Source organism: Protomyctophum parallelum (assembly GCF_964188405.1).
Source record: "Protomyctophum parallelum genome assembly, chromosome: 22".
In the NCBI taxonomy this organism is placed as follows: Eukaryota; Metazoa; Chordata; class Actinopteri; order Myctophiformes; family Myctophidae; genus Protomyctophum; species Protomyctophum parallelum.
The window spans coordinates 35,797,654-35,869,742 of NC_139714.1; the positions used below are offsets into that span (position 1 = coordinate 35,797,654).

General features: G+C 43.7%; 3 protein-coding genes across 4 annotated transcripts in view; all 3 read left to right on the forward strand.

Moving 5' to 3' along the window:
- The first annotated feature begins 18,572 nt into the window (after positions 1–18,572).
- On the forward strand, positions 18,573–42,373 carry e2f7 (E2F transcription factor 7). Its single transcript, XM_083757401.1, has 13 exons — positions 18,573–18,707; positions 19,859–19,945; positions 20,816–21,136; positions 22,013–22,193; positions 22,842–23,078; positions 25,976–26,134; positions 26,605–26,742; positions 28,115–28,297; positions 29,856–29,940; positions 35,564–35,846; positions 38,627–38,774; positions 39,420–39,853; positions 42,091–42,373. The coding sequence occupies exons 1-13, from the start codon at positions 18,705–18,707 to the stop codon at positions 42,259–42,261; spliced, it is 2,430 nt and encodes an 809-aa protein (XP_083613527.1). The 5' UTR covers positions 18,573–18,704; the 3' UTR covers positions 42,262–42,373.
- Positions 42,374–49,676: 7,303 nt separating this feature from the next.
- glipr1a (GLI pathogenesis-related 1a) lies at positions 49,677–54,285 on the forward strand (the record flags this gene model as incomplete). The annotated part of the gene is made up of 4 exons (XM_083757402.1): positions 49,677–49,868; positions 51,503–51,667; positions 51,927–52,042; positions 54,129–54,285. The coding sequence occupies 4 exons, from the start codon at positions 49,677–49,679 to the stop codon at positions 54,283–54,285; spliced, it is 630 nt and encodes a 209-aa protein (XP_083613528.1).
- Positions 54,286–62,971: 8,686 nt separating this feature from the next.
- Positions 62,972–72,089, forward strand: part of csrp2 (cysteine and glycine-rich protein 2) — a 14,149-nt gene continuing 5,031 nt past the window's right edge. Inside the window, exons 1-3 of one of the 2 annotated variants that reach the window (XM_083757468.1) lie at positions 62,972–63,148; positions 69,178–69,297; positions 71,770–71,938. In XM_083757468.1, the coding sequence (XP_083613594.1) occupies positions 69,186–69,297; positions 71,770–71,938 (281 nt within the window). In that variant the 5' untranslated portion in view covers positions 62,972–63,148; positions 69,178–69,185. Of the gene's footprint in view, positions 63,149–69,177; positions 69,298–69,320; positions 69,335–71,769; positions 71,939–72,089 lie in introns of those variants that run through there. The other variant, XM_083757469.1, reaches the window with a different exon arrangement.

A 72,089-nucleotide genomic window follows, 5' to 3' on the forward strand; every position in this document is an offset into this window, starting at 1 on the left:
CGATGGCAGCGGAAACCATGCAAGGCACCAACCAGCACATCGGGAGCAATTATAGGGTTCAGTGTCTTGCTCAAGGACACTTCGACACCAACTCTGGGGGAGCCTGGGTTCGAGCTGGCAACCAGGCTCTGGAATGCCGTACAACAGCCATAAAGAAGTGTGAATCCCTACTCTTTCAAAACCACTCTATAATAATACTTACAGGTCGCTGCAATTCGGAAATGGCCCCAGTAAAAAGTAAAACCCACAAAGCCGAACACACACACACACACACACACGTAGCGCGTGGAAGGAACACGTTATTCCAACCAGTTCCTATCCCGTCCATCAGGCACCCCGGCTGGCCAGGGGGAGGCAGTTTAGAGACCAGGATTACTGCATGTTTTTGTGAGGGTATACCTACCCTATACCCTAGGGGACACGGGGAGAACATGCAAACTCCACACAGAAAGGCCCTATCACCAACCCCGCCTCGGGTATGGGCACTGATGACGCGGAGGAGGAAACACGCCGCCAGCCCCCACAACGTTCCGAGCGGGAATCGAACCCAGGACCTTCTAGCTGTGAGGCGACAGCACTACCAACTGTGCCACCGTGCCCCCGCTCGGCTCTCTTTCTCCTCTCTCCCTAGTCCCTACATCCTCTCCCAAGACACAGATGTCTTCAGGACGGTGTCATCCTATCCTGCACCCCGGGCCGGGCCCCTCTCACTGCACCCCGGGCCCCTCTCACTGCACCCCGGGGGGGCCCCTCTCACTGCACCCCGGGGGGGCCCCTCTCACTGCACCCCGGGCCCCTCTCACTGCACCCCGGGCCGGGCCCCTCTCACTGCACCCCGGGCCCCTCTCACTGCACCCCGGGCCGGGCCCCTCTCACTGCACCCCGGGCCGGGCCCCTCTCACTGCACCCCGGGCCGGGCTAACTTCACTCCCCTCTTTTCCCTTCTGTCCATCATCTGCCCTCTCCCAACCTCCTCCCCGTTTATGATTCACGATGCCGTTTCATCTCAAATTATCATATCTCATATATGCTTCACGTCTCCACACGGCTACAAGATCAATACAGCCAGCAGAGACAAAATGTTTTTATAATCGCCATGGGGCACAGAGGTTGCAAAGACGGCGCGTCCTTATCTGGTAGCTATACTCCTTAAACCAGGCTAGTCGCTTTGGTGAATTTCTGATCAGTGTTATGTCACGAACAACTATACCATAAAATCCTGACACTCTTGGATGTTGTGGACAACATCCTGCATAACTCAATTCAGGACATGTGCGGTGCAGTGAATGTAGAAAGACACTAGTGCTGTCCGCCTCGACAGGTAGTGGTACGGTGTTCCGTCGCTGTTCTGGGTCGGCACTCGGCAGCAGCCAGCAGGGCTGGATCCCCGCCCGCCCCCACAGAGTCTACGTCACTACGGTAACAGGGCCAACAGGCTTTACTTTGCTTTACAGTAACACCTCAACAACATTTCCCGAAAAATGCCTGCCTTCAGTTCCTGGCACACAGCCCTGAACCGGCTGCATTGCATTGTTATGCTTTGACACTTATATAGTTATATATAGCCAGACAGACAGCAGATACAGAATTCTCAAAATATCTGCATAAATAAAACATTGAATAACTGGGTGGGGTATATGCATTTCCAACCTTCATTGTTCCTGATGGGTCACTCAAGAGTCAAGACCTACATTTCAATACGAAAACCATGTTTAAAAATGGCCACGATCTTGGATTTTCAAATGTCCAATCTGACACATTTGAGCAATATCCTTTGGAGAGTAAATGTGACGCTTTTATCATCATTTATACGATTCCTCCTATACTGTATGTTGATCAAATCCACTATATGGTGTCATCATCACTATTATCGGTTCCGGAAACCTGGAGTTGTTTGAAGTCGATTGGTTGGACGGTTCTCGGGTTACTCTAAGGACGCACACGCACGCACGCACGCACGCACGCACTCGTGCACGCACGGTATAGTGTGTGTATATAGAGTGCTGTGGTGTACTATGAATCATATAGCAATCATATAGCACATCGAGGGAGAGAGGATTTGCTGGGGCAGAAGCGCAGTGGCAAACTATGGCCTCCTCGCAGGAAGACACATAGACCAACATCTGAAGCAGACGTACAGCGACCGACCCCGCATTAAGAGAGCAGGAGTGGGGAGAGAGTGCAACAACCTCCTAGAACCAACCCTGTGAGTGGTTGATGCTCAGCGACACCTTTTCCATACTCGTGTATATTCCCTTGAGTAGAAAAACTTCACAGGACTCCGTTGTAAAAATATCACAAAAAAGATTTAATCCAAAAAATGTGTTCATTAATACAAAAGTAATCAAAAACAAGTTCTCAAACTCAAAAATAGACTACGGTCAAAAAACCGTGTCGCTCTGATGTTGTATTGTGCACAAACTGACTGTACTGCTCTGCACAAACTCTGCCTCTGTCTGCTCTGCACACACTCTGCCTCTGTCTGCCCTGCACACACTCTGCCTCTGTCTGCTCTGCACACACTCTGCCTCTGTCTGCTCTGCACACACTCTGCCTCTGTCTGCCCTGCACACACTCTGCCTCTGTCTGCTCTGCACACACTCTGCCTCTGTCTGCCCTGCACACACTCTGCCTCTGTCTGCTCTGCACACACTCTGCCTCTGTCTGCCCTGCACACACTCTGCCTCTGTCTGCCCTGCACACACTCTGCCTCTGTCTGCCCTGCACACACTCTGCCTCTGTCTGCCCTGCACACACTCAGCTGTTAGCAACTGCAATTAACTCAGGCAACCAGAGCTCTCTTCTTAAAGCTACATTAACATCATTGTATTTAACCTAAAGCACATCACCAAGAATTAAACAAATTAAATTAATTAAGCTTTTTAACATAGCTAATTTAACAATCATAATGCAATATGCATGAACTGTTAAACCAAAATACAAAACACAAAAATAAAGCTGTAATCATTCAAATAATCACATATTCAAACTTGGCTCCCACAAACCCCCTGAACCCGATGTGCATTTCGACATGTCGGAGCTGCAGCTAAAGGAAGTCAGGGAGGTCGTACAAAGCAAGGGCAGGCTCTGCTCCAGGACCGAGTGTGTATAAGAACTGTCCCAAGCTCAACCCACAGGGGTCCTTGAGTGGTTTCCAGGGGGTCCAGAGCAAAATGAGTTAATAGCATTACAATCAGTTTAACACGATACACAAAGGCTATGATGACTCATTGTGAGGTTGTAGATCTGATATTTCCAAAAAGAATAATTGAAAGAAATTTGAAAAATGTTTTTTCTTTCTTTTTTTTTTTTTTACATTTTAACAACACAAATCTTGTTTGGAAGTCTCTGGCACAAAGTATCTGGTCTGCAGACAAATTCATATACATTTTGGGGGTCCTTGATTGGAAAAGTTGCTGAACCACTGACTTTTCTAAAGCTGATTATCAACATAAGTTTTGTATGCCTAATTGGCTAATTGATTTGTTCAATGCTTAGATTGAAAAACTTTGAAAAGTATTAATAACTAATTCATGATATGCTATAGCTGTTGTCCTCTACCTCCATAAAATAAAATAATAACTGGTGTTAATTGTTGGAAAAGAACAAGATTCCTTTACAGGATCTCCTCACTGGTCAGCAAAAACACCTTGAAGACCTTAACAGGAGCCCTCGTACAAGGTTTCTTTGACTATGCATCCACCTCTTGGTACCACAGCACCTCAAAGGCCCTTAAAACAAGGCTCCAGACCTCCCAAAACAAACTGGTCAGGCTCCTACTTGGCCTCACCCCCCGAACCCACCTCACCCCTGCCCACTTTGACAGGCTGGGATGGCTTAGGGTCGTCGACAGAGTACAGCATCTTGCAATGGGTCTGGTCCACAAGATTCGATACACCACCAAGATACCCATGTACCTGTCTAAATACTTCCTTAACACTTACAGCACGTAGGACGCCTGAGAACGTCATAGGATAGAGTAGAGTAGAGTTCTAAGGACGTCTGAGGACGTCCTAGCGACATCCCAGCGATGCGGGGCGAGATATTAATATTCCGAATTTTTCCTATTTATTTTTTTGGCATTTCGCTTTTCGCTTGCCGTATGCTAACGCTCAGTGCAACTATTAGCTTATTATTGACTCCCATGTTAGCGAGAGGGAAAGAATGACTCGTATCTCCTAATCCAGGGCGCTCTCCGTGGTGATGAATGGATCGATATGCTGGCGCTTATTTTCTGCTCCTCATCCGTCTCTCCCGCAAAATATGAACGCTTTTTGGAGCGTAAAACAATATATTAAGATGATCGGGGATGTTGAGGTCACTTTGTAAAGTCAACTTTTTTAGGAAAGTGTTTCCGGTTCATGGCTTTCAAAGTAAAAGCGATCAGACACCTCCGGTATTCTATAGCCTATATTTTGAAGGCAGTCGGCGTATACTCAATGTGTTAATGTAAACGAAGTCCACACCCACAACACCAGAGGGAGTGCAACAAACCATGTACAACCCAGATTCGGCACAAACAAGGGACTAAATTCTTTTCGCTCCTATGCCACCAAAATGTGGAACGCCCTACCAACAGTCATTAAGACATGTGAATCCCTTGACTCCTTCAAAACCGCTCTCAAAGGGCACCTACGGATGGCTGCAATTCGAAACTGGCCTCTGTAAAATCTGAATCCCCCCCCACCCCCCCCACCCCATTTTCCCTCACTGTATATTGTATCTTTTCCCTTTTTTGCTTCCCATATGATGAATTTAGCTACATAGAAATGTCTATTTGTATGTCTCTAAATGTTTGTATGTCTTTAAATGTTTTGATGAATTGAACAATGTGGACCCTGTTGTAAACAAGTGTAATGCTTAATTGGGTCGTCCACTCACAGTTGACAGTCTTTGTATTGAGTTTGTGCTTAAAATGTACTGTAAATTCTACAAACTGTTAATAAATATTTCAATCAATCAAAAAAAGCAGAGATAAGTCTCATTCATTGTTCACACACACACACACACACACACACACACACACACACACACACACACACACACACACACACACACACACACACACACACACACACACACACACACACACACACACACACACACACACACACACACACACACACACACACACACACACACACACACACCGATACTGACATTTGGTCCGTGCCAAATACACTTTCATTTGACATGACAATGTTGTATCAATCTTCACTTGGTGTATTTGTGGTATTTGTGGTATGAGGAAACATATTTTCAGTCTCTTGCCAAAAAGAATGAGCGATGTTCCAGGAAGCATCACAAGTTAATTAAAGTTTAGTTTAGTTCGTTTTCTTTTTCCATACAAAAAAACATTCTTAGTTCATCAGTTTTTTTTTTCTTATTCTGGAAAAAAAAAATGTATAGACTGAAGCCTAGGCTTATTATGTCTACCCTTTTGTCTGTTAACTTAAAATAATAAAAATGAATATATATATACAGTATGTATAAGGCCTACCCCTTTTACAGGTTTTCAAACTAAACTGTGTCTTATTTCTACTGAACAATGTAATATTCAAGTAAAAGAATAAAATAAACGTGCTTACATGCCTTTTTTTCATTTTGTTTCTTTCTAAAAAAAACAAGCAAAACAATATGCTAGTAATAGTCACAGTAGTAACATTTTCACACAAAAAACAAAAGAAACAAATGGCACTTCATAGCACTATGGCCACTTGATTTGAGGCTTTACTCTGTGTAGCTATTTAATACTTTGTTTTTTAATACCTTCTTAAAGATGGAGTGCCACCATTTTTTCCACCCTAAAACATGATCATCAGGTATTATTACAATATAAGGGGGAAGAACTTTTTCCAAAAAGTGTACAGTATTTGTTAAAATCATGCTTTTATGTAGACAAGCCCACCAGTTCATTAAGTATGCCTGGTTTGCCTGGTGGGTGGTGATGGGTGGTGATCCACCTGAACTGAAGCCACACCCACAGCTGTAGTTGTATGATAAAGGGGGAGGGGTTTGGGGAGGGGCTGATAGTGTGGTGTCACTATATTACTGTTTACTTCATTGGCCTGTTTGACTGTCAAGGGTTCGGCCTCCAGGAAGAAACCCTAAATACAAAGTCAATACACAATTGCACATAAAAACAACTCCAGTCTGTCTAATTAAGTACTGTCACCTCATAGACACATGAAAAACTGGAAAAATTCAAAAATTGTGGCACTTTAAGTTTATCCTTAGCTCCACAGTCTTTCAATTCATCTATTCTATTCCATATACATTGACATAACAACGCGTCATCAGAGCGGAGGGAGGGGCGTCAGCTGCGACTCCGCAGCTCCGCCCACCCCCCAGGGTAAGATTTGTGATTTGTGATTTGCTCTCGTTCACTGCAATGCAATTTGCGGCATTTTCAAAACAATATTGCGCAGAGTAGCGATTATCTAACGTATTTGCAATGCCATACGTTGAAAGATCTGTTGCCCGCGGACAAGGCACGTTACCTCCGCAAGTTAGATATTATCGGCATAGGTGTTTGCCGTATGTGATTAAGGATTGGAAAAAGTTGCATTGGCAGCCATAGAAAATTCTGCCCGGGGTAAAACACCGGATGTGATGTTTTTGGGCGTTCCTGTCTTGTTAAAAAACCGGCTGTGACGTTTTTGGGCGTTCCTGTCTTGTTTCGTGTCAGTGTATAGCTTCACACCCTTTATCGTTATACAATTACTTCTCATGTTGATCCTTTCTTTTTTTGTTGTTGTGAATAACAGCTCTCTCTCATTGTGAACAACCCTTGGATACAGTCTGGAAGTGCTTTCATTTTAGCTCTAAACAGTATCTCTAATGTTTTCAATCAACTAAATCATTAGAATTTCAAAGCACGACATTTTACAAATAATTCATTGGTGGGGTGAATATAGTCAACCCCATTTACAATCCTTATGGCTTTTTTTTTGCAGTAAGGTGATACAGTTTGTATTGGTTAATTGTATAGGTGTTGCCCCAGACTTCAGCGCAGTATGTAATATATGGAGTTATGAATGAGCAGTACAGGATATATAATGACTTCTGGTCCATGATATGTTTAGTTTTGTTTCCAATTTTAGTTTATTGTCAAGGATTACTCCAAATAATTTGTGTCTGTGTTTGTGTGGCTTAGGACGGAAATTGGTTCTCAATGTGTGTCTGGGGCCATAATTGGCAACACACTAAGATTTGTATGATAATATAAATGTTAAACAATGTTTTTAATACCATTAATCTCTTGAACCCTATAGCATGCCAATCCAGATACGTGTGGCCTGGGCCTAAAGCTGATTAACAATAACAACATACGTTTTGTATGCCTAATTAATTTGTTCAATGCTTAGATTTGAACTAATTCATGATATGCTATAGCTGGTGTCCTTTTCCTGGAAAAGGAACAACCCCTTTCCAGTACACACGCACACACACGCACACATGCGCACACACACACACACACACACACACACACACACACACACACACACACACACACACACACACACACACACACACACACACACACACACGGCCTAAAACACTTTCATTTGACATGACAATGACAATGTTGTAACAATCTTCACTTGGTGTATTTGTGGTATGTATTTGTGGATGAGGAAACATCTTTTCAGTCTCTTGCCAGAAAGAATGAATGATGTTCCAGGAAGCATCACAGTTAATTAACCCATTCTGACCTGAGATCAGATTCATACGAGGTTTCCGCCGGGCGGACACACACTGGTCTGATGAACCCATTCTGACCTGAGATCAGATTCTAAAAATGTCAGTCGCTCTTCGATTTTTGAAAAATAGCAGACCTACAAGCTCGTATCGCGCCACTCGGTGGCGCGATATGAGCTTGTAGATCTGCTATTTTTAAATAGCTAAAGCATAACATGATGCTGACACCAAAATGGGTGCCCGTTCAGAATGGGTTAAAGTGTCTGTGTTTGTGTGGCTTAGGACGGAAATTGGTATAAATGGTATAAATGTTAAATAATGTTTTTAATACCATTCATCTCTTGAACCCTATAGCATCCCAATTCTGGGGAGAACATTCGCCGAAAACATCCAACCTAGAAGCTCTCAACTATTTTCAGCAAAGACGTTTGGTGTCAAGGGGGAAAAAAAAGAGCAGACCCAAGACTACAGAGCTGAATGTCAGGTTTTGAGGGTTTAACCCATTCTGACCTGAGATCAGATTCATACGAGGTTTCCGCCGGACACACACTGGTCCTGATGAACCCATTCTGACCTGAGATCAGATTCATACGAGGTTTCCGCCGGACACACACTGGTCTGATGAACCCATTCTGACCTGAGATCAGATTCTAGAAATGTCAGTCGCTCTTCGATTTTTAAAAAATAGCAGACCTACAAGCTCGTATCGCGCCACTCGGTGGCGCGATATGAGCTTGTAGATCTGCTATTTTTAAATAGCTAAAGCATAACATGATGCTGACACCAAAATGGGTTCCCGGTCAGAATGGTTTCCAGTAGTAGATTGAAAAACTTACTTTGAAAGGTATTAATAACCATAACCAATACATAAATATATATACATAAAATGCAATTCTAGTGCTGTCTACGTAACAAGCTATAAGTCTGTCTAAAAATACTATCTAAGTCTACATAAAGTGCTATCTAAGGGGCTAGGGCAAGTGCTACGGGCCATGGTGGAGTCTGAAGAGGTGGGTTCTCACACTACGGCGGAAGATTGGGAGTGAGGCTGCAGTTCTGACTGTGATGGGAAGTGCATTCCATAGTTTCGGAGCCAGAAGGGAGAGGAGTTTGGGACGTGTGGAGCGTTGTCCCGGCGTTTTTAGTGAAGGTACCTCCAGCTTCCCTGCGTTGGCTGATCTGAGTGCGCGGGAGGGTTTGTACTAAGTCAGCTACACTGTGTATACCTTCTGGGTAGAGCTGTCAATGAGAAATGTATGTTTGTCTGCAGACAAGAGGCCATTTCACATTCAAGTTCAATCAAAGACAAATGCATGTCTGCTCTGAATTTGTCCTCTGCTCTGAATTTGTAATAAATGTAGTCTAGGCTTTTCACGTGCCTTTAGTATGTGGTTTGTCAAGGTGGAGAGAAAATAAGAAGTGTTCTAGAGCATCATCAACTGACACTGCCTGAGGCAGTAAATGTATGCAAAGCAACTGAACAAGGTGGCCCATTATATCAGGTGTTCAGGCACAAGAAAACAACCTGGAAGACCTCATTAAAAGCTCTTTGCATATCGAGTATGAGGAAGAAGCTTAGAGAGGCTATCTTATTATTTTCTGACGTGTTTTCAAATGTCTCCAGGGGGTCAACTTGAACACACACACACACACACACACACACACACACACACACACTCTCTGTCTCTGTTGCAGATAAGACTTCACTTAACTTCCTGGCAGCCAACACATCACGAATGCTGACTTTTCAAATGTCGCCAGGGGGTCAGCGCACGTGCGCGCACACACACAGTCACACACACACACACACACACACACACACACACACACACACACACACACACACACACACACACACATTCTGTCTCATGTGCTTTGTTGCAGATAAGACTGTTTGAGAACAGCATAATTATTTGACAACAACAAAAGGAATGTGCCAAAGCACCTATCTGGGCAAAAAAGGACATGACAGCACAGAGCATGTTCGTCTGATATGTGTATACGAAGCCTAAGCGTGCATTACTCGCACCATTTTCCCATTTGGAGATCATGAAAGTTCATCCCATCCCACAGTTTAGCAAATATAGTGCATGTAGTCACTTTTACAAATGCCATTTACAACCATAACACAAAAATGTTATGTTATGTCCACACCCAGGCCAGTGTACTGAATGATCCGATGTAGTAAGTAAGGGAAACCGATTTCTTTTGCGATGCCCAGAAAATAAATGAAATTGCAGCGAAGCAATTAGAATCAAATTTGTCCAGCTGTATTGATTAAACATTTACATTGTAAACATCATCCACTGCATGACAGCAGTTTTTAATCTGTCCGACAGAATTTATGGCACCACACGCCAGATGAATGACATGTAAGCAATAGGCTATAACTGCACACACAGAAATGGAAGAGAGGAATCACATCAGCTGTTTGACTCGAACAAACTGTCAACACAGCTGAGTCCTTGTCAACCTTTATAGCAAACAGACAGCTGAGCATAAGCGCAAGTCACAACTTGTCCATAACAAGGTGGTCTTGTGCTCACACACACACACACACACACACACACACACACACACACACACACACACACACACACACACACACACACACACACACGTCAAGAGGATTGTTTGAGTTCTCCCTCCACTCGACATATGGGACAATAGACTCCCCGCCAAGCCACTGTGACTGATTGACTGCAGGGGCACGCCACTACAAGAATAATAAGCAATAGCTAGTTCCCCAATCCCCATAGCATATCACACACACCACACACACACACACACACACACACACACACACACACACACACACACACACACACACACACACACACACACACACACACACACACACACACACACACACACACACACACACACACACACACACACACACACACACACACACACACACACACACACACACACCTCAACCTAATATTAATCTTCTGACGAGTCTTTGGCGTCCCTGACTTAACTATGACACACTGACGCCGTGCTGCCTTTAAGAATATCACCAAGGTGCCAGGCAGCTGACGTTGACCAAACAGACACACAGATGATGAGGTAAACATGGTTTCTTCCACTGACTGGGCCACTTTGCCATGAGCCAATTTGGTGGCTTTTGCAATGTTAGCTTGGAGTAAACATTAGAAATTGAATTAAATAAAACATGGCCCTTTGTGTGTGGGACTACAAAACATGTTTAGCATCAGATTCCAATTTTTGGTTTTAGAGCATTTAGCCGTAGCAAATTTAGCTCATAATTGACCATGACATAATTCAATATTTCAGTTACAATGCAACATGAACTAATGGTGGATTAACTTTTCACATTATTCTCTTAATTATACTTGCAAATTAATCAATTTACCTATAATCATTAAAAATACACGGCTGAAGATGGATGGATGCTTAGATTATTTTAAATGTAAACTATTTAGCTGATATTTAAAACACAAAACCTCACAAATGTTGAACAGAAAAAAGAAAAGGAAAAGAAAATCTCCAAGATATAGCATTCCAACAGGGGGCGCCACATTGCAGTTGTGTTACAGTGATGCACTCTGTCTATGGTCATGTCTATGTCAAGGACCCCCTGGAACTCCCTCAGCCAGGGACCCCCTGGAACTCCCTCAGCCAGGGACCCCAGGACCCCCTGGAACTCCCTCAGCCAGGGACCCCACTTTGGGAACCACTGCCTTACACTATTCTCTGCATGTCATGAAGGCGAACACGCAGATATACACGCACAATACATTCTTTGAGCTTGCTTCTAGACTTCTAGATATTTTCGGCAAAGATATTTTGGTGGGGCCGTGGAGGGTAAAAAGGAAGGGACCAAGTACAGACCCTTGGGACACCCCTGTCTGTCAATGCTGCTAAAAATGTAATTTCGATAGTAATGTAGACAGATGCCAGGTCATTGATGACAGGGCATCTTATAGCGCGTATAGTTTCAATGTAGGCTACAAATTATTGATTTTCTTTGGATATTCTATACTGTTAGACTCATAGGTTCTTGGTTTACTGATTATCCTAGATCAGTGGTTCCCAAAGTGGGGTCCGGGGACCCCCAGGGGTCCTTGAGGGAGTTCCAGGGGTTCCCCAGTTAAATGATAGTTTGGAACCAAATGGACCCTTGTGGGTCTGTAAATCTGAGAGTGTACAAATGGAACCAAATTTGGTTCCATTTGCACACTCTCAGAGTTCAATTAACATTGATTTTACAATATAACTTGGGGGTCTCAGAGATAGAAATGCCATTAAATGGGGGGTCCATAGACTAATGCACATCAAACTGGGGGTCCTTGAAATTAAACGGGTTGAGAATCACTGCTGGAGCCGTAAAGATCTTCTCTTATGGGGGTCCCTGCATGGCCTCTTATGGGGGTCCCTGCATGGCCTCTTATGGGGGTCCCTGCATGGCCTATCTTTTCAAATGGGGGTCTACGAGGCTAATTAGTGTCAAATTGGGGGTCCTTGACATGAAAACGCTGTCCTAGATGACCGTTTCTATGCCTTTGATTCAACTGGCATGGTTTTCACCTATAATCAACGCAAGCTCGTATACGGGCTATACTGCTATTTATTCTACACTCTAATCCAATTTACAATTTACAATTTAGGCATTTAGCAGACGCTCTTAATCCAGAGCGACTTACATTTAAGCAAGAACAAAAGCATGGGAATACATCACATAAAAGCATTTATCATGAAACATGCGTAAGCTAAGAAAGGAACAGTGGAATATCTATATAATGAAACTATACATACACTATACATATAAACTATACATATTTTACTACTATGCTATACATATGTACTATGGCGTGCTATATGACTATATACAATACAATTATAGTGCTGTCTACATAACATGCTATAAGTCTGTGTCAAATGCTATCTAAGCCAACAGTAATCCCACTGTTGGTCTGCTCCGCTGCCAGCCAGGCAGCCAGGCTGCCCTCCCTCAGCAGCCAGGCAGCCAGGCTGCCCTCCCTCAGCCGGGCTGCCCTCCCTCAGCAGCCAGGCTGCCCTCCCTCAGCCAGGCAGCCAGGCTGCCCTCCCTCAGCAGCCAGGCAGCCAGGCTGCCCTCCCTCAGCCGGGCTGCCCTCCCTCAGCAGCCAGGCTGCCCTCCCTCAGCCAGGCAGCCAGGCTGCCCTCCCTCAGCAGCCAGGCAGCCAGGCTGCCCTCCCTCAGCCAGGCAGCCAGGCTGCCCTCCCTCAGCCAGGCAGCCAGGCTGCCCTCCCTCAGCCAGGCTGCCCTCCCTCAGCCAGGCTGCCCTCCCTCAGCCAGGCAGCCAGGCTGCCCTCCCTCAGCAGACACTTGTAAATGTGTCAGCTCCATCTGGGTCACTTTTGGCACATAAAGGTGCAATAGAGTCTGAGCATTACATAGGTGATGATAGTGGGTACATTGAATACTGGACAACTCACCCCATGGTGCTTGCCCGTTTTTTCCTCCCGGAATTTTGTAATTTTGTAATATGCTATTGGCTGTTTGTATTCTTTTTGGCTATATTATTTGACTTATATTGACCCTAGTATGATGTAAGGCTTTGCCCACTCAAATCTCAAATGGTACCTCGTCAGATAATCCCCACATAGCCTACAACAACTTCTGTGAACAGACTTCACTGCAGTAGCTTTTCATAAATTATATTTTGTACTTAGGCTGTTCTGCTGTCGTTAAAGTTTATATAGTTAGAGAAAGAAAGTCCATGCCGTCTGCCGTCCAGCCTCTCCCACCCCTCACTAGGGAAGATTCATCCCCGTCCAGCCTCCCCCACCCCTCACTAGGGAAGATTCCTCCCCGTCCAGCCTCCCCCACCCCTCACTAGGGAAGATTCCTCCCCGTCCAGCCTCCCCCACCCCTCACTAGGGAAGATTCCTCCCCGTCCAGCCTCTCCCACCCCTCACTAGGGAAGATTCCTCCCCGTCCAGCCTCCCCCACCCCTCACTAGGGAAGATTCCTCCCCGTCCAGCCTCCCCCACCCCTCACTAGGGAAGATTCCTCCCCGTCCAGCCTCCCCCACCCCTCACTAGGAGAGATTCCTCCCCGTCCAGCCTCTTCCACCCCTCACTAGGGAAGATTCCTCCCCGTCCAGCCTCCCCCACCGCTCACTAGGGAAGATTCCTCCCCGTCCAGCCTCCCCCACCGCTCACTAGGGAAGATTCCTCCCCGTCCAGCCTCCCCCACCCCTCACTAGGGAAGATTCCTCCCCGTCCAGCCTCCCCCACCCCTCACTAGGGAAGATTCCTCCCCGTCCAGCCTCTCCCACCCCTCACTAGGGAAGATTCCTCCCCGTCCAGCCTCCCCCACCCCTCACTAGGGAAGATTCCTCCCCGTCCAGCCTCTCCCACCCCTCACTAGGGAAGATTCCTCCCCGTCCAGCCTCCCCCACCCCTCACTAGGGAAGATTCCTCCCCGTCCAGCCTCCCCCACCCCTCACTAGGGAAGATTCCTCCCCGTCCAGCCTCCCCCACCCCTCACTAGGAGAGATTCCTCCCCGTCCAGCCTCTTCCACCCCTCACTAGGGAAGATTCCTCCCCGTCCAGCCTCTCCCACCCCTCACTAGGGAAGATTCCTCCCCGTCCAGCCTCTCCCACCCCTCACTAGGGAAGATTCCTCCCCGTCCAGCCTCTCCCACCCCTCACTAGGGAAGATTCCTCCCCGTCCAGCCTCTCCCACCCCTCACTAGGGAAGATTCCTCCCCGTCCAGCCTCTCCCACCCCTCACTAGGGAAGATTCCTCCCCGTCCAGCCTCCCCCACCCCTCACTAGGGAAGATTCCTCCCCGTCCAGCCTCTCCCACCCCTCACTAGGGAAGATTCCGGGAGGAAAACAGAAAAGGGGTGAGTTGTCCCGTTACCGGTATAGATTCCGTCTAAGCAGAAATTGCAGAATGAGACGTACCGTATGAGAGAGATATCCTATAGTGCAGGTGTGGCTGTGGTCTTATGTGTCTCATTATTATCCCACATCAGAATGCAACATCTCAATTTAAACACGATGATGTGCTAATGTAGGCTTTTGACGAATTGGCCCTTAGCTATTTATTTTCCTAATCCTGCCCCGTTTATCGTTGACAAGGTTACAGCAGTCTGCATCATTTCCCAGCCCAAGCAGAGCCAGAGACAGTGCACTAGTGTCCAGTAGCCTAGCATACTGTACATGGACAAAGCAAGCTATCCCATTGTTTCTTCACAATGCTTATTATGCAGTTATTATAGGCCTAATGCTTAAGCATTATGGAGGCCTCGTCTGAGGACGACCTAGAGAGAATGCTTAGGCAAAAATAATCGGTAATAAAAAAGGAGTTTCCACCGCGCTTCAAGCCTATTTTAGGCTGATCCGGGCGGTGCATCTCAGGAGCACGACTAACATCTTCGTCATTCGTCATGTCGACCTGACGAAGACGTTATAGTTACATTGAAACGGTGTCTTTTGTTTGAGTGTTTGTCTTTAGTACAATGTTTGTTTTGTAAACGCCATTGACAATGAAGGGGACATTTACGTCATGATGTGTTATTTACGTCATATTGTCTCTTTATTGTTAATGGCGTCTAATGTTTGTGTTTGCACCGTTTGTTTTACATCACTGTTACATCACCTAATCAACATGAGTTAGACTTTAATATATTATGTCCTAACCTATGTGACTATGTTTAGAGTACCAGTAGGGGCAAAGGTGGTGCTGTTGTGCCAGAAACAGAGAGAGAGATAGTGTTGCACAGAGAGAGAGAGAGAGAGAGAGAGAGAGAGAGAGAGAGAGAGAGAGAGAGAGAGAGAGGCGCACCACTCAGTTCACAGGTGTGAATTTTTATTTGCACCCTGCTAAATAAAGGCTTTAACTGTCCGAGCCTGCCCCAGTACCTTCCTTCTGCTAATTATAATGCTAAGTTTAGTTGTGAACTTGTGAATGCAGCCAACAACTAACTACTCTGAAGAGCAGGGAGGGGGAGGGGGGTTGAACTGCCTGGAGAGGATATGGCAGTTCAGTGCAAGATCAGCAGAGAACATGAATTTGCAATTTAGCTGTGCCTAAATTAAGTCAAGATTCAGTTTCTGTTTAGAGCATTTGAGAATAAAACACATCGAAATCATTTGCTATAGGCCGATATTTGCATTAATGGTTTTTTGGGGCTACTATTCTTTTTGATTGATTGAAGTGTTTATTAAAGGACCACTTCACCACTTTTCAACCTATTAGCTTGTATTCCCCATCGATGATGTCACTGGAAGACGGTTTCTGAACTGCCCACAGCCCTCATATGAGACACAGACCGAGTAGAAAGAATTTGCGCCATTCTTTCATGATTATTAGTGAGGACCTATTATATGAAGATAGGTTGAAAAGTGGTGAAGTGGTCCTTTAACAGATTGGAGAATTACAGTACATTTCAAGCACAACTCAATACAAAACTGTTAACTGTTAACGACATCATAAAGCATTATACACTTGTTTACAATAGGGTCCAGCATGTTCAATTCATCATAGCCTATGAACAGCCACAGATTTGACTATCTAAATGTAACATTTTACCTTGCTTAATTATTGTCTCCACCAGGCCGAAGGCATGGAGAGAGAGTATGTTTTGCACTCTGTCCGTCCGTCCGTCCATCCGTGTGTGTGTGTGTGCGTGCCCTACCAACAGTCATTAAGACATGTGAATCCTTGACTCCTTCAAAACCGCTCTCAAAGGGCGCCTACGGATGGCTGCAATTCGAAACTGGCCTCTGTAAAATCTGAATCCCCCCCATTTCCCCTCACTGTATAATGTATCTTTTCCCTTTTTTGCTTCCTATATGATGAATTCCTGTTCTGTTCTTTAGCTACATAGAAATGTCTATTTGTATGTCTCTAAATGTTCTTAAAGGTTTTGATGAATTGAACAATGTGGACCCTGTTGTAAACAAGTGTAATGCTTAATTGGGTCGTCCACTCACAGTTAAGTCTTTGTATTGAGTTTGTGCTTAAAATGTACTGTAAATTCTACAAACTGTTAATAAATATTTCAATCAATCAATCAATCAATCAATCACACACACACACACACACACACACACACACACACACACACACACACACACACACACACACACACACACACACACACACACACACACACACACACACACACACACACACACACACACACACACACACACACACACACACGTTTATATTGCTCCTAACCATTTTTGCCAAAGATCACACACTCCTATCCTCCTGGTGGAGACCTGTGCCCAGAAGGGCACTTTTTCTAGTTAATTTGGCGGCAGATTTTGTCTATTAGGGGTGAGTATGCAAACACAAGTTTAGTTTAGTTCACAGACTAGTGGGGGGGGGGAGGGGGGGTGCCTGAGGGGCGGGACCCCAGAAGGCACTGAATAGTTAATTCTCTCCGTTTTGCGCGGTGATCCAGGTAATATTAGCGCCACTTTGTGTCCCTCTGAGCTCCATCTGTCTACAAACCTCAACAATGCTAATTACAAAGACAACAACGGCTCTGTGATTAGGGTTATTAATGGGGGGTTTCTCTATGGATTGATCTGGGGAGGCGGCACAGAGTCAGAGAGTAGAGACCCTCCTCCCCACAGGCAGTCCCCAGCTGACTCCAGACAGAGCGCGCCGGGTTCCCCGCCCGGGTTCCCCGCCAACTGCAGCCAGCCAGGCGCGGTTAATGAATAATGTCATAGATTCCATCCGTGGGCTTAACGTCCATTGGACGGAGCGCGATGACGCCTCTTTCCGGCGTGATCGCCGATTGGCTGGTGCCAGTCAGATGGCCAAGAGCGCCAGAAAACAAGCCTGAGCGCGGGTGATGATGGGGGGGTGGGGGGGGTGATCTTTGAATAGAAGTCTCTGCACGGTCGGCGTTACAGTCTATGAATGCAACACACACACACACACACACACACACACACACACACACACACACACACACACACACACACACACACACACAGCACAGCAGGGACACGACAGGGACGTCACGGCACGTAATAGGAAGTCTGTGCCGCATCCTGTAGTGTCACGTGACTACAGCCTGTAGTTGTGGAACTTGTGGAAAGTAGTTTATATAATTAATTATATTTGTGCATTTTGGACGAAGCGCTACGTAAAAAAAGGTAAGATTATCCTTCTATGTCTCAAACTACCATTCATCTAATTAACCTATAATGGGAGAATTGATTGATTGATTGATTGATTGATTGAAGTATGTATTAACAGTTTGAAGAATTACAGTACATTTCAAGCACAAACTCAATACAAAAAAAAACTTAACAGTGAGTGCGGACGACACCATAAAGCACTACACTTGTTTACAACAGGGTCCACCTTGTTCAATTCATCATAACATTTAGACTAGAGAGACGTACTAGAGTACTTTTGGTGAATTGAACAATGTGGACCCTCTTGTAAACAAGTGTAATGCTTAATTGGGTCGTCCACTCACAGTTAACAGTCTTTGTATTGAGTTTGTGCTTGAAATGTACTGTAAATTCTGCAAACTGTTAATAAATATTTCAATCAATCAATCAAAACTGGTTAATAAACCCGAATAACCAGGCTAGAGACGTACAACCCCCCCCCCCCCCCCCACACACACACACACACACACACACACACACATTTAGTTGTGACGTCGCTGCCGTGTCCTTGTGTTCTAGAAGTAGGGTAGTACTATAGGGTGAAGTTTCTACACTACACTTTGGTAGGAGTGTCTCTCAGTCAGAGAGTCCCAGAACAGAAGCAGAAGGAGTTGAACACAGAGGAGTTACTTATTATTATTACCGCTTATTCTCACAGAGGGACAACATTAATGTGCAGCTATTTATTATATATAATGTGTTGATGATCCGAAGGGAAAAATATCACAACACGTCTGTCTGTCTGTGAAAGAAAGAAAGTGTAACTGGAGATCTGACTACTAGGCTGCTCTGTGGGGAATCAATCTTTCATTCATTCATAGGAGGAAGACTGTGGGAATGGTGAGACATGTTATTTTACTACTGCATGCAATTATTATAATATGCTGATTATTATTAGCCTAACATTCAGACTCTCGTATAGATGTATTTCAAAATGTCAGAATCGATTAAATAATAAATACATCTACGAGAGTCTAAATCTAAAGTTAGGCTGAGTGATCAGCATCGCCTGCTATTAAACTCTTGCTATTTTTGGACAAATTAATGCATTGATAAATACGTTTTATGGTTTAATGTCCCCCCCCCCCCATCCATCCATGATCCAGCAAACAGCGTACTGAATATATAACATTATTTGGGGCATAATTTATCTAAAATAGTGGGATGGAGGATGGATGCTGCTACATGTGAGCTATCGATGTTCACTATAAAGTTATGAATGGTAATGTTTTAATTATTTACCCGTCACTGTAGCAACAGCAATACAGTCAGATATTGCAGGCTATCAAAGAGAACATTGCCATTAATTAATGTTGTCGTACAGTATATAATTAGAGGTTATATTATTAGGCAGTTAGTTAGCGCGCTATGCGCTAGCTGTGTGTCTTTGCGCCAAATCAATCGTTTCATCATGAGTTCGTTGCGCAAGTTTTACGTGTTGTCGTGACCGGTGACCCCCCCCCCCCCCCTTCCCCATACTCGTTGCTCAAGCGACCCCCCCCTACTCTTCCTTATAGTGTTTTATGATTTGATTATCGAACTAGATTACCGGTACATTACTAAAATTAAGTAATGCCATCTAGTAATGATTACTTACATCAGTGGTTCCCAAACTTTTTCATGTCAAGGACCCCCCAAATGAACACTCATTTAATAGCCCGCAGACCCCCATTAGAAAATATATGCTAAGGACTCACCCCCATAAATTTGACATGCATTAGTCTACGCCAGACCTCCCATTTAATGGCATTTCTAACTCTGGGACCCCCAATATATATTGTAAAATCAATGTTAATTTAACTCTGATAGTGTACAAATGGAACCAAATGGACCCCGAGTTACAGGGGTTACACTCCGAGTTACAGACCCATAAGGGTCCATTTGGTTCCAAACTATCATTTAGCTGGGGACCCCCTGGAACTCCCTCAAGGACCCCACTTTGGGAACCACTGAACTAGGTGACATGACTTTTATTTTCCTCTTGTCTTCAGATGGAAGTCAAATGCCTGGCATTGAAAGACCTCTCAAGTCCTGCTAGGAAACATGCCATCGTAGATGGCACTGAAAATGAGCAAAAGGTAAAGTTTATGCCATAATTAAGACAGACATAAAACCTCCCTGATGTTGATGTGACTGAATGTGGGAGAAATATTAAGACAGACATAAAACCTCCCTGATGTTGATGTGACTGAATGTGGGAGAAATATTAATAATAATAATAATAATAAGATTCCATTCATGGTATTACAAGGATACAACGTCCAAACCTGCTGTTTGGCAGTAAGCCTTATTACTTTTTGGTTGTGTACACAGTTCTCTAGTGTTCCACCACATTATTGATATGTCAAGTATACATATTATTTATCATAATAGAGCACCAAAGTCTAATGTCAATATCTGTAGAGGACGCAAATCCACAGGTTCATGCACTTTTTATTTGCATTGAAAGGGATTTTAGATCGCCTCATATAAGAACTGTGTTTGAAAAATAAACAAATCATCCCGGTCGCTTCACTCATATGGATATTATGAAGAATCAACTGACTGAGAGAAAACGCTATTGTTACTGCTACTGAAATAGTTACATTTTCACTAGAAACAGACTGTATCATACAGTATATGAGTGACTGACTGTCGCAAACGATACAGAGACACCTCCCTGACAATATAACGATACAGAGACACCTCCCTGACATTATAACGATACAGAGACACCTCCCTGACAATAACGCAGAGACAGCTCGTTAATTTCTGGACCACAACGCTTATATGAAACGATTTTAAGATCACCCCATGTTATTCTCCATAGAGAAATTACTTCCGTGAACCAGGGGGAAACGAGGGGACGAGCGAGTGACGTCAGGACTTCGGCGCTCTATATGTACTAAAATAATAATAATAATAATAATAATAATATGTAAGTAAAGTGTATCGTCTCTCCATTACAGGAGAACATCTGCACGGAGAGGAGGAAATCCACGCCGCTGAATCCGGAGTCCACTGTACCCATTTCATTCTTCACCAACAACAAGGCGCCGCCGACCCCTGAAATCGCCGCCATCACCCCTATCAAACAGCCGGAGCGAGGCGTCCTTGCGGCGGACCCCTGGACCCCCACGGCCAACCTGAAGATGCTGATCAGCGCCGCGAGTCCCGACATCCGAGACCGAGAGATGCGGAAGGTTCTCTTCAGGCCCATCGAGAACGAGAGGGAGAACACAGCAGCGCTGCCAGGGGAGGAGGACGCAAACGCAGAGGAGTCGTGTCAGGTATATACATACGACCAGTTCCCACGGATAAAAGACAAACATGTTGAAATAAATTTAATTTAATTTCTATGTAATTGGCCGCCGACCCCCATCTGAAAATATGTTGTTCCAGGGACCCCTCCCAGAAGCAAAAGATTCTGAAAGAATATATATTCAAAGATGTGCGCCACATTTCAACGATTTTTCAAAAATAGAAGACCTACAAGCTTGTAGATCTGCTATTTTTCAATAGCTAAAGTATAACATAATGCTATAAACACCAAACGGGTTTCCCCGCCCAGAATGGGTTAATGTCTGACCTACTAATACTGTCATATTAACACTCCCCACCGGCAGGGAGGGGGTGCAGTTCCTCATTTCTAAATGTGGCTGGTTTAGCCGTCCAATTAATTTTAGTTCATCGTATGTTTTTGCTTCAAGAGAGTGCATGTAAGAGATTTAAGTAAATGTCGTCTGTTTAAATGAAGCCTCAGTAGTTCTGGCTCCAGGTACTACATTTTTAATGTAGTAATGTTCAGCAACTACAGACTAAAGACAATAAAATGGAAAAAAAAAAAGAGAATCGTGTGAGACATTTTGATCTCCATTCTTGACCAAGAATCGTGCAGCACTAACTGCGTATTAGAATAATAAAAACAACATCCGGTATGTGACAACTAGACAAGTTCTTTTCGTCTTCACATTAAGATCCAGAACGTTAAGATCAAGATCAAGATGCTTATCGTAAGAATGGATGATTAGTGGATGCAGGTGGTGCTCCGACATTAAGTGAAAAGTGGGTGCATTTATCATGTTATTTGCCATGTAATTTCTGCCCTCATAATAACGTGTTCTCTCTCTCTCTCTCTCTCTCTCTCTCTCTCTCTCTCTGATCAGCTTGAGGTGACGGAGGAGGGGACGAAGGGGGAAGGGGAGACCAAACCGAAACACGTCCTGGTAGACAGGAAACAGAAGAGTCTGGGCCTGCTGTGTCACAAGTTCCTGGCTCTGTACCCAGATTACCCACCAGCCAATGAAGCCATCAGGATCTCACTGGACGAAGTCGCCACCAGCCTCAGTAAGTGCCAGTGAACAAAGAGGGTGATAAGGAAAGTGTGTGTGCTCGCGTGCGCGTGTGTGTGTGTGTGTGTGTGTGTGTGTGTGTGTGTGTGTGTGTGTGTGAGAGAGACACTAGTCACAGCCCATGCTTGTGCCGTAATATGAAAACGAGCCAGGGGGGGGGGGGGGGGGCATTAATGGAAATGGCTAATATCCATTTCATGAGCATCATAAACTTTTTATAACTACGTTGGGTTTTGGGGGGTGGTTGCTATGGTTACCTGCCTTTCATACCAACCATCCTATCCCTTTGTGCTTAGCATAGCAGTGCCATCATTAGAGTTAGAGCAATTTGTTACGTGGTGCTCTCGTTTTCCAGTTTTGCTCAAACTATTTGTATACTACTACGTGTGTGTGTGTGTGCGTGTGTGTGTGTGTGTGTGTGTGTGCTTAGTAGTCACACATTGCCTTAGTAGTTGACTATTCATTTTAAATGTACAAATATTTATTTACAGAAATATGTATTATGTAAAAAAAAATAGGTAGTTAGTCGACTAGTACAAATGACTAGAAGTGTATTCTGACTGTGTGTTCTGTTTAATAAGACCACAGTGAAGCCAAAGGCAGATTTCCCCATAACTGTATCCCGCCGTTCTCTCCTTTCTAGGCGTGGAGCGACGGCGAATATACGACATCATCAACGTGTTGGAGTCGCTGATGATCGTGGGCCGCATCGCCAAGAATCGCTACACCTGGTACGGGCGCTCGCGTCTGGGCGCCACCCTGGGGGAGCTGCAGAGACAGGGACGGCAGCAGGGATACCACCTCCACATGGAGCCGGCAGCCGACGGCAGGGAGGTGGGCACGGGCCTGGAGGCTACGGGGGAAACAGAGCCCTGCATCGGTAAGGACTAAAGGAGGGTATCAGGGAGGTGGGCACAGGCCTAGAGGCTACAGGGGAAACAGAGTCCTGCAACGGTAAGGACTAAAGGAGGGTATCAGGGAGGTGGGCACAGGCCTAGAGGCTACAGAGTCCTGCATCGGTAAGGACTAAAGGAGGGTATCAGGGAGGTGGGCACAGGCCTGGAGGCTACGGGGGAAACAGAGCCCTGCATCGGTAAGGACTAAAGGAGGGTATCAGGGAGGTGGGCACAGGCCTAGAGGCTACGGGGGAAACAGAGCCCTGCATCGGTAAGGACTAAAGGAGGGCATCAGGGAGGTGGACACGGGCCTGGAGGCTACAGGGGAAACAGAGTCCTGCATCGGTAAGGACTAAAGGAGGGTATCAGGGAGGTGGGCACAGGCCTGGAGGCTACGGGGGAAACAGAGCCCTGCATCGGTAAGGACTAAAGGAGGGTATCAGGGAGGTGGGCACAGGCCTGGAGGCTACGGGGGAAACAGAGCCCTGCATCGGTAAGGACTAAAGGAGGGGTTCAGGGAGGTGGGCACGGGCCTAGAGGCTACGGGGGAAACAGAGCCCTGCATCGGTAAGGACTAAAGGAGGGTATCAGGGAGGTGGGCACAGGCCTAGAGGCTACAGGGGATACAGAGCCCTGCATCGGTAAGGACTAAAGGAGGGTATCAGGGAGGTGGGCACAGGCCTAGAGGCTACGGGGGATACAGAGCCCTGCATCGGTAAGGACTAAAGGAGGGTTTCTTGTGACCGCCGCGCTCTGACTTATGGTGCGTCACCAGCTTAATTGACCTGGGAACAATTCTATAAATGTCTTCTAAATCCTGACGGTTTTCTGAAAAAGCTATGTTTCTGTGTCAGTCATTCTTCGATTTTTCAAAAGTAGCAGACCTATACAAGCTCGTAGCACGCCACTATGAGCTTGTAGATCTGCTATTTTTCAATAGCTAAAGTATAACATAATGCTTAAAACACCAAAAGGGGTTCCCGCCCAGAATGGGTTAAAATAAAAAGGACTAAGGAGCTGCCATTCACTGATCTAAATTCTAAAATGTTTGCGGTGCAGTTAAACTGTCATGGCAGCTAACAAATTACCTAATGCTCCCTAGCTAGCTACAACTGTTTTTTCCCCCCCTAGTTAATAAATGTCACAACTTGTCACCGACTAATGACCCCATTACAAGGCAACTTATCATGTTGAGACTTGGTGACCAAGTCTCAACATGATCAGATGCCTTGTAATGGGGGTCATTAGTATCCAGCAACAAGTCAACAAACACAAATACCGCTGGATTATCGCAGAAAGAGCGGGTACGGTACGTTGAGAAGTTGTGATGGAAACTAGGCTGTGTTTTAATGTCTCTGGGCTTAACGGCTAATGGCGGGATGTGGCGTGTTAATTTGGGCAAACTGCAGGCTACGCTTAATAACCCAGTAAGGGAGGTTTCTCTCCACTGAGAAATAATTATATCAGAAATACTCCTGGTGACACGATGCCTTTCTTCAACAGAATGGCTTCATTAACCCATTCTGACCTGAGATCAGATTCTAAAAATGTCAGTCGTTCTTCGATAAAAAAAAAAATAGCAGACCTACAAGCTCGTATCGCGCCACTCGGTGGCGCGATATGAGCTTGTAGATCTGCTATTTTTAAATAGCTAAAGCATAACATGATGCTGACACCAAAATGGGTGCCCGGTCAGAATGGGTTAAAGGTATATTCAGTGATTTCACTTAATTCAAATATCACTTATTTTTTTGTTTTGTTGTGATAATCCTCCCTACTATAGAGTGTGCTGGCCATATAAGGAGTTCCTCCCTGTCCCCACTAGTTAACCCCTGGGGGTCAAAAAACCGTTTTTGACTCTCTATCCTGATTGGACGAAAGGCTGGGTCCCACAGCCAAAAAACGAAACCTAAGGTTTTTTGAGTGAAATCACTGAATATACCGTTAAGTGTAATTGACAGTAATTCCTTAGATTTGTCTTTTCTCGGGATGGTGCATGGGTTATCCAGGGCTGTTGTGCTAAATGAAGATGTTATAGAAACCATTTGGTTGTTGTTGCCTAGCATTAGCAGAAAGCTCTAGTTTTACATATAATACTTGAAGAAGTTGTCCCTTTGGCGCAGTGGTTGGCACGGTCGTAGAGCTCGTCCCTCCCCTGGAAAGTGTTAAATGTTATTAGTGGCTTTCGCCTTTATTTTTTATTTTTTTATAGATGGATAGGGTGACAGTAGGCTGACAGGAAATGGGGAGAGAGATGGGGCGGGAGGGTGACATGCAGTAAAGGCCGTGGGGATCGGGAGTCGAACCCGCGGTTGTATCATGTAAAAGATGACTGCATTAACAAAACAAGGGCAACACAAACGGCATCTCAACTGTACAAATGATAACATACGGTATAAGTATATGCAGTTAACCCGCGCGTTCTTATACCTTTCTAAACGGGTTAATTGAATTGATCAATCAGTTTAGTGGAAGTCTGTTGTCTTTCCAGGTTGACATGTTTTCACGAACCCCTTTTGGTGTTTTAAACATTATGTTAAAATGTAGCTATTGAAAAATAGCAGATCTACAAGCTCATAGCGCGCCACCGAGTGGCGCGCTACGAGCTTGTAGGTCTGCTATTTTTGAAAAATCGTAAAAAAAAAGTGGCACAAATGTTTGAATATATATTCTTTCAAAATGGGTTGAAAAAAGGTTGGATGATCCTATGTTAGTTTGGGTAGTGATGACGTTTGGCGTGACGGTGTTTGGGTAGTGATGACGTTTTGGCGTGCCTGTGTTTGGGTAGTGATGACGTTTTGGCGTGACGGTGTTTGTTGTGGTAGTGATGACGTTCGGTAGTGATGACGTTTGGCGTGCCTGTGTTTGTTGTGCCCCGCAGGAGCTGCTAGCAACAGGAAAGACAAGTCGCTACGCATCATGAGCCAGAAGTTCGTCATGCTGTTCCTGGTGTCCAAAACCCACACGGTCACTCTGGACCTGGCCGCCAAGATCCTCATCGAGGAGAGCCAGGATTCATCCAGTCACAGCAAATACAAAAGTAAGGACACCCGAGTACTAGCTCACTTCATAAAAGGACTGTTGAAACCTGACTAATGACTAGCTCGTGAAATGTAAGCGACCTAGTCATCAATGGGAGTCCCGCCCCATGCCCGCGCCTAAGCCAATGGAAGTCTGACCCCCATACTCTGAAACCACCGCCAGCCAATCGCGTATAGCGGCGACTGGAGACCTAGTCATGATTGCCTGCCTCCTAAGCTAGCCTATGACACACACAGGCTGGTTTCACCCAACACCCATACGCACACGGCGCGGCGGAGCAGAGCAGAGCAGAGCGCAGCGCCCGATAACACCGGCTAATGTTCTGAGCAAAAGGAAAGCCGCACAACAAGAGACAAGATCGTTTGTGTCACCTGACAAATACGACTGCGTAAATATTTATTGTAAATCAATTAACTCACCCGATGAAGCCTTGAATTACTTCCGTTAACCAGGCGTCCGTTTCTCCAGCTAAGGTGCGTCGTCTGTACGACATCGCCAACGTGCTGACCAGCCTGGGCCTGATAAAGAAGATCCACGTGCGCGAGGAGTGGGGCAGGAAGCCGGCCTTCCAGTGGATCGGTCCTGTCGAGTTCACCAATGCAGACGGTAAGAAATAGAAGAATCACTGCCGTGTATAATCTGTCTGTCTTGTAATAAAGGGGAATAAACCATGGAGTTCATGTATGGTGTTGTCCTTAATAAGAATAAGGTAGCTCACAACCCATCATTGATGTGTCCATTTGAAATAAGACCCAGCGTTGCTTTTTAGCAACAATCTTATTTTATTTAATTACTAAATTATTATTATTATTATTTTCTGTTCTTTTTTCACCTAAACGTCATCAGTGATGTTCATTGCAATGCCATTGGTCATGATATTTGCATATAAATACCCCCCCACAGAGGCTGAAATTCACACAAATAAAAAATTTCTGGACTCTGTGCAATTTTGAACATTTCTTATCCTAAGACTTTTGACCTTTACCCTAATAAAAGTAGGTAAAATATATGTTTTTTTGTGATCATTAGAATGTCTAGAACATGTTTTATTCATTATTGTGAAAGATATCCCCCAAATGTAAATTATTAATTTATTATATTATTATATAGTTATTATAAATGTTTCATCAAACTTAATTTTTTTTAACATATTTTTTAGTCTTAGTCCTAGTAGTACAAAGTAGTAGTAAGGTTGAAATCTATTTTTTGCAAGTAGAAATGAATGCGGGTGTTTAGAGGGTTAATGGTGTTCAGTGATGTTCAAGTGATGCCGTGTTTCTATAGGCTAACCTGGAAGTTACTTCCTTGTTCCTGACCATAGAGTTATATATATATAGAGAAGACACCCGAGTTCTCCTCCCATCCACTTGCATTAAGTTGCTCAAAAGCGCATGAGGCGGATTCACTCCTCCTTCCTGGTAGGAACAGAGTGCATTCTGGGATTGATTGGTTACAAACACATGAACGCGCTGCCGTTGACTATCATTGTGCCGTTTGTGCGCGTTCACGTATGAAACATTCGTTCACGTGTCATGGCCCCAATCACATGAACGTGCGCAATGATAGTCAACGGAGCAGCGCTGGCTCGAGCTGCAATACCAAATCCGGCCACTATGTCCATTTCGCCTCAGGGTTTCCTCTGGGTGCCTTCTCTAGAAATATATACTCTAAGTTCCTGACCCTCTATCCCTTGGATATCTGTGATGGGGGAACCCAGCACTTTAAAATGCTAACTCACACATACACGTTTTTGAATATTCCATTTAGACCCGAGCTCGATTCTACAAAAACAAACATTTTCAAGGTTTAAAAAAATAAATAGCAGATGTACATGCTCGTAGCGCGGCACTCGGTGCCGCGCTACGAGCATGTACATCTGCTATTTTTCAATAGCTAAAGTATAACAAAACGCCTAAAACACCAAAAGGGGTTCCCCGCCCAGAATGCGATAGTGAGCGTTTCCCCTTCCTGCTTTCAGAAAACGCCGTGGGCGGGGCCACACGGGGCAGCGGTCAGACGGTCAGGCAGCTGATCGACCAGACGAGGCCCCGGCTGGCGCGCTACGCCTCCTTCAGCGTCACGCCCACCTCCGCCGTGGCCGCCAGCCAGCGGCTGGTCAGCTCCGCCCCGAGCAGCCCCGCTCGCAGAGAGCAGACAACAGGTAAGAAACCCCCCCCCCGAAGTGGCCCCGATCCCACGATTCTCCATATGCAGAGATCAGATTCTATAAATGTCTTCTACATCCTGACAGTTTTCATTCTGACCTGAGATCAGATTCTAAAAATGTCTTCTACATCCGGACAGTTTTCTGAAAAAGCTATGTTTCCATGTCAGTCGTTCTTCGATTTTGTAAAATAGCAGACCTACAAGCTCGTAGTGCGCCACTCGGTGGCGCGATATGAGCTTGTAGATCTGCTATTTTTCAATAGCTAAAGCATAACATGATGCTGACACCAAAACGGGTTCCCGTTCAGAAGGGGTTAATGGCAAGCTGCTACCTAGGTGCAACTTCCAATGGCAGCCCATTCATCCAAACACACAGAAAAGTCCTATCTGATTGTATTAAAGGGACACTTCACCCTTTTTGCAAAAACATATATGTTAATGACGTTTAGAAGCTTTAGAACACTTTCCTGGGGGTCTTTATGTGTGTAATATGTGGTTTTAGATATTTGAGATTGTAGCAGTGAGCCTGTTGTCTCTGATGTCATGGACACTGGGCTCACCTTCCTGGACTACAATTCCCATAATTATTTGGTGCACTGCTCCTCCTTGTGAATAGGGCTGTCTTACTGAGACAACATGTAGTCCAGGAAGGAAGTGAGCCCAGTGTCCATGACATCAGAGACACCGGGCTCACTGCTACAATCTAAAATATCTAAAACCACATATTACACACATAAAGACCCCCAGGAAAGTGTTCTAAAGCTTCTAAACGTCATTAACATATATTTCTTTGCAAAAAGGGTGAAGTGTCCCTTTAAACAACGTCAAACTCACCAACCTTGGAGCTGTACGGAAAGCTTGAATTATCCTCTTTCTATCCTCAAAGTGTTTGTTTCATAAAAATCCACTGTAGACATGTTGTTATGAGCTACTTTGTGTCCTTAAATCCACTGTAGACATGTTATGAGCTACTTTGTGTCCTTAAATCCACTGTAGACATGTTATGAGCTACTTTGTGTCCTTAAATCCACTGTAGACATGTTATGAGCTACTTTGTGTCCTTGCAGCAGGTGATTCTTTTTCCCAAGTGCTGGAGTTTGGAAGTGCTCGTTAGATATCACTCAACTGCCCTGCATCGTACCACCTGTTTTGAATTAGCACATGATGCAAGAGGCAGCAGGACGCTGCTTTACTGGAAACGAGTGCTTCCAAACTCTGCAAAAGGTCAATAGCCCATTCTGACCGGGCACCCATTTTGGTGTCAGCATCATGTTATGCTTTAGCTATTTAAAAATAGCAGATCTACAAGCTCATATCGCGCCACCGAGTGGCGCGATACGAGCTTGTAGGTCTGCTATTTTTGAAAAAAATCGAAGAACGACTGACATTTTTAGAATCTGATCTCAGGTCAGAATGGGTTCATCAGACCAGTGTGCGTCCAGTGGAAACCTCGTATGAATCTGATCTCAGGTCAGAATGGGATAGACGTGTTCAAAGTTCTCAGATCAGATGTCTGACATTACTGATTTCTCTTTTTTCCCCCCCACTACTAGGTTTGGCAGCCCAGCCTGGAGACTATTTCATAAGGACTACAAGTACCAGCACATTGTGTCCACTGCAGTTTGGCCAGAGCACAGAGTGAGTGCACGTACACACACACACACACACACACACACACACACACACACACACACACACACACACTTGAGAAAACTCTACAACAAGTCCTTCAGATACAGATCACGGGTACAGAAAGCATCGCCTTCTCCATATATGGTGACTACTGCCAGTTATTGCAGACACTGAACAGAATTTTGCCGATGCCTTAGCTCTCGGCTTGGGCATGCCTGCAATCTGCAGGCCCCTCACGACTGATTTGTGGACATTACCGAGGCTTCCAAATATGAACACAAGTAGTTTACATCTGTAGCCAAGCTGTATAATAGCATCCTTAAGACGCTGGTACTTAAGCACCTTGGTAAGGAATGCCTCTTCCAGACTGTGGGCAAATGTACATGATGCCACTTCCAAAATGGTCACTTCTCTACTGTCCTCATCAACAACAACAATATCTGCTGTGACACACACAGACACACACACAAACACCTCTATCCTGCAATTTCTCTGCAGTCGGAATTATTTCATTTTTTATACTGTTTTTATCCTGGCTAGTAGACCTAATGTCCTGTCAGAATCAGTTGAGAAACAAAATAATCAAATTTTGTCCAACCTCTGCCATTTTTTTTTTTTTTTTTTTAAGATATTTTTTTGCGGCTTACGCCTTTTATTGATTTTTTGAAGGGACAGACAGTAGGCTGACAGGAAACGGGAGAGAGATGGGGGGATGACATGCGGTAAAGGCCGTGTCGGGTCCGGGAGTCGAACCCGCGGCACACTGCGACTGGATTACCAGTCCGGTGCCCAGACCGTTACGCTACGGCCTGGGCCTAACCTCTGCCATTTAATTATTGGACTAAGTAGTCCACCACTGATTTACTGCAATACAATTAGCAGCATTTTCTGAATTAAGTATCTTCCTTTGCCAACTCTGTTCCCCCAAAAAATTGACTACAGTGTTCTCTGCTGAACTGTACATAACATAGAGGCCACACACTGGTAGTTATCAAAGCATTTTGAATTTGACTTATTATAGAACAGCAACAGACAATATATAAATGGAACGCACGTATATGATTAGCTGCTAATCGCCGTTTGTCCTGGCTGGAGGAAATGTTGGTCAAAAGATGCAGTCTTGGAACAAGGTTGCGAACAAGGTTGCGATGATACGGAAAGTGAGGTCACAGTAGACTCAGAACAGTGTCTGGAACTCCATTAATGAACCCTTTGTTATCATTTCAAGAGGGCTTTATCAACCTATTTTTATTCACGCACCGATATATCGGTAGAGGGCGCAAATCCACGGGTTCATGTACTTTTTATTTGCATTGTAATCCCCATAGGGGGGGGTTTAGATTGTGTCATAAGAACTGTGTTTGAAAAATAAACATCCAGGCCGCTTCACTCATATGGATATGAAGAATCAACCTGAGAGAAAACACTATTGTTACTGCTGCTGAATTAGTTACATTTTCGCTAGAAACAGACTATTATATGACTGACTGACTGTCGCAAACGATACAGAGACACCTCCCTGACAATATAACGATACAGAGACACCTCCCTGACAATATAACGATACAGAGACACCTCCCTGACAATATAACGATACAGAGACACCTCCCTGACAATATAACGATACAGAGACACCTCCCTGACAATATAACGATACAGAGACGCCTCCCTGACAATATAACGATACAGAGACACCTCCCTGACAATATAACGATACAGAGACGCCTCCCTGACAATATAACGATACAGAGACACCTCCCTGACAATATAACGATACAGAGACACCTCCCTGACAATATAACGATACAGAGACACCTCCCTGACAATATAACGATACAGAGACACCTCCCTGACAATATAACGATACAGAGACACCTCCCTGACAATATAACGATACAGAGACACCTCCCTGACAATATAACGATACAGAGACACCTCCCTGACAATATAACGATACAGAGACACCTCCCTGACAATATAACGATACAGAGACACCTCCCTGACAATATAACGATACAGAGACACCTCCCTGACAATATAACGATACAGAGACACCTCCCTGACAATATAACGATACAGAGACACCTCCCTGACAATATAACGATACAGAGACACCTCCCTGACAATATAACGATACAGAGACGCCTCCCCGACAATAACAACGAGACAGCTTGTTTATTTTTGGACCACAATGCTTATAGTAGACTCTCTTCTAGCGTCCCTATTGGTCATGATTGGACATTCAGCGTAAATACTAGGCAAACGTTCAGTGAACAATCTACAACTCAACTCAGTGCTTTGTGAGCTTATATAGATCAACTTTTTTTGTGATTTGACAGTATAGTAGAAGTGGTTAAATAGAACAACAAATACAGACAGGCACGGCATCAGCCACAAGCACATCTGTTGGTTGAGTCACCAGAAGAACACATAATCTGAAAATACTACATAACTATAATGGTTCACGGTATGTTCACGTTCACATACAACAACATATAGCCAGTGCTGCTAAGATACTGTACAATATAATATCACCAGCAGTATGGTGTTTTTTTTAGGAAGTTCTACAGGAAGGAGACAGCAGTGAAGGACAGACATGCTGCAATGGTCCTAAACTCAACTTGAAGGCATTACATTATGCCGTTAGTCAATTAGCACCTAGCACCCACCAACAACCAACCCAGGAGTTTTAAATAGTCTGACTGAAATTGAGCGGGGTTCACATTATGTCTGCGCGGATAATTTAATTCGCAAAAGGAGTTTTTCTTATAGTCTCTCTTACATAGTATTTTGTACTAATCCCTCGTGTTTGCAATGGCCGCCGTGTCTGGCTTTAGGCTAGCTTTTTACAGGAGTTGGCGCTACCGTTTTTCTTTAGACTGTCGTTGACTCGTTTCTCAAGCGTTTTAGTTGCGTCTTTTACGGCAGTTCTGTGACCGCGCAGAGCAAAGGTCCGTTTCTCCATCATGTGTCATCTAGGAGGGTTATTATTAAACAAATTGAGACCCCATGTAAATCGCAAAAAATGCAGGGAAAATTCATGAGCGCCCCAAATCCATATGGCCACTATCAAAAACCTGTTAAGGCACAATAAGGCAAAATTACCTAAAATCCATTCTGCTTTCAGTAGCATGTGACGTGTCAATCTAGGTGGTTTTCATGATTCTGAATCCATTCCAAGCATTAGTTTTGCACAAAAAAACACTCCTTGGGCTAAAAACGGCCATAGCCACTTGCCCAAATGGCTGATTTTAGCCCAAGGAGTGTTTTTTGTGAAAAACTAATGGATTCAGAATCATGAAAACCACTTAGATTGACACGTCACATGCTACTGAAAGCAGAATGGACTTTAGGTAATTTTGCCTTATTGTGCCTTATTTGGGGCTCTCGTGAATTTTCCCTGCATTTTTTGCGATTTACATCTCAATTTGTTTATTAACCCTCCTAGATGACAAATCATTGAGAAACGTGACCTTTGCTCTGCGCGGTCACAGAACTGCCATAAACAACCCAACTATTTATCCTATGGACGTGTGCTGTGCTGTGCTGTGCTGCGTTGCGTTGCGTTGCGTTGCGTTGCGTTGCGCTGCGCTGTGCTGTGCAGTGCTGTGCTGTGCTGTGCTGTGGTGTGGTGTGGTGTGGTGTGTTGTGCTGTGCAGTGCAGTGCTGTGCTGTGCTGTGCTGTGCTGTGCTGTGTTGTGGTGTGCTGTGCTGTGCTGTGCTGTGCTGTGCTGTGCTGTGTTGTGCTGTGCTGTGCTGTGCTGTGCTGTGCTGTGCTGTGCTGTGCCGTGCCTGCAGTGGTCGGACGCTTTGCTCGCTTGTGGCCAAGCCACATGGCCGCCTTGAGACGGCTGTTAAGTGTTTATAGAGAGGGGAGGCTGGGGGAAGATTGCTGAGGAGGAATGTTTTTACCCACGATGCCTTGTCAAAGTGTGCGCGTGTAGTATAGTGGCCTCAGAAACCTGGTACGACTCCAAGAATAGTACCTATCTTTGCACAAAGCAATTCAAAGATTCGCCACACATGTTCTTAACCCATTCTGACCTGAGATCAGATTCATACGAGGTTTCCACTGGACACACACTGGTCTGATGAACCCATTCTGACCTGAGATCAGATTCATACGAGGTTTCCACCGGACACACACTGGTCTGATGAACCCATTCTGACCTGAGATCAGATTCTAAAAAATGTCAGTCGTTCTTCGATTTTTCAAAAAATAGCAGACATACAAGCTCGTATCGCGCCACTCGGTGGCGCGATATGAGCTTGTAGATCTGCTATTTTTCAATAGCTAAAGCATAACATGATGCCAACACCAAAATGGGTGCCCGGTCAGAATGGGTTAACTAAACGTTAGAAAATGTACGTTTAAGCTACATGTATGTATGTGCCTCCCACAGTGGTTTAGATGGGCTATCCACAGGGTTCTTTAGCCTGAGAGAGAGCAGTAGTCTTGTTGCAACAAGAATGATGGTGTGGTTCTTTGTAACTTTCAAAGAGTTGCTGCCTCTGCAAAATGAAGGAATGGCAGCCACCAGGCACTGCATGGAGGGATTACATGACGTTGGCGTAATACTAGAGTTGTACTTAAAACCCATTCTGACCTGAGATCAGATTCACACGAGCTTTCCGCCGGACACACACTGGTCTGATGAACCCATTCTGACCTGAGATCAGATTCTAAAAATATCAGTCGTTCTTCGATTTTTCAAAAAATAGCAGACCTACAAGCTCGTATCGCGCCACTCGGTGGCGCGATATGAGCTTGTAGATCTGCTATTTTTAAATAGCTAAAGCATAACATGATGTTGACACCAAAATGGGTGCCCGGTCAGAATGGGTTAATTTTTTACTACTCACCGATACGAGTACCGATACGAGTACTTTTTTAATTTTGTTGAGTAACCACTTCTTTTAACCCCTTTTTCTCAAAACCGTCAGGATTTAGAAGACATTTGTAGAATCGTCCTCTGTTATGGATTATACTTTTTTGGTTAAAGGGGTAGTTCAGATTTTTTGAACTTAAGTTGTATGAAATACTTGCCATTAATATAGTGGTTGCAACTGTATTAATTGATTGCCCGAGTCCCGTGGTGGGAGTTCTGCTCTGGTTTTGGTCAATATTAAGTAGTTCCGGTCATTTTGTGGGGGGGGCACTGGGGCCACGCAGTAAAGGTAAATTAATCCACAAAACTAACGTCATTTGTATTGTTGGCCTATTTCTAAAATATTAGCGCGACTTTCGTTCAACTTTGACCCCTCCATCACATGGAACTATTTTCTGGGCGTAGTGATATGGACACAAAAAACATCGTTCTATGTGATAAAAAAGAACGAAAGTTGCACTAATATTTTATAAATAGGTCAACAATACAAATGACGTTAGTTTTGTGGATTAATTTACCTTTACTGCGTGGCCCCCAGTGCCCACCACAAAATGACCGGAACTACTTAATATTTCACCAAAACCAGAGCAGAACTCCCACCACGGGACTCGGGCAATCAATTAATACAGTTGCAACCAAATAGTAATGGCAAGTATTTCATACAACTTAAGTTAAAAAAATCTGAACTATCCCTTTAAAAAGAACCCAGACAGCTGACGTGTGGCCTCTTCTCTCTGCAGTGACCAGCTGAGTGCAGGAGGGCAGACCTACACCCACAGCACCCACAGCACCCACAGCACCCACAGCAACAGCCCCTTGATTCTGGCCTCCGGGCAGTTCTCCCCGCTGGCTGTTCCGCTGCACCCCGAGGCGGTGGGTCCCTTCACCAGCGCCCCGTCCCACCACCACCACCACCCCCACCTGCAGGCCTACCTCTCCAGCCTGTCCCAGCCCTCCGTGGTCATGCTCTACGGAGCCGAGACCCTGGAGCCTCCACCCCCCCCGGAGGAGAGGAGGAAGAGAGAGAGGGGCGAGGAGGAGGAGGAGGAAGAGGAGGAGAGATGTGGGGTGAAGAAGAGGGGGGAGTCCGACAAGGTTTGTGTTGTTTGTAGTTATCGGCTATCGATTGTCTTAGCAAATATTCTATCAGTTACTTTTTCGCTTGATCGAATAATCGGGAAGAGTGATTTTTTGTTGTTGTTGGAAATGTTGATAATATATATCAACAAATCGATTGACCACTTAAGTGTTATTTTAAACTTGGACACACAACGGTATCGTAGTTAAAGGACAACTTTAGTTTTTTTCAACCAAGGTTCATGTTTTAGGTTGTTATTAGAGAAACTAAAAGATTAGTGTTCTTTTTTTTTCATTTGCTGCTTTCTTTCGTTTTAGGGATTTTAGCTGTTTTTGACAGGGGGGCGGGGGCATTCGAGCATGGGGCTAAATATGTATTTTTTTACAACATTTTATAGCGATTTATTTTTTAATTATTTACTATAGTCCTAATAAACCCCTGGAAATTTCATCTGGCCACAAAACATCACGAGATCTACTGAATGTGTCAAACGGACATATTGAGCCTATGACACACAGTGTGGCTTCCCCCCAGTAGGCCTCCTTCACATTCAGTAGATCCTGTGATTTATTTGTGGCCAGATGTAATTTCCTGGGGTTTATTAGGGCTATAGTAAATAATAAAAAAATAAATCTCCATAATATTTTGTAAAGAAATACATATTTAGCCCCATGCTCGAATGCCCCCGCCCCCCTGTACAAAACAGCTAATCCCTAAAACGAAAGAAAGCAGCAAATGGAAAAAAAATAACACTCATCTTTTACTTTCTCTAATAACAACCTAAAACATGAACCTTGGTTGAAAAAAACTAAAGTTGTCCTTTAAAATAGCATAATCTACACGCCACAAGTCTGCGTTGCGATGACCGTTTTACACTATTTGTTAAATGTGTCGAAACCTTTATTGAAACCGCCTATAATAACGTGCTCGTGCGAACATTGGGGCACAGTGCCTGAATGTTGGCGGAAATGATTTAATTTTCAGCTCTAGGGAACAATAGTAATCAGAGCATTTGCATCTGAATCATGTCCTTTTTTCTTTTCCTCAATTGAATTTCACTCCCATGGATCAGAAGATGTTAATAATTCTGGAAGGCAGATCATTAAATAAAGAAAATCTGAAATGATATCAGCGTGCTCACTGACTAAGGGGAAGTCATTCCTGTTGTAATTAAAGCTGGCGTTATCATTTCAGTGATGTATAGGGTGCTTAATTAGAAAAGCCCGTGCCGTTAATCTAACACTTTTTCTAAAACAATTTCCAAAAAATTGTCCCATTTTTCATGGCAAGATAATGGTAAAAAAAAAAAGATAGATGGTAAAAATAAGCGAGATTAAAAGACCGTTTTGTTATATTGCAAAACTTACACCGGAATCTTAGGGACGGTGAACTTAACTGGAATGAATGTATATCTGCCCCATGAATCTTAATCTGTTCCGATTGGAGTTACTTCACAAGAGCTGCATGGTTAGAGCAGAGGTTGTGTAAGGCAGATAGTAGTACGCAACTACGCATGCACCTGGGACTGTTGCAAAGAACACACCGTAGCTACTAGTAAACACACACTATTATTACAACATATTTCGGCTAAAAAGCCTTGAAGCCCTTTAGTTTTCACGGCGTGGCCTATTCAAAAATAGCAGACCTACAAGCTCATATCGCGCCACTCGGTGGCGCGATATGAGCTTGTAGATCTGCTATTTTTCAATAGCTAAAGCACGACACGATGCTAACACCAAAATGGGTGCCCGTTCAGAATGGGTTATTGGCATTTATAACAGAAGTCCATGGGGCTTTAATCAGGCTGAAGCCAATGATGGGAGTCACAGAACTGGCTGGATGGAAACCGCAAGGTTGCCAGTTTGAACCCTGTGAGTTAGAACCCCCAGAGTTAGTAGTCGAAGTGTCCTGGAGCAAAAGACTCTGAACCCCTGATTGCTCCTGATATGCTATATAATATAAATGCACCATTTACCATTTATGTCTGACGTTACTGGTGGTGGGTCACATGACGTCTGAGAGCCACGCCGTTGGCCCGTTACCACGTGGATCCCGAGATCCACACGATTAGACGTTTTATATTCAGTCAGCTGGTCTCTCTTCATAAACATTCCGGTTGTTTTTAGGATTGATTTTAAAATTATTTTACTTGTCTATAAAGCTCTCAATGGTCTTCCTACCTACATGACTGCCTGCCTAAATATGTCCCAAACCGCCCCCCTAAGGTCTTCCACTGCTGGCCTGCTCGCTTTGCCTAAAAAAATGGCAACTAAAAAATACGGGGAAGCATCTTTTTGCTTCTACGGGCCGTCGGCATGGAACAAGCTCCCACTGTACCTTCGTCAGGCAGCCTCTGGAGACATTTTTAAAGCTCAGCTCAAGACCCACTTCTACAACAATGCTTTTAAGTGATCTTTTATTTTTTGTTATTCACGTCCTCACTGTATTCTATTACTGCTTGTTTTTTTTTAGGTTGTTGCCTTAGTTTATCTGTTCTTATCTTTGTACCACTGCCTTCTCCTGATTTGACACTGCGTTATTGTCCTATTGCTTTAACTGCATGCCTGTTTTAACGCTGTTTTGTTTTGCTTTTGTTTTTATTATCTTTTTTGCTCTGTAAAGCACTTTGAGCTACATTTATGTATGAAAGGTGCTATATAAATAAAGTTTATTATTATTATTATAACATTTATAGATACTTTATATTTTTGTTGTGTTCTTCTAGCCAACGACGGAGGCACAATGGGAGGCGAGGGACCCTTCGTCGCAGACCCTTCCTCAACCCCCAGAAGGCCTGTCGGTGGCCTCGGGTAACCCCGCCCCCCCCGGCCGCCTCGGCCAACATTACCTCTACGTACCGAATAATGCTGCAGGTAAATTAAAAAAATAAATAAGGCTTTTCTGAAAACCACTACGAGCTTTACGTCATTTACATAAAACCACTACGTCGTGCATCATTTACATATGTAGTGAAATGTCTGGGCCTCCTATGTAACGAAGCACTTAAGCCTGACGAATATAATTATCTACACTGCTATTTTATCTTAAAAAAAGAAAATCACACCCGTGCGAAGTGAGGGGCGCATCTCATTCCGGCCAATGAGAATTCGCCTCCTCGACCTTCATCTTCAAAGTTTGTGTTTTACACAAACACTTTCCATTCATTGTCGGCGGCGGCATTTAATGTTTGTGTTAGGACAAAGTGTGTGTTTACACTAGTGATGGGAGATTAATCAGCAAACACATCGGTGTTGGCCGATTTTAATTGTTTTTATCGATATCGGCCAAAATGTCTCATCGGCACATCCCTAGTTTACACGAGAAAATATGGACGGCAGGTTGAAAAGTGGTGAACCTCTTTTGGACAGTTCTTCCATTAACTAATCCATGTATGCAGCCGTAGCCATTGGCATGCACAGGCTGTGTGGGTGGACCCAGTGAGTGACCTTACTGTATCATAGCAGAAGTGATGATTTTGTGCAGATGACTCATTAATCCTCCTCCGTCCCCCGCTATAGGCCTCAGCAGCTTCCTCCAGCTCCTCCCTGCTGGCCAGTCGCCGGTCGGTGGCCTGGCGGCGCTCCCGCCTGGCGCCATGCCCACCCTGGCCCTGCCCTCCTACGTCCTGGTGCCATCCTCTGCCCTCTCTCACTATCCCCTCCTGGCCAACAACGGCCTGCAGCACGCGGAGGCAGACCCAGCCCACCATCACCACCACCACCACCACGCCAACCTGAACTTCACTACTCTGCCCGGAATGGTGTCGTCCGCTCACTTCGTGGTGGGCACCGCAGCGCCCTACGCCGTCACCGCGGGGTCATCGACGGAGGCGGGCAGGGCGGCGTCGGTTCCAACCCCGTCCACCCCGGAGCAGAGAGTCATGCGCCGCGCGCCACACTCTCCCCGCGGGGGTTCCAGCCAGCCAATCGGCTTCACTATAACGGAACCACTGGTAAGGCCGATGGCTTCTTCTCTGCATGTTTCGACCTATGATGTAATGTGTGTAAAAGTAATTAATGTCATCGTAATTAATTGGTTGCACTCAATTACTGTCTCTGTCATCGCACAGCCAGCTAACGGCACCAAACTGAATGAATCATGTCTGTGGCGAGGTTAAATTGATGTCCACAGACAGACACGCACCAAACCCTCCTGTTGTCGGTACAAAATGCTTAACTTGCACATTCTTTTTACTCTCAGGCACCTGCAAAATGCCACAACACTTTCCCACGTACGGCTTCATGCGAGCCCAAGTAGGGTGTTTGTTTTAGGGCACAATTCCTCACGTTTAGGAGGCGTTCCTTTTCCACCTCAGTCAGTACAGGCTGATTAATCTCCGAGCCATTAAAACAGGGATTAATGCTCTTGACGGCAAAGCCCAACATAGCTCTGCGTTGACATTTCTCTGCGTAGCCTCAGAGAGACCCCCAGGTGCCAAATTAACCTGAGTATTATTAACGATGCCATGAGACGATGATGACTACTTTGTAACGAGGCATAAATCAGAGGGTGTCTGGCGCTTCCCTTCCTAGTTCCAACTTTAAAGGACCACTTCACCACTTTTCAACCTATCTTCATATAATAGGTCCTCACTAATAATCATGAAAAAATGGCACGATTTTTTTCTACTCAGTCTGTGTCTCATAGGACGGCTGTGGGCAGTTTAGAAACCGTCTTCCAGTGACATCATCATTAGGCAGATGTTTTCTTAAAACAAGATTTTTTTACAAAAATGTTTAGATTTTCATTATCGTGAGAACGATGGCTTCCATTTTCGCATTGCAACTTTTCAGGACTAGAAAGCCTGCAGTTTCTATTAGCTTGTATTCCCCATCGATGATGTCACTGGAAGACGGTTTCTGAACTGCCCACAGCCCTCCTATGAGACACAGACCAAGTAGAAAAAAATTGCACAATCTTTTCATGATTATTAGTGAGGACCTATTATATGAAGATAGGTTGAAAAGTGGTGAAGTGGTCCTTTAACACAGACAAACTAAAAGCCTTTACGCCAACAGAACAAACAGACACCTGGACTGAAGAAGCTGGGTCAACAGAACAGACACCTGGACTGAATTTGCAAACAAATGTTTAGTACCTGGAATTGCATAAAGGCTATTCTTTATTTTATTTTATATTTTGTCTCCAACAACTGCTACATGTCACATTCTAGCAGAACATGTACTCACTCCCCTCCCAGATACCGAACTGAACTCCACAACTGGTCTACAGGCATTTAGAAAGAAACCATTTTGATAGACACCATAAAAAATCTCCATTATTGTAGCAATACCGTATATTATATATTACTACTAGGACTAACAAAAGAAATATTTTCACATAATAAGCTGCTTTTGTTGTATGTATTGTAACCAGAACAGACTCGACACAACAGTAGACAAATTGCTTCCGCTGTCCCAAGTTGTGGTGTGTGTTCGTTTATTTTCCCCCTTTGGAAAGTGCGAATGTTCCACCCTCCTTTTCCCCAAAGCTTGTTGGAATATGTTTACTACTTTCAATTCGTCTTCTTTTACCATCGTAGTTATGTGAGGAAAATGTATTCCCACTTAACCCATTTTGGGCGGGAACCCCTTTTGGCTATTTTTAGCTATTGAAAAACAGCAGATCTACAAGCTCATAGCGTGGCACTCTACGAGCTAGCTTATAGGTCTGCTATTTTTGAAAAATCGTGAAAATGTAGCGCAAATCTTTGAATAAATGTAAAAAGAACCACCGCTCATCTGCTGAAAAAAACTTAAGCGAGGTGCTGGAGCCACAAAGGGAACACGAGAAAAATAAAAGGAAGCTCCGCTTCATGTCCTTGACATGAAATATTGAGCATCACTCTGATACAGAAACATTTCAGAAAACTGTCCCGAGTGCCGTTAGAAGACATTTTGTAGAATTGTCCTCGGGGTCTAAATGGGTTAATTATTTGAGTGCCCGGCGGTGCTATGGAAGTGAAACCGTCCCTCGGGCGGGAAGTGTTCAGTGTGGTGTTCCCTAAAGCCTGCTATTTACATGATGGGATAACGGGGGGATTGAAACGTGCCACGCTGATACTCAACTGTCAGTGTTGATTATTTTGGGAGCAGAGGACTCTGTGCAGAGGCGCTGCTCTCTGAGTGCATGTGGTTTTGAGGGTCTCAGACTCTTCATCTCTCTCTCTCTCTCTCTCTCTCTCTACAGACACCGCATACGCAGAAGGAGGCCGTGGCGCCCGGCTGCTCCAAGGCTTTCTTCCAAACCCCAGGCACCCTGGGAGGAGGGGTGGGGGGGGTCAAAGGCACCCTGGTCGCCCGCAAACGTGCCTCCGCCCAGAGGAGGCTGGACATCGGTCACCACCAAGCGGCCAATTAGAAGAAGAGAATGTGTTCTCGGCGTGTGCATAATACCATTACCATGGCCACTCACGTGTGGAACTTTTGGCAGGAAGGGGGTTTTGTCAAAGGTTTCGCTTGCCGTCGCAATGTGCTGCTACCTGATGCTATAACCCATTCTGACCGGGCACCCATTTTGGTGTCAGCATCATGCTATGCTTTAGCAGCTAGCTATTGAAAAATAGCAGATCTACAAGCTCGTATCGCGCCACCGAGTGGCGCGATACGAGCTTGTAGGTCTGCTATTTTTGAAAAAAATCGAAGAACGACTGATATTTTTAGAATCTGATCTCGGGTCAGAATGGGTTAATCAGACCAGTGTGTGTCCAGTGGAAACCTCGTATGAATCTGATCTCAGGTCAGAATGGGATAAGCTAGGGTGCTATACGACATTACAACACTCAGGTGTTAGCTTTGTTTTAGCTTTTTTATTTTATTTTAATGTGAAAGCATTGGTGCTTTATATTACTTTAAGGAACAAATGGTTCAAAGTGCCTCATCATTACATTACTTTGTATAGTATGGGCCACTGTCACGATGCATCAGTATTGCCGATGCAACAGTGCCCTCCTGTGGTGGGAGAAGGCCACTGCTGTATTTTACACATCGGCCTATTAGGGCCCCAAACATGATCTGAGCTACCTAATCCCCCCCCTCCCCCCTATTGTACACCTGTTATTTATATGCATATTGATTATAGGGGCTGTAATTGCAACTGTAACATTTTAGCACTAAGTATTTAAGAATGTATGTCTAATTTAGACTTGGAGTACTCTGAGATGTAATGTCTTTAAAGGTATATTCAGTGATTTCACTTAATTCAAATATCACTTATTTTTTTGTTTTGTTGTGATAATCCTCCCTACTATAGAGTGTGCTGGCCATATAAGGAGTTCCTCCCTGTCCCCAGTTAACCCCTGGGGGTCAAAAAACCTTAGGTTTCGTTTTTGACTCTCTATCCTGATTGGACGAAAGGCTGGGTCCCACAGCCAAAAACGAAACCTAAGGTTTTTTGAGTGAAATCACTGAATATACCTTTAAAGCCAGGCCACTCAGGATTTGTTCAAATATAACAATTAAGGCGATCTGCTTCATAGCGACTCGCTATAGACTAGAGGATCAGAAAGTCCTCCGTCAAGATCTAATTCAAAACGTTAATGTGAAGTGATATCACAAAAAGAGCCTTAATTGTACTGTCGTATTCCATCCAATAGCACTGTAGCTGTGCACATTTTCTCAAGGAGCGGTTTATAAACTAAACCTGAAATCCATGGGTATTATTTTTGTCGCCGCAGCACGGAGTGAGAAGTGGTGACTGGTACCCTGTGTTTGCTCAGAGACGTGAAGAGTGTCTTAGCCCATTCTGAACGGGCACCCATTTTGGTGTCGGCATCACGTCATGCTTTAGCTATTTAAAAATAGCAGATCTACAAGCTCATATCGCGCCACCGAGTGGCGCGATACGAGCTTGTAGGTCTGCTATTTTTGAAAAATCGAAGAGCGACTGAAATTTTTTAGAATCTGATCTCAGGTCAGAATGGGTTCATCAGACCCAGTGTGTTGTCCAGTGGAAAACCTCATATGAATCTGATCTCAGGTCAGAATGGGCTAGGGGCTGAAATCCCGTAAGAAGAGGGCACTTTTGGACAAAAAATAGCAGATCTACAAGCTCACAACGTGTCGCGCTACGACGCGTTGTGAGCTTGTAGATCAGATATTTTTGGGGGGGCGCAACCCAGCACTCTTTAGCTAGTGGAGATGCTGGTGTACGACATGGATTTCTAAGCAAATTTGTTCAACGCAAAATGCTGTGTTCAAGTTCAGGAGACTTCGGAGAAAAAGCAATTCTCCTGAATGCTGCCTTCCGGGCATGGAAAGGAAAGGAGTGGCATTTTGCATTTCTTTCACCATGTAGTAAACGCTGCATTCGTGGTCTGGAGAGGGCAGCTGTTTTACAGACGGGTAAAAGGGCAGTTGTTTTACAGACGGGTAAAAGGGCAGCTGTTTTACAGACGGGTAAAAGGGCAGTTGTTTTACAGACGGGTAAAAGGGCAGCTGTTTTACAGACGGGTAAAAGGGCAGCTGTTTTACAGACGGGTAAAAGGGCAGTTGTTTTACAGACGGGTAAAAGGGCAGTTGTTTTACAGACGGGTAAAAGGGGAGTTGTTTTACAGACGGGTAAAAGGGCAGTTGTTTTACAGACGGGGTAAAAGGGCAGCTGTTTTACAGACGGGTAAAAGGGCAGTTGTTTTACAGACGGGTAAAAGGGCAGCTGTTTTACAGACGGGTAAAAGGGCAGCTGTTTTACAGACGGGTAAAAGGGCAGTTGTTTTACAGACGGGTAAAAGGGCAGTTGTGTTGGCTCGTAGCTTGTAGGTCTGCTATTTTTGAAAAAGAAAAAAAAAACGACTGACATTTTTAGAATCTGATCTCAGGTCAGAATGGGTTAATCAGACCAGTGTGTGTCCAGTGGAAACCTCGTGTGAATCTGATCTCAGGTCAGAATGGGATAATACCAATGACCAGAGTCTGGAAGCACTCTTTGAGACCACCAAAGTATAGACTTACTTAATGACCACTGTCACAGACAGCTTGTGGAAATGTGAAACTGTCACTGATGGCAATGTTCTCGGATACTTGAATTAACTTGTGACCCGAGTGATACTCTGGAGGGAAATATCAAAGTACTGTAAAATGATTACACCGTTTATTATTATTATTATTAGTTTACTCTTGTTGATCTATCATATGTACTGTAACAGCCACTCTAAAAAATGATTTGGGAATAATTGAGGATAGCTTAGCCTTATATTAGACCAACAGGGTGCAAAGATCATCCACTATGAACTGTGGGATATGTACTTCTTAATGTATGTACAGTTGTTTTATGTCAGCGATTATTTCTATATACACTGCATTCCTACAATGCCATGTAATACCTTGATATGCAGAATGTTTAATTTAATGCTGCTCAATATCTTTTTTTAATGATACTTCTTGCACTGCTAGATTCTTAGTTATGACTGTTGAGTGAAATGGTTTCTTCCAACAGCTGTAGCTTCTGCTTCCTAGTCAGTTTATGGGTCAAACAACTGGTTCTCTTCTCTTTACATTCACAAGCTCTGTAATAAAATAAGTGCAAAAATGTTTAATAATTTTTAACTATTTGTTCAACATAGAAAATGTAAGCCTATATATAAAAACCTTTACAGAATACCATTCTGGATGCAACATCGCATGCTGTTTATCTCTAATTAGATAAAATAATGATATGCAAGGATTTTATATCATAAGAGATATAATTTAAAAAAAAAGGATCTATCTTATGAGTCGCTTAATCCATTCTGACCGGGCACCCATTTTGGTGTCGGCATCACGTTATGCTTTAGCTATTTAAAAATAGCAGATCTACAAGCTAGGTCTGCTATTTTTGAAAAATCGAAGAACGACTGACATTTTTTTAGAATCTGATCTCAGGTCAGAATGGGTTCATCAGACCAGTGTGTGTCTGGTGGAAACCTCGTGTGAATCTGATCTCAGGTCAGAATGGGTTCATCAGACCAGTGTGTGTCCGGCGGAAACCTCGTATGAATCTGATCTCAGGTCAGAATGTGTTAATCGTCAATTTGCTGATAGGTCAAATTAGTGGTCTATAGATTAGGTTATACAGGATATTCATGAGTCTATTGCACACTCAATCTGTCAAAGTACATGATCGTCTATCAATACTTTATGGTTAATGTCAGCTGCAATGAAACCCAATGGGTCGCTGGGCTGTCAATCAGCCTGTGTTGGACCCATTAACATTGGCCGATTTATCATCTGTTGTAGCCATTAGACTCTGTAAAGATTACAGCAGCTCTTTCCCACATTCATGAACACAAAACAGGTCAATGTTTTCCGTATTTTTGAGGGGCGTGCTAGACCTTCCTACGTCTTAACCCATTTAGACTAAATCCTGACAGTTTTCAGATAAAAACCAAAGTCAGTCGTGAATCGTGATCAAACATTTTCATGTCAAGGACCCCCAAAAATTATATGTACATGGCCTCCATCTCAAAATATGTTGTTCCAGGGACCCCCAAGAAGCAAAGATGAGTTATAATGGTCGCGCTCTCTCTCTCTCTCTATATATATATATATATATATATATGCGCCACATTTTCACGATTTTTCAAAAATAGCAGATCTACAAGCTCGTAGCGTGGCACTCAGCTTGTAGATCTGCTATTTTTCAATAGCTAAAGTTAAAGTATAACATAATGCTTAAAACACCAAAAAGGGTTCCCGCCCCGAATGGGTTTAAAGTTTAAACAAACATTAAATTCCCATTGACAATGAATGTAGAATTTCACGTCATAGTGTCTGCGCAAATAGGCGATAGTGTCTATTTTACGTCATGATGATGTACGATAAAAAGGGCGCATGCGATTTATTTTCAAGTCAACCACTTAAACCCAATAATATACTAAATTCATTCTACAAGCTCAGAGCGCGCAGCCTATAAACGGACGGTGTTGTGAGCTTGTAGATTTTGGCTATTAATATGAAATGGCCAGATTATGGATGCTGTGGTTACAGTACACCTGCAGCAGACTGTGTGTGTGTGTGTGTGTGTGTGTGTGTGTGTGTGTGTGTGTGTGTGTGTGTGTGTGTGTGTGTGTGTGTGTGTGTGTGTGTGTGTGTGTGTGTGTGTGAGAGAGAGAGAGAGAGAGACTTGCTAGCTGGCTGCAAAATGCTGGATCTTCTCAAATCAATTACTCGGCTATAGCTGGGATTTATTCATTCATGTGTTGCTGCGTGTCCCAATCCTCAGACCTGATGACCATGCCAGAAACTGCACTCCGTGGTCCCGCTATATCACTTCTGAATGTCAATAATGTGTATGTTTACAGTTGAGACGCTACATATGTGGACATTACTCACTGCAGCCCGGTAGAAGGTATAGAAGGTTATTGGCTGTTCATGCAATATGGGGCCAATAAGGCAATTTATGAGGTGCTTGGCTTGCACTTGGAGGCAAGAAGAATAAGCATTGGTGAGATATCAATGTAGGCATTTCAATCATTATAAGATTTATGTATACAAGAAAACATAAAACATACCATCCAAAGATGTATGAAATAGCACTCACCAACGGTTAAAACAACAAAACAATTTATTTGGGCCAAAATTAATTGCTGAAACTATAACTGTCTCTGGCTTTTCCCCCCCAGCAGCAGAACTTAATTCTGAGAAGGAACATCCAGGTCCTCCATTGCAAATGTATACTTTACTTTGTCTAGTCAACGAATGTTGAATTCCTCAGCTCGTTTCTCAACACTTGGTTCCATGCATTAACCCATTCTGACCTGAGATCAGATTCATACGAGGTTTCCGCCGGACACACACTGGTCTGATGAACCCATTCTGACCTGAGATCAGATTCTAGAAATGACAGTCGCTCTTCGATTTTTCAAAAATAGCAGACCTACAAGCTCGTATCGCGCCACTCGGTGGCGCGATATGAGCTTGTAGATCTGCTATTTTTAAATAGCTAAAGCATAACATGATGCTGACACCAAAATGGGTGCCCGTTCAGAATGGGTTTTAAATAAACCACTCCAATCTCCCTCTGCTGCCTGAGGATTTCCTCCAGGCCTGTGACCGAGAGAGAATCAGCTACCTGGTCCATCTGTTTTCCATTCTCATTGCTCTGCCATTTCTCCTTCCTCTACCTACCACTGCCACAAATTCTTTCTGAAGGACATTTTATTATTTGCATTCCAACAGAAAGCTGGCATTAGGAACACCTCGCCCACTAGCGCTCAACGTCATTCAGCTGGTGTCTGTGGGCATTTAATAATGTCTAACATGCTCCACAGTCACTGACGTAGGCCTATATAAACCAAAATATTTCTACCTTTACTCAGGGTAGATTCACTGAGCACAAATACTTTTCCTCAGCAAAGCCCTGCTTAACACTCAAACAGTTACTGCCTAGTGTAACCACTAAGCAAAGCCACTGGGTCACACAATTATACTGCGAGAATTGTGTGCAGTCATCAACTGCAAGAACCTGTTGTTATAGCCTATAATAAGCTAGTTGTGCATTGGTTATGCTTTTACCCAACTTCAAATTAATTAATATTTGGGCTACATGTAATGCTAATCCAATGACAAAGTGATGTGGCTAACATTATACAATGCTCTATTTCAGCATTTTATGTCCTGATTTTGAATAGTGTGGAGCTCACACCCTATATAACACCAGCCCACTCCCTGAAGCCACCTCACCCCTGCCCATTTTGACAGGCTGGAAATTTGGAATGGCTTAGGGTTGACGACAGTACAGCATCTTGCAATGGGTCTGGTCCACAAGACTCGCTACACCACCAAGATACCCATGAACCTGTCTAAATACTTCACTAAGATACCCATGAACCTGTCTAAATACTTCACTAAGATACCCATGTACCTGTCTAAATACTTCACTAAGATACCCATGAACCTGTCTAAATACTTCACTAAGATACCCATGTACCTGTCTAAATACTTGCTTAATGTCAACAAAGTCCACACCCACAACACCAGAGGGAGCTCAACAAACCATGTGCAACCCAGAGTTGGCACAAACAAGGGACTAAATTAATTTTTCTCCTATGCCACCAAAATGCGGAACGCCCTACCAACAGTCATTAAGACATGCAAATCCCTTGACAAAGGGCACCTACGGATGGCTGCAATTCAGCCCTATTTCCCCTTTTTACCTCCTCTATGATGATTTCCTGTTTTTGGCTATATAGAAGTGTGCAGTTTCATCTAGGACCGGTTATGTTTTTTAACTACAATTTTGTACAATTTGTCATTGTATCTTTAAAGTAGTCATCTGTTGTTTTAGTGCAAAGTTAGAACTAATTCCAGTGTCTCTGCCAGAGAGGCCCGCCTCTGTAAACCTGAAAACCTAAATGAGCTAGTAGCCCAGATTTGTTTGGTCAAAAGAGTCAGGAAGTGCCTAGTTCATCTACTGGAGAGGAGGGATCAGATCTGAAGTATATAACACCTTGTAGTTCTTGTGAATGGGCCTGTTCGAACGAGTCTTCATTTGGCTCCCACTAGGCTGGTTGGAACAGACGAACGGCATGTACCTTTGAGACATGCTTGCTTTGTAGCGATTGAATCTCTTGTGTTTTACCAAATAAACGCTGAGATCTGGAGAAACCTTTGTCCTGCCTTTCTTCTTCACTCCTCATGCGGACGACACACACATCGGTGATTTTATACAACACAACCAAAAAAGGAAGGTCTCATCTTCCCTTTGAAGGTGAAACTTCCTGTTCATGTTGTAAATTAAGACAAAAAGGAAGCTTTCAGTCATTACAGCCGTGTGAGGATTCTGAGTGATCACTGCAAAGCATGGGCTACACGATGGACTGGCTGCTGTTTGCATGGGTTTCCATGCTATCCTGCCTTCTTGTTGAGGTGTCTGGGGAGCCTTCAGCCTCACTGACAGCAATCACTGACGAAAGGTTTATGAAGGAATGTGTAGACAGACACAATGCGGCACGCTCATCAGTCCAGCCACCTGCAAGTGACATGCTGCATATGGTAAGCATGAGATTATCAAAACAATGAGTCATTTTGATGGTAAGGTAAATAAATGCAGATGACGGAATAATGTAAATTGTGGGTGATGCGATGTTAAAGTCTCACATCACCCACAATGATCCGGGCGGGGTCCATCTAGTTAGTGATGTATATTTCGATAGCATATCTCTCAACATATGTCATAATTGTACACATAATACTTCAGCCTATAGTTCACATGTAGTTAGAAGCCTGAGTAAAGAGGTCACTAGAATAGCAAGTCACTAAGATAGCCTATAGGGACAGTTTAAGATAGTCAGTTTGCGACAGCGGTGAGATCCTGCTGCATTGTGAAGTTTTACCACACTGAAGAATGCTTTGAAAATAAGACCACCTGTGGTGACTTGTTTACGGAGGCAACAGAGCCTTAAGGGTCAACACACACACACACACACACACACACACACACACATACACACACACACACACACACACACAGTGACACCCACAGATTGGGGATGTATAAAATGGTACAGGGAATCAGTTAGAACGGTGAGTGAGGGACAGCAGAGAGAGACAAGGGGAACCTAGGCGCTCTGCCTGGGACGAAGGCCTCAATATGCTGTAACCATGGAACCAATGCTTGTAACCTGTAACTGATGGCTGATCAATAAATGGAAAGAAGGAAATGTGCCTGCTTGGATCTCCTATTCATTTCAACAGCAACTTCAACAAAGGAATTAGGTGAATTAATCCACAGAGCCCTGTAAGAAAAGATACATCATTAGTCTGCTCCTTTTTGGGCCCTACACTGATTGTCTTGGTGCAGCTAACCTTTTCGCAGAATGTTCACCAACATGGCCAGAAATAATAGAGTATGCGCATGCACAAAGTGAGTGAAATAATAGAGAGTATGCGCATGCACAAAGTGAGTGAAATAATAGAGAGTATGCGCATGCACAAAGTGAGTGAAATAATAGAGAGTATGCGCATGCACAAAGTGAGTGAAATAATAGAGAGTATGCGCATGCACAAAGTGAGTGAAATAATAGAGAGTATGCGCATGCACAAAGTGAGTGAAATAATAGAGAGTATGCGCATGCACAAAGTGAGTGAAATAATAGAGAGTATGCGCATGCACAAAGTGAGTGAAATAATAGAGAGTATGCGCATGCACAAAGTGAGTTTAACGTCGTTTAATGCAATGAGATAGGACGTTTTTGTGTGGATGTACAGTATGGGCTATCAAGGCCAGAAAGTAGTTTTATTCCATTCAGTAGGTGTTCCAATATAACTTCCGGGTACGATGATGATGTCACGCGCATATACCCTCTATTGGGACATATACAGTATATCATATCATATCATATCATACATACAGTATATCATATCATATCATATCATACATACAGTATATCATATCATATCATATCAATGATATCGTATCATATGATCTGCAGCTGTTCTTTTTTTTGTTGAGGGGCCTACAGGTTTAATGTTTGTTTTTCCTTAAACAAACATAAAAAAAACGCTATTGAAATGAACAGAGTTTAATGTTTGTTTTGTCTGATAATTACGTCCTAAAAGATGAAAATGATAACAGCTCCGCTCACTTCACACGTGTGATTTTCTTTGTTGTATGTTGGTTCCTCAAGACATGGGATGAAGGCTTGGCCAACACCGCCAGGGCCTGGGCGAGGAACTGTGACTACAGACACAACGAGCATCGAACGCATCCCGTCTTCTCCTCGGTGGGAGAGAACATATGGACAGGCAGGCCCCCCTCCTATTATACAGTCAAAGATGTCATAGACGGATGGGTCAATGAAAAAGAAGATTATACTTACACCACCACCGAATGTAAGGCTACTAGGAAACAATTCTGGGGCTGCCTCCACTATACACAGGTACCTCCACATGCACTCAAATGACTATATCCATATATTGTTTGTACTGTAGTTCTGCTGTGCATGCTGAAATCAATGAGTCTTAAGTGATACTAAAAGAGTGAACCATGTTGATTACATAATATTTGGTCTTCGTTGTGCAACAAAGGTATTTCTTCCATGATCCATATAGGTTGTATGGGCAAGCACCTACAAGGTTGGCTGCGCAGTCCAAATCTGCCCAAATGGTGTCAGAAAAGGCTTTTCTGACGAAGAAGGTGCCTTTTTTGTGTGCAACTATGCCCCAGCGTGAGTTGAAATGTGCTTATAAAATGTGGTGGAATTTCACCAAGTACCACACTAATAAAGAAGCCGACTTCAAAATGATCATTCAAAAGCACCCTAGTTCAGTTGTTCCCAAAGTGGGTCATTGAGGGAGTTCCAGGGGTCCCCAGCTAAATGATATATAGTTAGGAACCAAATGGACCCTTATGGGTCTGTAACTCAGAGAGGGTCCATTTGCTTCCATGTGTACACTCTCAGAGTTAAATTAATTGTGATTTTACAATATAAATTGGGGTCTCAGAGATTAAATGGGGCTCCGTAGCATAATTCATGTCAAACTGGGGGTCCTTGAAATTAATGGGGCATATCTCTTCAAAAGGGGGGGTCCGCGGGCGAATTAGTGTCAATGTGGGGGTCCTTGACGTGAAAAAGTTTGGGAAGCACTGCCCTAGTTAGTACCTCAGTTATATTGTGCCATATACCTCCCTAGGGCCGATATCTCTATCTATTGTATTTCCACTAACAGTCCATGTCTGATTCACCACTTAAACCCAATACGCTTTGTTTACCGGGGTCCCCCAGGGATCTCTCTTTGTTTACCGGGGTCCCCCAGGGATCTCTCTTTGTTTACCGGGGTCCCCCAGGGATCTATCTTTGTTTACCGGGGTCCCCCAGGGATCTATGTTTGTTTACCGGGGTCCCCCAGGGATCTCTCTTTGTTTACCGGGGTCCCCCAGGGATCTCTCTTTGTTTACCGGGGTCCCCCAGGGATCTATCTTTGTTTACCGGGGTCCCCCAGGGATCTATCTTTGTTTACCGGGGTCCCCCAGGGATCTATCTTTGTTTACCGGGGTCCCCCAGGGATCTATCTTTGTTTACCGGGGTCCCTCAGGGATCTATCTTTGTTTACCGGGGTCCCTCAGGGATCTATCTTAGTTTACCGGGGTCCCCCAGGGATCTATCTTTGTTTACCGGGGTCCCTCAGGGATCTATCTTAGTTTACCGGGGTCCCCCAGGGATCTATCTTTGTTTACCGGGGTCCCCCAGGGATCTATCTTTGTTTACCGGGGTCCCCCAGGGATCTATCTTTGGTTACCGGGGTCCCCCAGGGATCTATCTTTGTTTACCGGGGTCCCCCAGGGATCTATCTTTGGTTACCGGGGTCCCCCAGGGATCTATCTGTGTTTACCGGGGTCCCCCAGGGATCTATCTTTGTTTACCGGGGTCCCCCAGGGATCTCTCTTTGTTTACCGGGGTCCCCCAGGGATCTCTCTTTGTTTACCGGGGTCCCCCAGGGATCTCTCTTTGTTTACCGGGGACCCCCAGGGATCTATCTTTGTTTACCGGGGTCCCCCAGGGATCTATCTTTGTTTACCGGGGTCCCCCAGGGATCTCTCTTTGTTTACCGGGGTCCCCCAGGGATCTATCTTTGTTTACCGGGGTCCCCCAGGGATCTCTCTTTGTTTACCGGGGTCCCCCAGGGATCTATCTTTGGCTGACCGACTTTCAGCCTCTACTCATCTCAACCGGACATGTTTTGAACTAGTAGATATTAGATAGGCCATTTTCACAGAATATATATCCACCTATTGAGACATGCTAGAGTTCAAGCAATCTACTGGTCTGGACACCCATTTGATTGAAAAAAATGAAGAAAAGAAAATGTCTGTCTTAAGAGATTTGTCTGTCCTGAAGAGGAACAGGATGTATTTTGGATGTAAGTGGTATTTCCACATTAGGGCAAAGTGTCACAAACTTCAACCACATTGGAGAGAAGTGTGTGAACAGGAAATATATACTTATGATGATTTTGTTATTTTAAAGGTATATTCAGTGATTTCACTCAAAAAACCTTAGGTTTCGTTTTTGGCTGTGGGACCCAGCCTTTCGTCCAATCAGGATAGAGAGTCAAAAACGAAACCTAAGGTTTTTTGACCCCCAGGGGTTAACTGGGGACAGGGAGGAACTCCTTATATGGCCAGCACACTCTATAGTAGGGAGGATTATCACAACAAAACAAAAAAATAAGTGATATTTGAATTAAGTGAATCACTGAATATACCTTTAAATAGTAAGAAAAAAAGTAATCTAGTTCATGCTTCTTCTACAGGGGCAATGTGGGTGGAAGACAACCATATCCGGAAGATGGAGCCCCATCTTCCTGTGGCCCCTCCTGTGTGGCGGTGCTGATCATCCTACCGTTGGCTCTACTCGCTACCTTCCTCGCTGCCTACATCGTACGGAGGCGGAGCTTAGGCGGAGCTTGAACTTGACGCCTGGGGGTGCGACTGCTTGGCCTGCTTTGACCTTTATTTTATTATTTTAGCGTTTTTACAATGCCCTAACCCCTAAAAATGAGTTATTTAGGTAGTACAGCAGCTCACACACATACACACATTCACTACAGCCATACAGCGAGTCATCATATCATGATAAGCCCATGACAGCACCGTTACCCCAACATCTTCTGCTACGAGTAGCCAACATTTCATTGCGTCTGTGAACCGCCATTTTAAGATGCTAGGTAATTAAAGGACAACTTTAGTTTTTTTTGTCAACCAAGGTTCATGTTTTAGGTTGTCATTAGAGAAACTAAGTACCAGCCCACTCCCTGAAGCCACCTCACCCCTGCCCATTTTGACAGGCTGGAAATTTGGAATGGCTTAGGGTTGACGACAGTACAGCATCTTGCAATGGGTCTGGTCCACAAGATTCGCTACACCACTAAGATACCCATGTACCTGTCTAAATACTTCACTAAGATACCCATGTACCTGTCTAAATACTTCACTAAGATACCCATGTACCTGTCTAAATACTTCACTAAGATACCCATGTACCTGTCTAAATACTTCACTAAGATACCCATGTACCTGTCTAAATACTTCACTAAGATACCCATGTACCTGTCTAGATACTTCACTGAGATACCCATGTACCTGTCTAAATACTTCACTAAGATACCCATGTACCTGTCTAAATACTTCACTAAGATACCCATGTACCTGTCTAGATACTTCACTAAGATACCCATGTACCTGTCTAAATACTTCACTAAGATACCCATGTACCTGTCTAAATACTTCACTAAGATACCCATGTACCTGTCTAAATACTTCACTAAGATACCCATGTACCTGTCTAAATACTTCACTAAGATACCCATGTACCTGTCTAAATACTTCACTAAGATACCCATGTACCTGTCTAAATACTTCACTAAGATACCCATGTACCTGTCTAGATACTTCACTAAGATACCCATGTACCTGTCTAGATACTTCACTAAGATACCCATGTACCTGTCTAAATACTTCACTAAGATACCCATGTACCTGTCTAAATACTTCACTAAGATACCCATGTACCTGTCTAGATACTTCACTAAGATACCCATGTACCTGTCTAAATACTTCACTAAGATACCCATGTACCTGTCTAGATACTTCACTAAGATACCCATGTACCTGTCTAAATACTTCACTAAGATACCCATGTACCTGTCTAAATACTTCACTAAGATACCCATGTACCTGTCTAAATACTTCACTAAGATACCCATGTACCTGTCTAAATACTTGCTTAATGTCAACAAAGTCCACACCCACAACACCAGAGGGAGCTCAACAAACCATGTGCAACCCAGATTTGGCACAAACAAGGGACTAAATTAATTTTGCTCCTATGCCACCAAAATGCGGAACGCCCTACCAACAGTCATTAAGACATGCAAATGACAAAGGGCACCTACGGATGGCTGCAATTCAGCCCTATTTCCCCTCACTGTATATATATTTTCCCCTTTTTACCTCCTCTATGATGATTTCCTGTTTTTGGCTATATAGAAGTGTATATTTGTACGTCTCTAAATGTTATGATGAATTGAATATGGTGGACCCTCTTGTAAACAAGTGTAACACTTTATGCCTTTATGGTGTCGTCCACTCACAGTTGACAGTTTTTGTATTGAAATGTACTGTAACTCTGCAAACTGTTAATAAATACTTCAATCAATCAATCAAAACTGACAACTGGGGAACAACAGGTCCTACGCTGTGTGCGTGGGCTGTGGACAGCACCGTAGTTGGATGTTTCAACCTGTAGAGGTCAGCACAGAGCAACACTAGTTTTCTGCACCATGTGAAGTAGGGTGATCTTCAGAAAAACGGTTCTTGCAGTCCGTATTTTAATTCCCATGGCCACTCCGGGGCTTTGTACTACGGTACTCAAGTGCTTGCATTTTATAAAAGGTTGATTTAATGTGTAATAGGGTGGTGCTTATGATTTAATGGGCAATAGGGTGGTGCTTATGATTTAATGTGTAATAGGGTGGTGTTTATGATTTAATGTGGTGTTTATGATTTCATGTGTAATAGCCGGTGTTTATGATTTCACGAGTAATAGGGTGGCGTTTATGGCTATTCATTAAAATTTCTAAGCACTTCCTGTCTGGTTTCTTCATTAAGAAACTACAAACCAGTCAGACACCGTCAGACAATATTGAATGAAAGTTAATTACAGCTTTTCAACAGCCTCTAAGTTTTGCAGTACCATTACCAGTCATCAATTTGAGCTCCAGCCTCCATCTATAATTCAATCCTACCATACCAGTCCAGCACTCTCAACCACACCACTTCACTCCCAATGAAAGACAAGTCCAGGCCTGACCCAGCTTGTTTTCAATAGTTATTGTGCTCCCAGCAGATATTCTAACCTTTGGAACTGTATTTGGGCAGGAGATATATGAGAACTTTATAAATAGGATACAGAGAGAAAGGAACATATCATTCAGCATTTTATAATTAACTTATGCCTCCACCGAAAGTTCAATAGCTTTTGGTGTTCTCTTTCTTCAATATCAAATGTCTTAACCTCCTGTATCAGCTGCAAGATATGAGAGAATGGCAAAGAACACACTAACCACAAGTTCCATTTATTATGGATAATTATCTAAAGTCACGTATTGCTCTCCGATCTCTTTACACTTCCACATTCTTCTTTCCTCAGACTCACCACAGAGAATAACTGCAAAGCCCAGCTGCTATTCTCTGTGGAAACTTGGTCCCTCACGAACTGACAGAGCCTGAAGCACAATCTGGGTCACGTGGCACATTTCAACTGTTCCCCCATCTATCATTTTACCTGCGATTAAAGGACAAGCGGGGCTTCGGGAGAGATTAACGTTGATACTTTAAGCACCTGAAAAGTGTCAGAACCCTAGCAGGCCCTGGAAATGAATAATGATGTTTTGAGCTAACCGTGGCCTCAAATACCATTACTGCTTCTCTTCCTAAGATAACGTAGGAAAAAGGGAGAAAAAAAAGATGACAGAAAGTGTCAGAAAGAATGTGTCTGGCTAGTATCAAGCATGATGACCCCAGTGGGGAGGACATCTGGGTTTGGATGACTGTGCAATTTCGTCACTTCCTTTAACCAAGAGATTTGTATCACAGGAGTGGTGAGTTATTGGTGTAATTATGCAAGGGAGTGGTTGATGATGACGTGCATTAAAACACACTGTGTGTTTACTACAGAGAAATATTAGGCTAGGCTACCAGCAGCCTTTAAGTTAATTCTCTTTAGTACGTAATCACTGAGGTATGTGTGTGAATTCCTTTACTGGGACATGACCGAAAGAATAAAGTCGCGAATGAATTTTCTTCGACGGGTGGCTGGCATCTCTCTTAGAGATAGGGTGAGAAGTTCAGTCACACGAGAGAGACTCAGAGTAGAGCCACTGCTTCTTCAACCTGGAAAGGAGCTTAGGTGGTTCGGGCATCTGGTTAGGATGCCTCTCGGGCGTCTCCATAGGAAGGTCCTCGATGCACGTCCCACTGGGAGGAGACCCCGGGGCAGACCAAGGCACAGTTGGAGGAAACACATCGACTCACTGGCCTTGGAACGTCTCGGGATCCCCCAGGAGGAAGTCAGGTCACTAATGTTGCTCTGGAGAGGGAAGTCTGAAACACTCTGGTGGAGCTGTTGCCCCCGCGACCCGACTACGGATAAGTGGTTGAAGATGGATGGATGGGGCATGACCAGTACGTAATCACTGAGGTAGTGTGTGAATTCCTTGACTGGGGCACGACCTCGAGTTGCTGCAAAACTATCTGACAAAGTGCTGAAATTACAAGAGCAAAGTAATGGTTAACACAGCTTTAATAAAGCAGCTGTGTCCATTTCAAAAGCGGTGCCTCCAAGTCTACACATGAATTCCTACTATTTTTCACTTTAAGGAAGCACTTAATGCATTTCTACACGTTTGTACATTATAGCCAAGCGGGCTCCATTAACAAAATATACCACTATATCAACTCAAGAAATATTCTCAAGCTTTTGTAGCATGACATTGAGACAACTCACTGTATTGTAGCATGACATTGAGACAACTCACTGTATTGTAGCATGACATTGAGACAACTCACTGTATTGTAGCATGACATTGAGACAACTCACTGTATTGTAGCATGACATTGAGACAACTCACTGTATTGTAGCATGACATTGAGACAACTCACTGTATTTCCAACATCATATATGATTATAATGATTCAGTGTTGTCAGACTCCCCATTCCTTTTACGGTCTATAGGGTACAGACACATGAACTGAATGGACTGAAATGCACTCTTGGCCTAATACACCAGATATACAGATAATTTAAAATGCAGACAAGACAAGAAAGAATAGCCTATATTATGATTTATGACCACACAGTTACATCATGCTTATTCTTGTCTCAAATAATAATAATAACTATGAGACCCTGCAGATCATGTCTGTGTGTCTGTGTGTGTGTCTGTCTTGTCTGTCCCGCTGTGATACCACCCGCCTGCCACCAGAGGGCGCAGCTGTAACACTAACACACACACACACACACACACACACACACACACACACACACACACACACACACACACACACACACACACACACACACACACACACACACACAGTAGAAAACTTAAAAAACATTACTAACTAAAAAGAAAAAAAAAAGTACGTAATTTATTCTAATTGTTGTTATTGCAATTTACGAGCTGCGTTCGCTTCCCGCGTTTGTGCGTCTTACTTGTAATAATAATAATGGGGAAAATTAGCTTAAGTTATGGCAAATCTGGAAGAAAAAAATATGCTTAACACTAGCTTTCTTCACAGATGTGTTCATAAAGGTGTCTACTATCACAGAAAAGAAAGTTCCAAGCCAACTTTGTGGGAGCCAATCAAAGTTGGGGTACACTGCAGATCGGGCCTATAGGCTAACAGCACATTTTAAAGCTTGTGAGGTGTGTAAATAGTTTGTTTTTGGGGGGGTGTTGAATCCGTTCCAACCATTCGTTTTCAGTAAAAATGACTTCTGGCCATAAAACTGGCCATGCCTGCTTTTGTATGTCCCAGACAACTAGTGTAATAACTAACAGACATACTAGTGTAATAACTAACAGACATACTAGTGTAATAACTAACAGACATACTAGTGTAATAACTAACAGACATACTAGTGTAATAACTAACAGACATACTAGTGTAATAACTAACAGACATACTAGTGTAATAACTAATAATCAATTTTATGCACATCTCAATGGATGTCTATATGGTGTTTTCCCGTTTTATTTTCTGTTTGTGTGTTGGTGTGGGGGGGGCATATTAAAATATAAAAAGCATTGTATTAATATAATCACAAATGCATCTTAATTGAAACTATAACTGTTGAAACAGAAGTAGATGGACAATCTTTAATGGATTTAACTGATATATTCTTTTCAGAATATACTTTATTGTCACACCTTTAAAAAAAAATAACGGTAAAATAAGGGGTAAATTAATGTTCCGAATTTCAGTTCATTAATAAAAACAAATAAACAGAATATGGCTCTATATGATATCACAATATAAAAGATCAACACATAATAGAGACTCTGGATATGCCGTGGATATGCTCCTAAAAACGACTCATAAATCCTAAAGCCTTGTTTATACTTCACTGTGCAACGGTCCTATGCTGGGAAATAGCAGATATGCAAACTCACAGCATGCACATCTCATTCAAGACACTGAACTTGCAGATCTGCCATTTTTGCCATCCAAAATCCAAATGCATGATTCTATGGTTAAATGGGCCCTAAAGAGATGCAGAAATTAACTAGAAAAAGTGCACACGTCTCCACCAGGAGGATAGGAGAGTGTGTGATGTTTGGCAAAATGTTTAGGAGTAATTTAAACATGTTTGTTTGGGTTTGTGTGTGTGTGTGTGTGTGTGTGTGTGTGTGTGTGTGTGTGTGTGTGTGTGTGTGTGTGTGTGTGTGTGTGTGTGCGTGTGTGTGTGTGTGTGTTTGTGAGACGCAACTTGGCCTGTTGTAGCGCCACCATGAGGCTGATTTGGAAACTGTCATGTGCCTCAGACTACTATAGTGCATGGGAATAGCCAGGCATGCACGGCTTGGGAAGCCGTGGATATGCACGGCTTGGGATACACTTGGGATTCCAAGGGATTCGATCTCCCAAAAGTTGCGTAACTGATCTGACAGTGCCTGTTCCTCTCCGACGCTGATGTGCATCACTTCAATGTCCACAACTTCAGTTATGATATATTTAGCGTGCGTGGTGACTTCTCCTTGCATCAGCCATCCAAATACACTTTCCAGTGCAACTAGTCCTTCATTCAGTCTCTCCATTTTTCCTGTGACCATTTTCCAATATTGGTCTCCGCCAATTAGGACTCCTAATTCCACTGCATCCATCCCTATGATGGGTACATCTGCTATGGGCATTCCTTTTGCTTTCCAAGTCCCTCCTTATATCTTTCCGTTTGGCGCTTTAATCATAGAAGAGCTCAACTTGGGTGTTTCCAATAAATGGACATCAAAATGCTTTGATTGTTCTTAATATTTCTCAAACGAGCCTTCACTTTCCTGCAGGTAATTCTCTGGGGTGTTTTGGAACCAAACACATACATATTCAACGTTTCTTTACCTATAACTGGCAGGTTAAGAGCTCTGGAAATATCCCCTTTAATGAAACTGCGGGTGCTACCCGGCATCTAATAGGGACCTGTCTACTTGGCTTTGCGTTGGTGCATCTATCCAAATGGTAGCAGTCTGCAGTAATACTGTAGGCTATGTTGTTGGGGGCACCTTTCCATATGAAACAGTCTTAGATTCAGACTTGTATCTATTTTGATATGATAATGTAAACAATCGATGTTATATCGATCAAATACAATAGCCTAGTCTAACGTCTAACGCGCACCGAAAACAGCGATCTACAAGCTCACAGCGCGTCTCAGATGCAACCCACTGTGTTATGCCTCCTCTATTTGAGCGATCACATCAAACACGAGGTGGATGCTGGAAAATACTGCGGCATGGTCATGCTGGACCTCCAAAAGGCTTTTGACACCGTGAACCACTCCATACTGGTTAACAAGCTTAAAGCTATTGGTTTTGATAGCACATCAGTGAGCTGGATGCAATCCTACCTGGAGGGGAGAGAACAGATGGTGGAGGTGAACGGAACACTGTCCCCTCCCCTCCCAGTGAGCTGTGGTGTCCCACAAGGAAGCATACTAGGGCCATTACTGTTCCTAATTTATGTTAACGACATGACTTCAGCTTGTGACTGCAACTTGTTCCTGTTCGCAGATGACTCAGCACTGCTGGTCTCGGACAGGAACAAACTGCAGGTTGAAAAGACCCTCAGCTCTGAACTCGGTAGAATCTGCACCTGGCTCGCTGATAACAAACTATCCTTACACCTGGGAAAAACTGAATCCATCCTCTTCGGATCAAATAGTAAACTCAGCAAGGCAGATGGCTTCTTGGTTAGAGTGGGTGACAATATTATCACACGAAAAGATCAAATTACCTACCTAGGTTCCATCCTGGAGGCTAATCTTTCCGGTGATAAAATGGCCACCAACGTAATCAAAAAAGTCAATCAAAGAACAAGATTCCTTTACAGGATCTCCTCACTGGTCAGCAAAAACACCTTGAAGACCTTAACAGGAGCCCTCGTACAAGGTTTCTTTGACTATGCATCCACCTCTTGGTACCACAGCACCTCAAAGGCCCTTAAAACAAGGCTCCAGACCTCCCAAAACAAACTGGTCAGGCTCCTACTTGGCCTCACCCCCCGAACCCACCTCACCCCTGCCCACTTTGACAGGCTGGGATGGCTTAGGGTCGTCGACAGAGTACAGCATCTTGCAATGGGTCTGGTCCACAAGATTCGATACACCACCAAGATACCCATGTACCTGTCTAAATACTTCCTTAATGTAAACAAAGTCCACACCCACAACACCAGAGGGAGTACAACAAACCATGTACAACCCAGATTCGGCACAAACAAGGGACTAAATTCTTTTCGCTCCTATGCCACCAAAATGTGGAACGCCCTACCAACAGTCATTAAGACATGTGAATCCCTTGACTCCTTCAAAACCGCTCTCAAAGGGCACCTACGGATGGCTGCAATTCGAAACTGGCCTCTGTAAAATCTGAATCCCCCCCACCCCCCCACCCCATTTCCCTCACTGTATATTGTATATTGTATATTTTCCCAGTGCTTGTATATTTTCCCTTTTTTGCTTCCCATATGATGAATTCCTGTTCTGTTCTTTAGCTACATAGAAATGTCTATTTGTATGTCTCTAAATGGTTGTATGTCTTTAAATGTTTTGATGAATTGAACAATGTGGACCCTGTTGTAAACAAGTGTAATGCTTAATTGGGTCGTCCACTCACAGTTGACAGTCTTTGTATTGAGTCTGTGCTTAAAATGTACTGTAAATTCTACAAACTGTTAATAAATATTTCAATCAATCAATCAAAGCTTGTAGATCTGCCATTGTCACCATTATTCTTTAGATCACGCCCATTGTGTTGAACCACTCCCTCCCCGTCTGTCTGTGTGTAAACCTGTGATATCATGACTCAGTCCGTCGCAGACAGTAAACGGTACTGAGTCTGTCTCACTGCACTGATCCTGCTCTGCTGCTCTGGACGCTTTGAGCAACTAAACTACAGACTGCCTATAATCCAAAACCTTTCTTCACCTTCACCACATTGACGTCTGGATCCCCTGGAATTTATATACTTATCTGGCAAAACCTCCGCGATATAAAAAGGTATATTTATTACATTTCCAATTTATTTAAGCCTATTTTCTCAGTCAACAATGTTTTTTGTATAAAGTCGATCATATTGTAACACATTTAATCCTAGAGATCACTAGCCTATGAGGTCATTTCAGATAAATTCACTCGCACTTTCATGATGGGGCCGCTATAGTTCACACTATTTTATTTTGTCTTAACACTTTTATACCTCATCATGCCTTCTTGTAGGCTATAGCCTACCTATGGCTTTCATGGCCCATTGTTGGTGTTTGTAGGCTCGTACCCTACATGTCATCTCATTTTCGAAGTGTATATATCCTTATGAATATGTACACTTTGGAATTTAATTTAATTAAATTAGGCTTACTGGTCAAATAGTGGCGTACGTAGGGCGGCCGTAGGTCTGATGCTGCATCACACTGACCATAAACATGATTAAAATGTGTCCTTACCTCGTACACTCGCTCACCACCACTTGTTTATGTCATAAAGTTAATTAAACAAAGTGAGGCGTTTCCCCCCCCCCCCCCCCCCCATGTAGCCCATTAATTAAGTTGTCCTGCCTCGTCACTCACGCTTCAGTCAGGCAGAGAGAAACAAGTTCAGTGTGCTATTCGGTGTGTGGTGTATTTCTAGTAAAACATAATACTTTGTTAATTTCACTTGTTCAAATGGCTCATAAAAGGCTCCATTTGGTATTTTCTTTTAGGTGTGCACAGTGGAAAGCCAAATACATAATATACATACATAGTGTAGTGTGTAGTGTAAACACTTGTGGTTTTACTGTACATTATGGCAATACACTTCTTGTATCATTCATTTGCACACTCAGAATCTCAGGCCCATTTGTAAACAAGTCTTAGTGCTTTTTCTGGTTTTATCCTCTTAGCAGATTTCGTATTGACCTGGACTTTCGTTGAACTGTACCCATTCTACAAACTGTTAATCATTCTCAATCATTAGTTAAACTATCAATAGCGGAACCCCTGGAACTCCCCCAAGGACCCCATATTGAGAACCACAATCACAGGGACCCCCTGTTCTATAGGGGTCATGCAGCACCGGAGCCTAACGGCCCTCAGCAAGCTGTGGCCCCGATGAGAACCCAGGGGCAATTTGAGTCTTCCTTTGATCTCCTCTCGTCGTGTTTGAGCTTGTCACAAGCTCTGTAATATAACTAGGAGGATGAGCGTACAGTGGCGCACAAGATTAATGAGCTGTGTACCCTTCTGTGGTTCTCCGCTTAATGAAAACTAGATTTTTCCAAATGGGGGGGGGGTGACATCATGACATGCTGGTTGCCAAACATGGACACCACAAGAAGCTCTGCATGCTGCTTCTTATGGCATTTTATTATTTGTCACTTTGAAAAGCTCAGCTTGAGTCTCCCAACAGATTCTATTTGGGCCTTTGAGCCTGTAATTACAAACAGTTACATTAGTCTGTCTGTAATGCATGTGTGAGACAGAAAAGTGACTGCATGTGTGAGACAGAAAAGTGACTGCATGCGTCAGGCAAATTCCATGCGGTCTCACAATAGTGTTTACCGACTTACTGGTTTGTTTTTTTGGAAGCTTTAGATCTATATCCTGCGGCCACAGGGCCAAAAGAACAATGCTCAGAGGCATGGTGTTGCCCCAGACCGTTCCCATGGACATTAAGTCCTATGGTGTTGCCCCAGACCGTTCCCATGGACATTAAGTCCTGTTGTTTTTAAGGACAGGCTCAGACACTCTGGCTCGGTTTGAGGTTTTTCTGGGACATCCTCCTCCTCAGCGAGTAATCAGTAAAGCAGGATTAGGAACACTCTAGTGCACGGTACGGTACGGTACGGTACGGTACGGTACGGTACGGTACGGTACGGTACGGTACGGTACGGTACGGGGTGTAAAGAATAACACCGAACCACAGGACTACCAACACAGTACAATACACGTCTACAAGGAGATACTATTACACCGAAAACAGGACTACCAACACAGTACAATACATTTAGACAAGGAGATACTATTACACTGAAAACAGGACTACCAACACAGTACAATACATTTATACAAGGAGATACTATTACACCGAAAACAGGACTACCAACACAGCACAATACATTTATACAAGGAGATACTATTACACCGAAAACAGGACTACCAACACAGTACAATACATTTAGACAAGGAGATACTATTACACTGAAAACAGGACTACCAACACAGTACAATACATTTATACAAGGAGATACTATTACACCGAAAACAGGACTACCAACACAGCACAATACATTTATACAAGGAGATACTATTACACCGAAAACAGGACTACCAACACAGCACAATACATTTATACAAGGAGATACTGATTACACCGAAAACAGGACTACCAACACAGTACAATACATTTATACAAGGAGATACTATTACACCGAAAACAGGACTACCAACACAGTGCAATACATTTATACAAGGAGATACTATTACACCGTAAACAGGACTACCAACACAGTACAATACATTTATACAAGGAGATACTATTACACCGAAAACAGGACTACCAACACAGTACAATACATTTACACAAGGAGATACTATTACACCGAAAACAGGACTACCAACACAGTACAATACATTTATACAAGGAGATACTATTACACCGAAAACAGGACTACCAACACAGTACAATACATTTACACAAGGAGATACTATTACACCGAAAACAGGACTACCAACACAGTACAATACATTTATACAAGGAGATACTATTACACCGAAAACAGGACTACCAACACAGTACAATACATTTACACAAGGAGATACTATTACACCGAAAACAGGACTACCAACACAGTACAATACATTTATACAAGGAGATACTATTACACTGAAAACAGGACTACCAACACAGTACAATACATTTATACAAGGAGATACTATTACACCGACAACAGGACTACCAACACAGTACAATACATTTATACAAGGAGATACTATTACACCGACAACAGGACTACTAACACAGTACAATACATTTATACAAGGAGATACTATTACACCGAAAACAGGACTACCAACACAGTACAATACATTTATACAAGGAGATACTATTACACCGAAAACAGGACTACCAACACAGTACAATACATTTACACAAGGAGATACTATTACACCGACAACAGGACTACTAACACAGTACAATACATTTATACAAGGAGATACTATTACACCGACAACAGGACTACCAACACAGTACAATACATTTACACAAGGAGATACTATTACACCGACAACAGGACTACCAACACAGTACAATACACGTCTACAAGGAGATACTATTACACCGAAAACAGGACTACCAACACAGTACAATACATTTATACAAGGAGATACTATTACACCGAAAACAGGACTACCAACACAGTACAATACATTTATACAAGGAGATACTATTACACCGAAAACAGGACTACCAACACAGTACAATACATTTATACAAGGAGATACTATTACACCGAAAACAGGACTACCAACACAGTACAATACATTTATACAAGGAGATACTATTACACCGAAAACAGGACTACCAACACAGTACAATACATTTATACAAGGAGATACTATTACACCGAAAACAGGACTACCAACACAGCACAATACATTTATACAAGGAGATACTATTACACCGAAAACAGGACTACCAACACAGCACAATACATTTATACAAGGAGATACTATTACACCGAAAACAGGACTACCAACACAGTACAATACATTTACACAAGGAGATACTATTACACCGAAAACAGGACTACCAACACAGCACAATACATTTATACAAGGAGATACTATTACACCGAAAACAGGACTACCAACACAGTACAATACATTTATACAAGGAGATACTATTACACCGAAAACAGGACTACCAACACAGTACAATACATTTATACAAGGAGATACTATTACACCGAAAACAGGACTACCAACACAGTACAATACATTAATACAAGGAGATACTATTACACTGAAAACAGGACTACCAACACAGTACAATACATTTATACAAGGAGATACTATCACACTGAAAACAGGACTACCAACACAGTACAATACATTTACACAAGGAGATACTATTACACTGAAAACAGGACTACCAACACAGTACAATACATTTACACAAGGAGATACTATTACACCGAAAACAGGACTACCAACACAGTACAATACATTTATACAAGGAGATACTATTACACCGAAAACAGGACTACCAACACAGTACAATACATTTATACAAGGAGATACTATTACACCGAAAACAGGACTACCAACACAGTACAATACATTTATACAAGGATATACTATTACACTGAAAACAGGACTACCAACACAGTACAATACACGTCTACAAGGAGATACTATTACACCGAAAACAGGACTACCAACACAATACAATACATTTATACAAGGAGATACTATTACACCGAAAACAGGACTACCAACACAGTACAATACATTTATACAAGGAGATACTATTACACCGAAAACAGGACTACCAACACAGTACAATACATTTATACAAGGAGATACTATTACACCGAAAACAGGACTACCAACACAGTACAATACATTTATACAAGGAGATACTATTACACCGAAAACAGGACTACCAACACAGTACAATACATTTATACAAGGATATACTATTACACTGAAAACAGGACTACCAACACAGTACAATACATTTACACAAGGAGATACTATTACACCGAAAACAGGACTACCAACACAGTACAATACATTTATACAAGGAGATACTATTACACCGAAAACAGGACTACCAACACAGTACAATACATTTATACAAGGAGATACTATTACACCGAAAACAGGACTACTAACACAGTACAATACATTAATACAAGGAGATACTATTACACCGAAAACAGGACTACCAACACAGTACAATACACGTCTACAACTTACAAGGAGATATTGTTACAGGATTCACTCACACATTAGTGCAGAAACTCACATTCAGAGCTCTGTCAAATGAGAGAGCACAGAGCAGACATAGCTGTGATAAATGGTAGGCCTTTACTTTGTTCCACCAAACCATTCCAAAGTCTATTTGCCTGTAGGTGTTTGTTTAGAAGCCTGCTATTTGCCTGTAGTTGTTTCAAAGCCTGCTATTTGCCTGTAGTTGTTTCAAAGCCTGCTATTTGCCTGTAGTTGTTTCAAAGCCTGCTATTTGCCTGTAGTTGTTTCAAAGCCTGCTATTTGCCTGTAGTTGTTTCAAAGCCTGCTATTTGCCTGTAGTTGTTTCAAAGCCTGCTATTTGCCTGTAGTGGTTTCAAAGCCTGCTATTTGCCTGTAGTTGTTTCAAAGCCTGCCGAGCCATATGAGGCCCATAGGACAGGAGCCCATCTCCCGTTTCTGTAGCGTGAGGCAGTTTGATGTACTAGTACACCCCTGGACATGACGCTAGTATGACGCAGGGATGGGCCAGTGCGAAGCAGAGAGGAACTGGGTCCTATTTTTCAGTCTTTGGTATGACCCGGCCAGGGATCGAACCCCCAACCACTCGGTCTCAGGGCGGACACTCTAACTATAAAGGCCACTGAGCTGGTCAAAATCTTGAGTGCTACATTAAATCAATCAATCAATCAATGAATCAAGTTGGAGTGAAATGAACACTGAGGATTTTACTATGTCTGTTGAGTGTCTGTGGTGCTTCCTGTCGCTCAGTGGGTAGCTTTTCCTCTCGTGACTTTCTTGTTATACCAACAACAAGGGTGTGTCATAATATCTGTCAAGTCAAACGGAAGGATTATGCCGCTCCCTGGCCGGCTGTTTGCATTTTGTAGAGTTATTTGCAAAGCGATAAAATGCACAACGGAGGTGTGATCAAGTACACCGGGTGAGATAAAAATAAAATAAAAACATCTCGCCACAAAGCAGAAGAAAACCACAACACGATGAGTGTCCTAAGGTTTTGTACATGAATGAAAGGACCTGTGCACCATTTGTGACATGTGTTTCTCCTCTTGACAGCAGACACAATGCCAAACTGGGGCGGAGGCAACAAGTGCACGGCCTGCCGGGGCACGGTGTACCACGCCGAGGAGGTACAATGTGACGGGAAGAGCTTCCATAAATGCTGTTTCCTCTGCAGTGAGTACTGTTCTGTTTAAATGCTGTTTCCTCTGCAGTGAGTACTGTTCTGTTCTGTATTGTTTTGCTCTTGAGCGCTTTTATCCCATTTAGGCCTGACGTCGAAATAAATAGTCTTCTGAAAGAATATATATTCAAAGATTTGTGCCACATTTTCACGATAAAAAAAAAATAGCAGACCTACAAGCTTGTAGATCTAGGCTCTAGGCATGTTCAGTGAGCACACGACACCGCTGGTCCTGAGATGCATTTGGCTGTGACTGATGAGACACTTTCTCTGCAGAGAACAGGACAAAACATTACATTTGTTCAAGATCCGTCCTCAAAACCAAACCAACCGTGCACGGAGAAGAAGCACGCAGCAGAGATCATAGCTGAACTCAATGCGACCCCTGCCTGCCTGTACAACTCGTGGACTCCAGAAACAGAGCTCACATTGACCGTTTCCTCACTGACATCTCACTTGGTCAATGGCTCCTCAGAGCCCACTGTGTGTGTGAGTGTGAGTGTGAGTGTGTGTGTGTGTGTGTGTGTGTGTGTGTGTGTGTGTGTGTGTGTGTGTGTGTGTGTGTGTGCTCACTGGATGGTGGGGGGGTGCGTGTCCGGTGTCCTGCTCTCGAACCTCCTCCAAATGTCAGTGAACTGAAGATGTTCCAGCCCTGCCCACAGTGCCCAGACTCATGCTTTCCCTGCAGGCCAAATCCAACTGGACCACAATAGAAGTGTTTATTTTTCTTTGCTTCCCTTTACAAAAGCTGCATTGTTCCAGAGCTCCCACTGAGGAGATAATGAAGGACCTTGGAGACCTGGTGCTGTACGTGGTTCTGTAGAGACCCGGTGCTGTACGTGGTTCTGTAGAGACCCGGTGCTGTACGTGGTTCTGTAGAGACCCGGTGCTGTACGTGGTTCTGTAGAGACCCGGTGCTGTACGTGGTTCTGTAGAGACCCGGTGCTGTACGTGGTTCTGTAGAGACCCGGTGCTGTACGTGGTTCTGTAGAGACCCGGTGCTGTACGACGTGGTTCCTGCCTTGCACTTCATCCGCTCTCTGTGTTTGAGCATCTCCAACTTTCCCCTTTCATCCGTTAACCGAACATGACATGTATTGAGTTGTGCTTTCATGTGAAATGTACCCATTCTGCAGACTGTTAACCCATTCTGACGGTCTGACCTGAGATCAGATTCATACGAGGTTTCCGCCGGACACACACTGGTCTGATGAACCCATTCTGACCTGAGATCAGATTCTAAAAATGTCAGTCGCTCTTCGATTTTTCAAAAATAGCTAAAGCATAACATGATGCTGACACCAAAATGGGTGCCCGGTCAGAATGGGTTAATAAATACTTCAATCAATCAAACACATCACAGTGCATGCCATGCACCATGCCATGCACCATGCCATACACCATGCCATGCACCATGCCATGCACCATGCACCCAGGGTAATGTGGTTAAAATCAGTAAAAGGACCACTTTTCAACCTACTGTAGGTCCTCACTAATAATCATGATAAAATGGCACAATTCTTTCTACTCTTGTGTTCATAGGAGGGCTGTGGGCAGTTCAGAAACCTGTTCACCAGTGACATCATCGATGGGGAATCCAAGCTAATAGAAATTGCAGACATTTTTGTAAAAAAAACATTGTGCCATTTTATCATGATTATTAGTGAGGACCCATTATATGAAGATAGGGGCGACTGTGGCTCAGGAGGTAGAGCAGGTCGTCCAATGATCCATGGGGTCGGCGGTTCGAATCCCGGCTCCTCCTGTCTACATGTCGAAGTGTCCTTGGGCAAGACACTGAACCCCAAATTGCTCCCGATGTGCTGGTTGGTATACCTTGCATGGCTTCCGCCGCAATCGGTGTATGAATGTGTGTGTGAATGGGTGAATGTAATGCACAATCTATGTAAAGCGCCTTGGATAAAGGCGCTATATAAATGCACCATTTACCATTTATAGGTTGAAAAGTGGTGAAGTGGTCCTTGGGTACTAGAAGCACGGTCCAGGCCACAGTACGCTGATGAGTCAGTACAGAGTACAGACGATGGCCATTCATTCCCCTGAAGCAACAATGTTAATGTTTCCAACAATGAAACAGCTGGAACCAGAAATCATAAAGGATCATCCCGCTCAAATGCGAAAATAACGTTTTTAACGGTGAAACAATCATTTTGGTCAAAAGCCAACCATCATCTAATCTTGGAACGAGAACAGGTGTTCTCAAACAACAGATGAATCACATCTCTGTCTCTGTAGTGGTGTGCAGGAAGGGGCTGGACAGTAATCACATCTCTGTCTCTGTCTCTGTAGTGGTGTGGAGGAAGGGGCTGGACAGTAATCATATCTCTGTCTCTGTCTCTGTAGTGGTGTGGAGGAAGGGGCTGGACAGTAATCACATCTCTGTCTCTGTAGTGGTGTGCAGGAAGGGGCTGGACAGTAATCATATCTCTGTCTCTGTACTGTAGTGGTGTGCAGGAAGGGGCTGGACAGCACCACCGTGGCCATGCACGACCAGGAGATCTACTGCAAGTCCTGCTATGGGAAGAAGTACGGTCCCAAGGGCTACGGCTACGGGCAGGGAGCGGGCACGCTCAACATGGACCGAGGAGAGAGGCTGGGCATCAAACCAGAGGAGTGAGTCAAGTTACAATCCTTTGTGTTCATTTAAAAGATGCTGTAAGCAGGGAAATTGTTTCGTTTAAAGGTATATTCAGTGATTTCACTCAAAAAACCTTAGGTTTCGTTTTTGGCCTGGGACCCAGCCTTTCGTCCAATCAGGATAGAG

Coding starts and splice junctions, on each gene's coding strand:
- e2f7 (XM_083757401.1), top strand. Junction 19,946..20,815: donor GCACTGAAAATGAGCAAAAG/GTAAAGTTTATG, acceptor TCTCCATTACAG/GAGAACATCTGCACGGAGAG. Junction 26,135..26,604: donor CAGTCACAGCAAATACAAAA/GTAAGGACACCC, acceptor CCGTTTCTCCAG/CTAAGGTGCGTCGTCTGTAC.